Source organism: Triticum aestivum, chromosome 4D (genome assembly GCF_018294505.1).
Source record: "Triticum aestivum cultivar Chinese Spring chromosome 4D, IWGSC CS RefSeq v2.1, whole genome shotgun sequence".
Classification (NCBI taxonomy): domain Eukaryota; kingdom Viridiplantae; phylum Streptophyta; class Magnoliopsida; order Poales; family Poaceae; genus Triticum; species Triticum aestivum.
The window spans coordinates 398,796,439-398,868,527 of record NC_057805.1 but is presented as its reverse complement, the minus strand read 5'-3'; the positions used below and the strand labels follow the sequence as shown (position 1 = coordinate 398,868,527).

Sequence of the window (72,089 nt, the reverse complement as noted above, 5' to 3'; positions counted from 1 at the left end):
TTTGTTCATTGCGATAGCAAAGAATCCCCAAGCAACATTTTGAGTTGTGCTCAACGGGTGCCTATGTTTGAGTTGTTCTTGACAACACTCTTTGGCCCCTAAGTAATGGCATTGCACCAGCCAAAAGGTGTAGCTATGGTTGAACACAACCAAGCCCCCAAGTGACTTACTGTCGTGGCTTTTGAGCCAGCCAAGAGGTGTAGCTATGGTTTGAATACAACCAAGCCCCCAAGTGACTTTCTTTTGTGGCCTTGAGCCAGCCAAGAGGTGTAGCTATGGTTCGAATACGACCAAGCCCCCAAGTGACTTTCTTTTGTGGCCTTGAGCCAGCCAAGAGGTGTAGCTATGGTTTGAATACGACCAAGCCCCCAAGTGACTTATATTGATAGACAACTGTAAAGCTGAATCAAGGGGTAAACAGGATGTCGCTTTACAAACAGAATCCTCCGTGTAACCACTCATGATATGAGAAGAACAGCAGATACCCCGCTTTAGCTGGGGCTCCGGTTTATTATATTGATCATAATATATACATCGTCCTTTTGTTAGAATCCTGAACCGGAGTTGCCTCCTCCATAACCCGGCCCATGGGACCCGGATCCTGAACCGCCGGATGGTCCACGATCATTCCGGAAGAAATCTGAATTTTTGAATTCACGCATGACATAACAATCTTTCCAGAGGTGCATGGTCGGTTTGTCCTGCGTTCCATGCTTCGGGTAGGGCTGGTTCAATAGGTAATTCAGGCGCTCCGGATTAGGACTGGGCTCTGCCCTTCTTGGGGGCGGCTTTCCTTTACAACGCTGACCATTACCCTGTGTATTGGTGTTAGCCACAAAATCTGAATTATGATCTGCTTTCCGCTTACCATTATTATTGTGGCCCGTCGGGTTATGCTGCTGCCCCTTGGCATTGCCGCTCTTCTTTCCCTTCCCCAGTTTGTCATCGTCAGACTCGGGGCCCTTGGTACTATCAGAATCAGCATACTTAACCAGTGCGGCCATAAGTGTTCCCATGTCATTGCAGTGACGCTTGAGCCATCCCAACTTCAACTTTAAAGGCTGAAACCGACAATTCCCCTCCAATGTTATAATCGCCGAGTCGGCATTGATGCGATCCGAAGAATGTAAGATCTCTGAAACCCGGCGCAACCAACGGGTTGTTGACTCGCCTTCTCCCTAGACGCAGGCGGCTAAGTCCACAATTGACATAGGTTGCTTGCACGTGTCTTTGAAGTTTGCTATAAACCAGGCTTTTAACTCAGCCCATGTCCCAATGGAATTAACTGGTAAGCTTTTCAACCACGTGCGAGCTGTTCCATCCAACATCATAGAGAAATATTTCGCGCAGGCCGCTTCATCCACATCTAACATCTCCATAGCCATCTCATAACTCTCAATCCATGACTCGGGAGGCACATCAGCGGTGTAATTAGGCACCTTACGGGGGGCCTTGAAATCCTTAGGCAGCCATACATTACGCAAAGCCGGGACGAGGCAGGGCACCCCCCAAGAGCTGAAAGTAAGGCCTTGCTCTACAGAAGCCACCGGACGAACCGGAGTGAGCTGACGGTCCTGCGCTGCTAACTCGGCTTCTCAACGTGCTCCGTTGTTCACCACATCCTGTGTTGGGGAACGTAGTAATTTCAAAAAAAATCCAACGCACACGCAAGATCATGGTGATGCATAGCAACGAGAGGGGAGAGTGTTGTCCACGTACCCTCGTAGACCGAAAGCGGAAGCGTTAACACAACGCGGTTGATGTAGTCGTACGTCTTCACGATCCGACCGATCAAGTACCGAACGCACGGCACCTCCGAGTTCAGCACACGTTCAGCTCGATGACGTCCCTCGAACTCTGATCCAGCCGAGTGTTGAGGGAGAGTTTCGTCAGCACGACGGCGTGGTGACGATGATGATGTTCTACCGACGCAGGGCTTCGCCTAAGCTCCGCTAGGATATTATCGAGGTGTAATATGGTGGAGGGGGCCACCGCACACGGCTAAAATATCGTATATCAATTGTGTGTATAGAGGTGCCCCCCTGCCCCCGTATATAAAGGAGCAAGGGGGAGGCCGCCGGCCTAGGAGATGTGGCGCGCCAGGAGGAGTCCTACTCCTACCGGGAGTAGGACTCCCCCCTTTCCATGTTGGACTAGGAGTGGAAGAGGGGAAGAGGTGGAGGGGAGGAAGGAAGGGGGGCGCCGCCCCCTTCTCCTTGTCCTATTCGGACTGGGGGGAAGGGGGGCGCGGCCCTGCCCTGGCCTCCTCTCCTCTCTTCCACCTAGGCCCACTAAGGCCCATTAAGTTACCGGGGGGTTCCGATAACCTCCCGGTACTCCGGAAAAATCCTGATTTCACCTGGAACACTTCGGATGTCCAAACATAGGCTTCCAATATATCAATCTTTACATCTCGACCATTTCGAGACTCCTCGTCATGTCCGTGATCACATCCGGGACTCCGAACAACCTTCGGTACATCAAAACATATAAACTCATAATATAACTGTCATCGTAACTTTAAGCGTGCGGACCCTACGGGTTCGAGAACTATGTAGACATGACCGAGACACCTCTTCGGTCAATAACCAATAGCGGAACCTGGATGCTCATATTGGTTCCTACATATTCTACGAAGATCTTTATCGGTCAGACCGCATAACAACATACGTTGTTCCCTTTGTCATCGGTATGTTACTTGCCCGAGATTCGATCGTCGGTATCTCGATACCTAGTTCAATCTCGTTACCGGCAAGTCTCTTTACTCGTTCCGTAATACATCATCCCACAACTAACTCATTAGTCACAATTCTTGCAAGGCTTATAGTGATGTGCATTACCGAGTGGGCCCAAAGATACCTCTCCGACAATCGGAGTGACAAATCCTAATCTCGAAATACGCCAACCCAACAAGTACCTTTGGAGACACCTGTAGAGCACCTTTATAATCACCCAGTTACGTTGTGACGTTTGGTAGCACACAAAGTGTTCCTCCGGTAAACGGGAGTTGCATAATCTCATAGTCATAGGGACATGTATAAGTCATGAAGAAAGCAATAGCAACATACTAAACGATCGAGTGCTAAGCTAACAGAATGGGTCAAGTCAATCACGTCATTCTCCTAATGAGGTGATCCCGTTAATCAAATGACAACTCATGTCTATGGCTAGGAAACATAACCATCTTTGATTAACGAGCTAGTCAAGTAGAGGCATACTAGTGACACTCTGTTTGTCTATGTATTCACACATGTATTATGTTTCCGGTTAATACAATTCTAGCATGAATAATAAACATTTATCATGATATAAGGAAATAAATAATACTTTATTATTGCCTCTAGGGCATATTTCCTTCAGTCTCCCACTTGCACTAGAGTCAATAATCTAGATTACACAGTAATGATTCTTACACCCATGGAGTCTTGGTGCTGATCATGTTTTGCTCGTGGAAGAGGCTTAGTCAACGGGTCTGCAACATTCAGATCCGTATGTATCTTGCAAATTTCTATGTCTCCCACCTGGACTAAGTCCCGGATGGAATTGAAGCGTCTTTTGATGTGCTTGGTTCTCTTGTGAAATCTGGATTCCTTTGCTAAGGCAATTGCACCAGTATTGTCACAAAAGATTTTCATCGGTCCCGATGCACTAGGTATGACACCTAGATCGGATATGAACTCCTTCATCCAGACTCCTTCATTTGCTGCTTCCGAAGCAGCTATGTACTCCGCTTCACACGTAGATCCTGCCACGACACTTTGCTTAGAACTGCACCAACTGACAGCTCCACCGTTTAATGTAAATACGTATCCGGTTTGCGATTTAGAATCGTCCGGATCAGTGTCAAAGCTTGCATCAACGTAACCATTTACGATGAGCTCTTTGTCACCTCCATAAACGAGAAACATATCCTTAGTCCTTTTTAGGTATTTCAGGATGTTCTTGACCGCTGTCCAGTGATCCACTCCTGGATTACTTTGGTACCTCCCTGCTAAACTTATAGCAAGGCACACATCAGGTCTGGTACACAGCATTGCATACATGATAGAGCCTATGGCTGAAGCATAGGGAACATCTTTCATCTTCTCTCTATCTTCTGCAGTGGTCGGGCATTGAGTCTTACTCAATCTCACACCTTGTAGTACAGGCAAGAACCCTTTCTTTGCTTGATCCATTTTGAACTTCTTCAAAACTTTGTCAAGGTATGTGCTTTGTGAAAGTCCAATTAAGCGTCTTGATCTATCTCTATAGATCTTAATGCCTAATATATATGCAGCTTCACCGAGGTCTTTCATTGAAAAACTCTTATTCAAGTATCCCTTTATGCTATCCAGAAATTCTATATCATTTCCAATCAGCAATATGTCATCCACATATAATATCAGAAATGCTACTCAGCTCCCACTCACTTTCTTGTAAATACGGGCTTCACCAAAAGTCTGTATAAAACCAAATGCTTTGATCACACTATCAAAGCATTTATTCCAACTCCGAGATGCTTGCACCAGTCCATAAATGGATCGCTGGAGCTTGCACACTTTGTTAGCTCCCTTTGGATCGATAAAACCTTCCGGTTGCATCATATACAACTCTTCTTCCAGAAATCCATTCAAGAATGCAGTTTTTACATCCATTTGCCAAATTTCATAATCATAAAATGCGGCAATTGCTAACATGATTCGGATAGACTTAAGCATCGCTACGGGTGAGAAGGTCTCATCGTAGTCAATCCCTTGAACTTGTCGAAAACCTTTCACAACAAGTCGAGCTTTATAGACAGTAACATTACCATCAGCGTCAGTCTTCTTCTTGAAGATCCATTTATTTTCAATGGCTTGCCAACCATCGGGCAAGTCAACCAAAGTCCATACTTTGTTCTCATACATGGATCCCATCTCGGATTTCATGGCCTCAAGCCATTTTGCGGAATCTGGGCTCACCATCGCTTCTTCATAGTTTGTAGGTTCGTCATGGTCTAGTAACATAACCTCCAGAACAGGATCACCGTACCACTCTGGTGCGGATCTTAATTTGGTTGACCTACGAGGTTCAGTAATAACTTGATCTGAAGTTTCATGATCATTATCATTAACTTCCCCACTAATTGGTGTAGGTGTCGCAGAAACTGGTTTCTGTGATGATCTACTTTCCAATAAGGGAGCAGGTATAGTTACCTCATCAAGTTCTACTTTCCTCCCACTCACTTCTTTCGAGAGAAACTCCTTCTCTAGAAAGGATCCATTCTTAGCAACGAATATCTTGCCTTCGGATCTGTGATAGAAGGTGTACCCAAGAGTCTCCTTTGGGTATCCTATGAAGACACATTTCTCCGATTTAGGTTCGAGCTTATCAGGTTGAAGTTTCTTCACATAAGCATCGCAACCCCAAACTTTAAGATATGAAAACTTTGGTTTCTTGCCAAACCATAGTTCATAAGGTGTCGTTTCAACGGATTTTGATGGTGCCCTATTTAGAGTGAATGCAGCCGTCTCTAAAGCATAACCCCAAAACGATAGCGGTAAATCAGTAAGAGACATCATAGATCACACCATATCTAGTAAAGTACGATTACGACGTTCGGACACACCATTACGCTGTGGTGTTCCGGATGGCGTGAGTTGCGAAACTATTCTGCATTGTTTCAAATGTAGACCAAACTCGTAACTCAAATATTCTCCTCCACGATCTGATCATAGAAACTTTATTTTCTTGTTACGATGATTTTCAACTTCACTCAGAAATTCTTTGAACTTTTCAAATGTTTCAGACTTATGTTTCATTAAGTAGATATACCCATATCAGCTCAAATCATCTGTGAAGGTGAGAAAATAACGATATCCGCCACGAGCCTCAATATTCATCGGACCACATACATCTGTATGTATGATTTCCAATAAATCTGTTGCTCTCTCCATAGTTCCGGAGAACGGTGTTTTAGTCATCTTGCCCATGAGGCACGGTTCGCAAGTACCAAGTGATTCCAAAAGTCCATCAGTATGGAGTTTCTTCATGCGCTTTACACCAATATGACCTAAACGGTAGTGCCACAAATAAGTTGCACTGTCACTATCAACTCTGCATCTTTTGGCTTCGACATTATGAATATGTGTGTCACTACTATCGAGATTCATTAAAAATAGACCACTCTTCAAGGGTGCATGACCATAAAAGATATTATTCATATAAATAGAACAACCATTATTCTCTGATTTAAATGAATAACCGTCTCGCATTAAACAAGATCCAGATATAATGTTCATGCTCAACGCTGGCACCAAATAACAATTATTTAGGTCTAAAACTAATCCCGAAGGTAGATGTAGAGGTAGCGTGCCGACCGCGATCACATCGACTTTGGAACTATTTCCCACGCGCATCGTCACCTCGTCCTTAGCCAATCTTCGCTTAATCCGTAGCCCCTGTTTCGAGTTGCAAATATTAGCAACAGAACCAGTATCAAATACCCAGGTGCTACTACGAGCATTAGTAAGGTACACATCAATAACATGTATATCACATATACCTTTGTTAACCTTGCCATCCTTCTTATCCGCCAAATACTTGGGGCAGTTCCGCTTCCAGTGACCAGTCTGCTTGCAGTAGAAGCACTCAGTTTCAGGCTTAGGTCCAGACTTGGGTTTCTTCTCCTGAACAGCAACTTGCTTGCTATTCTTCTTGAAGTTCCCCTTCTTCTTCCCTTTGCCCTTTTTCTTGAAACTAGTGGGCTTACTGACCATCAACACTTGATGCTCCTTTTTGATTTCTACCTCCGCTGCCTTTAGCATTGCGAAGATCTCGGGAATTGTCTTGTTCATCCCTTGCATGTTATAGTTCATCACGAAGCTCTTGTAGCTTGGTGGCAGTGATTGAAGAATTCTGTCAATGACGCTATCATCCGGAAGATTAACTCCCAGTTGAATCAAGTGATTATTATACCCAGACATGTGCTCACTGACAGAACTATTCTCTTCCATCTTGTAGCTGTAGAACTTATTGGAGACTTCATATCTCTCAATCCGGGCATTTGCTTGAAATATTAACTTCAACTCCTGGAACATCTCATATGCTCCATGACGTTCAAAATGTCGTTGATGACCCGGTTCTAAGCCGTAAAGCATGGCACACTGAACTATCGAGTAGTCATCAGCTTTGCTCTGCCAGACGTTCATAACTTCTGGTGTTGCTCTTGCAAGAGGCCTGGCACCTAGCGGTGCTTCCAGGACGTAATTCTTCTGTGCAGCAATGAGGATAATCCTCAAGTTACGGACCCAGTCCGTGTAATTGCTACCATCATCTTTCAACTTTGCTTTCTCAAGGAACGCATTAAAATTCAACGGAACAACAGCACGGGCCATTTATCTACAATTAACATAGACAAGCAAGATACTATCAGGTACTAAGTTCATGATAAATTCAAGTTCAATTAATCATATTACTTAAGAACTCCCACTTAGATAGACATCCCTCTAATCATCTAAGTGATTACGTGATCCAAATCAACTAAACCATGTCCGATCATCACGTGAGATGGAGTAGTTTCAATGGTGAACATCACTATGTTGATCATATCTACTATATGATTCACGCTCGACCTTTCGGTCTCCGTGTTCCGAGGCCATATCTGCATATGCTAGGCTCGTCAAGTTTAACCTGAGTATTCCGCGTGTGCAACTGTTTTGCACCCGTTGTATTTGAACGTAGAGCCTATCACACCCGATCATCACGTGGTGTCTCAGCACGAAGAACTTTCGCAACGGTGCATACTCAGGGAGAACACTTTTATCTTGAAATTTTAGTGAGAGATCATCTTATAATGCTACCGTCAATCAAAGAAAGATAAGATGCATAAAAGATTAACATCACATGCAATCAATATAAGTGATATGATATGGCCATCATCATCTTGTGCTTGTGATCTCCATCTCCGAAGCACCGTCATGATCACCATCGTCACCGGCGCGACACCTTGATCTCCATCATAGTATCGTTGTCGTCTCGCCAACTTTTTCTTTTATGACTATCGCTACCGCTTAGTGATAAAGTAAAACAATATTACATGGCGATTGCATTGCATACAATAAAGCGACAACCATATGGCTCCTGCCAGTTGCCGATAACTCGGTTACAAAACATGATCATCTCATACAATAAAATATAGCATCATGTCTTGACCATATCACATCACAACATGCCCTGCAAAAACAAGTTAGACGTCCTCTACTTTGTTGTTGCAAGTTTTACGTGGCTGCTACGGGCTTAGCAAGAACCGTTCTTACCTACGCATCAAAACCACAACGATAGTTTGTCAAGTTGGTGCTGTTTTAAACTTCGCAAGGACCGGGCGTAGCCACACTCAGTTCAACTAAAGTGAGAGAGACAGACACCCGCCAGTCACCTTTAAGCAACGAGTGCTCGCAACGGTGAAACCAGTCTCGCGTAAGCGTACGTGTAATGTCGGTCCGGGCCGCTTCATCTCACAATACCGCTGAACCAAAGTATGACATGCTGGTAAGCAGTATGGCTTATATCGCCCACAACTCACTTGTGTTCTACTCGTGCATAACATCGATGCATAAAACCAGGCTCGGATGCCACTGTTCGGGAACGTAGTAATTTCAAAAAATTTCCTACGCACACGCAAGATCATGGTGATGCATAGCAACAAGAGGGGAGAGTGTTGTCCACGTACCCTCGTAGACCGAAAGCGGAAGCGTTAACACAACGCGGTTGATGTAGTCGTACGTCTTCACGATCTGACTGATCAAGTACTGAACGCACGGCACCTCCGAGTTCAGCACACGTTCAGCTCGATGACGTCCCTCGAACTCCGATCCAGCCGAGTGTTGAGGGAGAGTTTCGTCAGCACGACGGCGTGGTGACGATGATGATGTTCTACCGACGCAGGGCTTCGCCTAAGCTCCACTACGATATTATCGAGGTGTAATATGGTGGAGGGGAGCACCGCACACGGCTAAAATATCGTATATCAATTGTGTGTATAGAGGTGCCCCCCTGCCCCGTATATAAAGGAGCAAGGGGGAGGCCGCCGGCCTAGGAGGTGTGGCGCGCCAGGAGGAGTCCTACTCCTATCGGGAGTAGGACTCCCCCCTTTCCATGTTGGACTAGGAGTGGAAGAGGGGAAGAGGTGGAGGGGAGGAAGGAAGGGGGGCGCCGCCCCCTTCTCCTTGTCCTATTCGGACTGGGGGGGAAGGGGGCGCGGCCCTGCCCTGGCCTCCTCTCCTCTCTTCCACCTAGGCCCACTAAGGCCCATTAAGTTACCGGGGGTCAATCTTTACGTCTCGACCATTTTGAGACTCCTCGTCATGTCCGTGATCACATCCGGGACTCCGAACAACCTTCGGTACATCAAAACATATAAACTCATAATATAACTGTCATCGTAACTTTAAGCGTGCGGACCCTACGGGTTCGAGAACTATGTAGACATGACCGAGACACCTCTCCGGTCAATAACCAATAGCGGAACCTGGATGCTCATATTGGTTCCTACATATTCTACGAAGATCTTTATCGGTCAGACCGCATAACAACATACGTTGTTCCCTTTGTCATCGGTATGTTACTTGCCCGAGATTCGATCGTCGGTATCTCGATACCTAGTTCAATCTCGTTACCGGCAAGTCTCTTTACTCGTTCCGTAATACATCAATACGCAACTAACTCATTAGTCACAATGCTTTCAAGGCTTATAGTGATGTGCATTACCGAGTGGGCCCAGAGATACCTCTCCGACAATCGGAGTGACAAATCCTAATCTCGAAATACGCCAACCCAACAAGTACCTTTGGAGACACCTGTAGAGCACCTTTATAATCACCCAGTTACGTTGTGACGTTTGGTAGCACACAAAGTGTTCCTCCGGTAAACGGGAGTTGCATAATCTCATAGTCATAGGGACATGTATAAGTCATGAAGAAAGCAATAGCAACATACTAAACGATCGAGTGCTAAGCTAACGGAATGGGTCAAGTCAATCACGTCATTCTCCTAATGAGGTGATCCCGTTAATCAAATGACAACCCATGTCTATAGCTAGGAAACATAACCATCTTTGATTAACGAGCTAGTCAAGTAGAGGCATACTAGTGACACTCTGTTTGTCTATGTATTCACACATGTATTATGTTTCCGGTTAATACAATTCTAGCATGAATAATAAACATTTATCATGATATAAGGAAATAAATAATACTTTATAATTGCCTCTAGGGCATATTTCCTTCATCCTGAGCATTTGCCCCACCACGCGCCGGATCAGGTCCTCGAGGAGCGTCTCGGTTCCGCGCACTGCTTGACACAGCCGGTTCATCGATGTGTCTGCTATAACTCCGGCTCGGGCATGGGGTTGAATGAATTCTGTCTCGGCTGTATGAATAAGCCTGCTGCTGCACCATAGCCGTCTGAAGAAGATCCCTAGCACACCGCGTCTCAACCGCCGCTGGGGATTCACCCTCCATTGGAATAGCGTCTAATTGTGATGCGGCAGCGATCATATTATCCAAAGGGGTGGAGAAGTGACCCGGCGGCGCCGGTACATACTACAACGGGTTATGGGTCCGTCGAGGGGGATCCGTCACCCGTGGCTGATCCGGTGCTCCGGTCCTCGGCACCTCAATCCGGTTCACCGCTGCCGGATTACTGGTTCCTGCTCCTGGCGTGCCAAAGAGATTCATTGCCTCATAAACCGGTGGTAGTCGTGACCGATGCCTTCTCCTTAACACGTCGTTTGAAGCGTTCTGATCCAACAGGAGTTGATAATTTTCCGCCTGAATCCGCTGTGCTTGTGCCTCTAAAGCGGCCCGCTCCTCAGCCATCCTGGTTTCTTCAGCCGCTAAGTCCTCCTTAGCTTGAGTTATCTGATCCTGCAGCTTAGCCACCTCCGCATTATGCTGATCTTGGGTGTCGGCGATAACTTGTGTGGTCAGTAAGGTCGCCCAGGCGTCCAATAAATCGGACAAGATTTGGGCAGGCTGGCACGCGGGGCCTCCCGCCCCAGCTGTCGATCCGGAAATTATTGCTGCCATGGTTGAAGATTGCAACGTGGGCTGAGTTCCAGCCATGAAGATCGCAACCCGGTTCAATGGTTCAAAGGGGTCCAAAATACTGTCGCCATCGGAATAGCCCCCAAACTGGCCATCTTGCAGTTGGTACAGTGACTCGGTCTCCCCGGTGGACGACTCGTCATCTGAGTAGATGACGGTCTCGTCATCGGACGCCGGTTCAAGTTCCGCACCATTGATGAATCCTACGAACGCACGCTTCACGGCGGGCTGAACCCGGGCAGGGCTTGCTCGCTGAGCCGTCTCGACGAGGTCGGTGCAGATGTCCGGCTCAGGGCCCGGTTCACCGATCTTGCCGATGAAGACATGAATTCCTCCAAAGGGGACCCGGTACCGGTACTCGATTGAGCCGGCCTCGGGGCCCCAGCCTGCGTCGTTGATGTAGAGCTTGCCGCGATGACTCTTGGTCATCCGGCCCACGGCGTATCCCTTGAGCCCTTCAAAATTGCCCTTCAAGAACTCGAAACCATCACGCGATAGCCCCACGGTGGGCGCCAACTGTCGTGGAATTGTCACGGCAGATGTCCTAGCGAAAGGACTTAGTCGTGGAGCCATCACAACGGGTTAGCTTAAAGGGGTTAAACCAAACAAGGGACATGAGAGTTTTATACTAGTTCGGCCCCTTACAATGAAGGTAAAAGCCTACGTCTAGTTGTGATGGAATTGCTGGGGTTTCGATGACCAGGGAGCGAATACGCTTTGCCTGAGTCTCGAGTTGTCGTGTCTTGTCCTTGAACCGCCGCCGGGTCGTGCCTTTATATACACAGGTCGACGCCCGCCGGCTTACAGAGTCCCGATGCCGGTTTATACACATACCTGCCCGGTCTCTACTTTGTCATACCTTACAATACAAGTCATGTACTACATGGCGGTTTATAGCTACAGGCCTTAATCTACCTTTGGGCATTGGGCCTTCAAGTCTCTGTAGTAAACTGCTTTATTCCTTGTCTTCATGGGCTTTTAAGTATAAACAATCCATTATGGGGATAACCCGACTTACTTGGCCGGTTTACACCTAGTAGTAATATCCCCAACACTTGGTATGTTGACTTTTGCGTAGACCTTCTCGGCAACGGCGCCAGAAATCCTTCTTGCTACCTCTTGAGCACTGCGTTGGTTTTCCCTTGAAGAGGAAAGGGTGATGCAGCAAAGTAGCGTTAGTATTTCCCTCAGTTTTTGAGAACCAAGATATCAATCTAGTAGGAGGCTACGCGCGAGTCCCTCGCACCTACACAAACAAAGAAATCCTCGCAACCAACGCGATAAGGGGTTGTCAATCCCTACACGGTCACTTACGAGAGTGAGATCTGATAGATGTGATAGGATAATATTTTTGGTATTTTTATGATAAAGATGCAAAGTAAAGAAAGCAAAATAAAAACGGCGCCAGAAATAGCTTGTTGTCGGGAGATTAATATGATGGAAAATAGACCCGGGGGCCATAGGTTTCACTAGTGGCTTCTCTCAAGAGCATAAGTATTTTACGGTGGGTGAACAAATTACTGTTGAGCAATTGACAGAATTGAGCATAGTTATGAGAATATCTAGGTATGATCATGTATATAGGCATCACATCCGAAACAAGTAGACCGACTCCTGCCTGCATCTACTACTATTACTCCACACATCGACCGCTATCCAGCATGCATCTAGAGTATTAAGTTCATAAGAATAGAGTAACGCTTTAAGCAAGATGACATGATGTAGAGGGATAAATTCATGCAATATGATAAAAACCCCATCTTGTTATCCTCGATGGCAACAATACAATATGTGCCTTGCTGCCCCTACTGTCACTGGGAAAGGACACCGCAAGATTGAACCCAAAGCTAAGCACTTCTCCCATTGCAAGAAAGATCAATCTAGTAGGCCAAACCAAACTGATAATTCGAAGTGACTTGCAAAGATAACCAATCATACATAAAAGAATTCAGAAGATTCAAATATTGTTCATAGATAAACTTGATCATAAACCCACAATTCATCGGTCTCAACAAACACACCGCAAAAGAAGATTACATCGAATAGATCTCCACAAGAGAGGGGGGAACATTGTATTGAGATCCAAAAAGAGAGAGGAAGCCATTTAGCTAATAACTATGGACCCGAAGGTCTGAGGTAAACTACTCACACTTCATCGGAGAGGCTATGGTGTTGATGTAGAAGCCCTCCATGATGGATGCCCCCTCCGGCGGAGCTCCGGAACAGGCCCCAAGATGGGATCTCATGGGTACAGAAGGTTGCGGCGGTGGAATTAGGTTTTTGGTTCCGTATCTGATCGTTTGGGGGTACGTAGGTATACATAGGAGGAAGGAGTACGTCGGTGGAGCAACATGGGGCCCACGAGGGTGGAGGGCGCGCCTGGGGGGTAGGCGTGCCCCCCTACCTCGTGGCTTCCTGCTTTATTTCTTGACGTAGGTTCCAAGTCCTCTGGATCATGTTCGTTCAGAAAATCACATTCCCGAAGGTTTCATTCCGTTTGGACTCCGTTTGATATTCTTTTTCTGCGAAACTCTGAAATAGGCAAAAAACAGCAATTCTGGGCTGGGCCTCCGGTTAATAGGTTAGTCCCAAAAATAATATAAAAGTGAATAATAAAGCCCAATAATGTCCAAAACAGAAGATAATATAGCATGGAGCAATCAAAAATTATAGATACGTTGGAGACGTATCATACAACCAGAAGGTTTTATCGATCCTAAGGATGCTAAAAGGTATGCAAACTCCAGCGATCCTTCTATGGACTGGAGCAAGCATCTCACAGTTGGAACATACACTTTGATGAGGTGATCAAAGCATTTGGGTTTATACAAAGTTTGCAAGAAACTTGTATTTGCAAGAAAGTGAGTGGGAGCACTACAACATTTTTGATAAGTATATGTGGATGACATATTGTTGATCGGAAATGATGTAGAATTTCTAGAAAGCATAAAGGGTAGTTTGAATGGAGTTTTTCAAAGGAAGACCTGTGTAAAACTGCTTACATGTTGGGTATCAAGATCTATAGAGATAGATCAAGACGCCTGATAAGACTTTCACAGAGCACATACCTTGACATGATCTTGAAGGAGTTCAAGATGGATCAGTCAAAGAAGGAGTTCTTGCCTGAGTTGTAAGGTCTGAAGTTAAGACTTGAAGCTCGACCACGGTAGAAGAAAGAGAAAGGACGAAAGTCGTCCCCTATGCCTTAGCCATAGGCTCTATACGATATGCCATGTGTCTGACAAGGGGGTATAAGAGTGATCCAGGAGTGGATCATTGGACAGCGGTCAAAATTGTCCTTAGGAATAAGGAAATGTTTCTCGATTATGAAGGTGATGAAGAGTTTGGCGTAAAGGGTTACGTGGATGCAAGCTTTAACACCTATCCGGATGACTCTGAGTAGCAAACCGGATACGTATAGTGGAGCAAGCATTTGGAATAGCTCCAAGTGGAGCATAATAGCAACATCTACAATATGAAATAGAGATTTGCGAAGAACACACGGATCTGAATGTTGTAGACCCATTGACCAAAACCTCTCGTAAGCATAACATGATCAAACCCTAGAACTCATTGAGTGTTAATCACATAGTGACGTGAACTAGATTATTGACTCTAGTAAACTCTTGGGTGTTAATCACATGGCGATGTGAACTAGATTATTGACTCTAGTAAACTCTTCGGGTGTTAGTCACATGGCGATGTGAACTATGAGTGTTAATCACATGGCGATGTGAACTAGATTATTGACTCTAGTGCAAGTGGGAGACTGTTGAAAATATGCCCTAGAGGCAATAATAAAATGGTTATTATTATATTTCCTTGTTCATGATAATTGTCTATTGTTCATGCTATAATTGTATTAACCGGAAACCATAATACATGTGTGAATACATAGACCACAACATGTCCCAAGTGAGCCTCAAGTTGACTAGCTCGTTGATCAATAGATGGTTGTGGTTTCCTGACCATGGACATTGGATGTCGTTGATAACGGGATCACATCATTAGGAGAATGATGTGACAGACAAGACCCAATCCTAAGCATAGCACAAGATCGTGTAGTTCGTTTGCTAGAGCTTTTCTAATGTCAAGTATCATTTCCTTAGACCATGAGACTGTGCAACTCCCGGATACCGTAGGAGTGCTTTGGGCGTATCAAACGTCACAACGTAACTGAGTGGCTATGAAGGTGCACTACAGGTATCTCCGAAAGTGTCTGTTGGGTTGGCACGAATCGAGACTAGGATTTTTCACTTTGTATGACGGAGAGGTATCTCTGGGCCCACTCGGTAATGCATCATCATAATGAGCTCAATGTGACTAAGGAGTTAGCCACGGATCATGTGTTACGGAACGAGTAAAGAGACTTGCCGGTAACGAGATTGAACGAGGTATGGGGATACCGACGATCGAATCTCGGGCAAGTAACATACCAATGGACAAAGGGGATTGTATACGGGATTGAATGAATCCCCGACATCGTGGTTCATCCGATGAGATCATCGTGGAACATGTGGGAGCCAACATGGGTATCCAGATCCCGTTGTTGGTTATTGGCCGGAGAGATGTCTCGTTCATGTCGGCATGGTTCCTGAACCCGTAGGGTCTACACACTTAAGGTCCGGTGATGCTAGAGTTGTGATGGGAAATTGTATGTGGTTACCGAAGGTTGTTCAGAGTCCCGGATGAGATCCCGGGCGTCATGAGGAGTTCCGGAATAGTCCGGAGGTAAAGATTTATATATGGAAGTCCAATTTCAGTCACCGGAATGGTTTCGGGGGTTATCGGTATTGTACCGGGACCACCGAAAGGTGTCCGAGGGTCCACCGGGTGGGGCCACCTGATACGTCTCCAACGTATCTATAATTTTTGATTGCTCCATGCTATATTATCTTCTGTTTTGGACATTATTGAGCTTTATTATTCACTTTTATATTATTTTTGGGACTAACCTATTAACCGGAGGCCTAGCCCAGAATTGCTGTTTTTTTGCCTATTTCAGAGTTTCGCAGAAAAAGAATATCAAACGGAGTCCAAACGGAATGAGACCTTCCGGAACGTGATTTTCGGAACGAACATGATCCAGAGGACTTGGACCCTACGTCAACAAAGCTACCAGGAAGCGACGAGGTAGGGGGCGCGCCTACCCCCCTGGGCGCGCCCTCCACCCTCGTGGGCCCCACGTTGCTCCACCGACGTACTCCTTCCTCCTATATATACCTACGTACCCCCAAACGATCAGATACGGAGCCAAAAACCTAATTCCACCGCCGCAACCTTCTGTACCCACGAGATCCCATCTTGGGGCCTGTTCCGGAGCTCCGCCGGAGGGGGCATCCATCACGGAGGGCTTCTACATCAACACCATAGCCTCTTCGATGAAGTGTGAGTAGTTTACCTCAGACCTTCGGGTCCATAGTTATTAGCTAGATGGCTTCCTCTCTCTTTTTGGATCTCAATACAATGTTCTCCCCCTCTCTTGTGGAGATCTATTCGATGTAATCTTCTTTTGCGGTGTGTTTGTTGAGACCGATGAATTGAGGGTTTATGATCAAGTTTATCTATGAACAATATTTGAATCTTCTGAATTCTTTTATGTATGATTGGTTATCTTTGCAAGTCACTTCGAATTATCAGTTTGGTTTGGCCTACTAGATTGATCTTTCTTGCAATGGGAGAAGTGCTTAGCTTTGGGTTCAATCTTGCGGTGTCCTTTCCCAGTGACAGTAGGGGCAGCAAGGCACGTATTGTATTGTTGCCATCGAGGATAACAAGATGGGGTTTTTATCATATTGCATGAATTTATCCCTCTACATCATGTCATCTTGCTTAAAGCGTTACTCTGTTCTTATGAACTTAATACTCTAGATGCATGCTGGATAGCGGTCGATGTGTGGAGTAATAGTAGTAGATGCAGGCAGGAGTCGGTCTACTTGTCTCGGACGTGATGCCTATATACATGATCATACCTAGATATTCTCATAACTATGCTCAATTATGTCAATTGCTCAACAGTAATTTGTTCACCCACCATAAAATACTTATGCTCTTGAGAGAAGCCACTAGTGAAACCTATGGCCCCCGGGTCTATTTTCCATCATATTAATCTTCCAACGCTTAGTTATTTCCGTTCCTTTTATTTTACTTTGCATCTTTATCATAAAAATACCAAAAATATTATCCTATCATATCTATCAGATCTCACTCTCGTAAGTGACCGTGTAGGGATTGACAACCCCTTATCGTGTTGGTTGCGAGGATTTATTTGTTTGTGTAGGTGCGAGGGACTCGCGCGTAGCCTCCTACTGGATTGATACATTGGTTCTCAAAAACTGAGGGAAATACTTATGCTACTTTGCTGCATCACCCTTTCCTCTTCAAGGGAAAACCAACACAGTGCTCAAGTAGTAGCAAGAAGGATTTCTGGCGCCGTTGCCGGGGAGGTCTACGCAAAAGTCAATATACCAAGTACCCATCACAAACCCTTATCTCCCGCATTACATTATTTGCCATTTGCCTCTCGTTTTCCTCTCCCCCACTTCACCCTTGCCGTTTTATTCGCCCTCTCTTATTCGTTCGCCTCTTTTTCGCTTGCTTTTTGTTTGCTCGTGTGTTGGATTGCTTGTTTGTCACGATAGCTCAAGATAATACCAAATTATGTGACTTTACCAATACCAACAATACTGATTTCCTTAGCACTCCGATTGCTCCTCTTACCGATACCTAATCTTGTGAAATCAATGCTTCTTTGTTGAATCTTGTTATGAAAGATCAATTCGCCGGCCTTCCTAGTGAAGATGCCGCTACTCATCTAAATAGCTTCGTTGATTTATGTGATATGCAAAAGAAGAAAGATGTTGACAATGATATTGTTAAATTGAAGATATTTCCTTTTTCGCTTAGAGATCGTGCTAAAGCTTGGTTTTCGTCTTTGCCTAAAAATAGTATTGATTCTTGGAATAAGTGCAAAGATGCTTTTATCTCTAAGTATTTTCCTCCTGCTAAGATTATTCCCTTAGAAACGATCATGAACATGTTGCACAAGCTTGGGAGAGGATGAAATTAATGATACGTAATTGCCCCACTCATGGTTTGAATTTGTGGATGATTATATAAAAAATTTATGCCGGATTGAATTTTGCTTCTAGAAACCTTTTAGATTCGGCCGCGGGAGGCACTTTTATGGAAATCACTTTAGGAGAAGCTACTAAACTCCTATATAATATTATGGTTAATTATTCTCAATGGCACACTGAAAGATCTACTAGTAAAAAAGTGCATGCGATAGAAGAAATTAATGTTTTGAGTGGAAAGCTGGATGAACTTATGAAATTATTTGCTACTAAGAGTGTTTCTTCTGATCCTAATGATATGCCTTTGTCTACTTTGATTGAGAATAATAATGAATCTTTGGATGTGAATTTTGTTGGTAGGAATAATTTTGGTAACAACGCGTATAGAGGAAACTTTAATCCTAGGCCTTATCCTAGCAATTCCTCTAATAATTATGGTAATTCCTACAACAATTCTTATGGAAATTTTAATAAGATGCCCTCTGAATTTGAGACTAGTGTTAAAGAGTTTATGAATTCGCAAAAGAATTTCAATGCTTTGCTTGAAGAGAAATTGCTTAAAGTTGATGAATTGGCTAGGAACGTTGATAGAATTTCTCTTGATGTTGATTCTTTAAAACTTAGATCTATTCCTCCTAAGCATGATATCAATGAGTCTCTCAAAGCCATGAGAATTTCCATTGATGAGTGCAAAGAAAGAACCGCTAGGATGCGTGCTAAGAAAGATTGCTTTATGAAAGCGTGTTCTTCTAGTTCCTATGAAAATAAAGATGAAGATCTAAAAGTTATTGATGTGTCCCCTATTAAATCTTTGTTTTGCAATATGAATCTTGATAATGATGGGACTGAATATGATCCACCTTTACCTAGAAGGCGTTCCAAAAATTCGGAGTTTTTAGATCTTGATGCTAAAATTAATAAAAGTGGGATTGAAGAAATCAAAACATTAGATGTTAATGAACCCACTATTTTGGATTTCAAGGAATTTAATTATGATAATTGCTCTTTGATAGATTGTATTTCCTTGTTGCAATCCGTGCTAAATTCTCCTCATGCTTATAGTCAAAATAAAGCTTTTACCAAACATATCGTTGATGCTTTGATGCTATCTTATGAAGAAAAGCTTGAGTTGGAAGTTTCTATCCCTAGAAAACTTTATGATGAGTGGGAACCTACTATTAAAATTAAGATTAAAGATCATGAATGCTATGCTTTGTGTGATTTGGGTGCTAGTGTTTCCACTATTCCCAAAACTTTGTGCGATTTGTTAGGTTTCCGTGATTTTGATGATTGCTCTTTAAACTTGCACCTTGCGGATTCCACCATTAAGAAACCTATGGGAAGAATTAATGATGTTCTTATTGTTGCAAATAGGAACTATGTGCCCGTAGATTTTATCATTCTTGATATAGATTGCAATCCTTCATGTCCTATTATTCTTGGTAGACCTTTCCTTAGAACGATTGGTGCAATTATTGATATGAAGGAAGGGAATATTAGATTCCAATTTCCATTAAAGAAAGGCATGGAACACTTCCCTAGGAAGAAAATAAAACTACCATATGAATCTATTATGAGAGCCACTTATGGATTGCCCACCAAAGATGGCAATACCTAGATCTATCCTTGCTTTTATGCCTAGCTAGGGGCGTTAAATGATAGCGCTTGTTGGGAGGCAACCCAATTTTATTTTTAGTTTTTTTGCTTTTTGCTTCTGTTTAGGAATAATTTTTGATCTAGCCTCTGGTTAGATGTGTTTTTATGTTTTAATTAGTGTTTGTGCCAAGTTAAACCTATAGGATCTTCTTGGATGATAGTTATTTGATCTTGCAGAAAATTCCAGAAACTTTCTGTTCACGAAAATAATTGTTAAAAATCACCAGAACGTGATAAAATATTGATTCCAATTGCTGCTGATCAATAAACAAATTGTCTAGGTCTTCCTATTTTGGCTGATTTTTTGGAGTTCCAGAAGTTTGCGTTAGTTACAGATTACTACAGACTGTTCTGTTTTTGACAGATTCTGTTTTTCGTGTGTTGTTTGCTTATTTTGATGAACCTATGGCTAGTAAAAGAGTTTATAAACCATAGAGAAGTTGGAATACAGTAGTTTTAACACCAATATAAATAAAGAATGAGTTCATTACAGTACCTTGAAGTGGTCTTTTGTTTTCTTTCGCTAACGGAGCTCACGAGATTTTCTGTTAAGTTTTGTGTTGTGAAGTTTTCAAGTTTTGGGTGAAAGATTTGATGGATTATGGAACAAGGAGTGGCAAGAGCCTAAGCTTGGGGATGCCCATGGCACCCCCAAGATAATCTAAGGACACCAAAAAGCCAAAGCTTGGGGATTCCCCGAAAGGCATCCCCTTTTTCGTCTACTTCCATCGGTAACTTTACTTGGAGCTATATTTTATTCACCACATGATATGTGTTTTGCTTGGAGCGTCTTGTATGATTTGAGTCTTTTCTTTTTTGCTTACCACAATCATCCTTGCTGTACACACCTTTTGAAAGAGACACACATGATTCGGAAATTGTTAGAATACTCTATGTGCTTCACTTATATCTTTTGAGTTATATAGTTTTTGCTCTAGTACTTCACTTATATCTTTTAGAGCACGGTGGTGGATTTGTTTTATAGAAACTATTGATCTCTCATGCTTCACTTAGATTATTTTGAGAGTCTCAAATAGCATGGTAATTTGCTTAAATAATCCTAATATGCTAGGTATTCAAGATTAGTAAAAACTTTCTTATGAGTGTGTTGAATACTAAGAGAAGTTTGATGCTTGATGATTGTTTTGAGATATGGAGGTAGTGATATCAAAGTTGTGCTAGCTGATCAGTTGTGAATTTGAGAAATACTTGTGTTGAAGTTTGCAAGTCCCGTAGCATGCACGTATGGTAAACATTATGTAACAAATTTGAAACATGAGGTGTTCTTTGATTGTCCTCCTTATGAGTGGCGGTCGGGGACGAGCGATGGTCTTTTCCTACCAATCTATCCCCCTAGGAGCATGCGTGTAGTGCTTGGTTTTTGATGACTTGTAGATTTTTGCAATAAGTATGTGAGTTCTTTATGACTAATGTTGAGTCCATGGATTATACACACTCTCACCTTTCCATCATTGCTAGCCTCTTCGGTACCGTGCATTGCCCTTTCTCACATTGAGAGTTGGTGCAAACTTCGCCGGTGCATCCAAACCCCGTGATATGATATGCTCTTTCACACATAAACCTCCTTATATCTTCCTCAAAACAGCCACCATACCTACCTATTATGGCATTTCCATAGCCATTCTGAGATATATTGCCATGCAACTTTCCACCATTCCGTTTATCATGACACATTCATCATTGTCATATTGCTTTGCATGATCATGTAGTTGACATAGTATTTGTGGCAAAGTCACCGTTCATAATTCTTTCATACATGTCACTCTTGGTTCATTGCATATCCCGGTACACCGCCGGAGGCATTCATATAGAGTCATACTTTGTTCTAGTATCGAGTTGTAATCATTGAGTTGTAAATAAATAGAAGTGTGTTGATCATCATTTTCTAGAGAATTGTCCCAAGTGAGGAATAAAAAAAAGAGAAATGCCATAAAAAAAGAGAAGGCCCAAAAAAAATGAGAGAAAAAGAGAGAAGGGACAATGTTACTATCCTTTTACCACACTTGTGCTTCAAAGTAGCACCATAATCTTCATGATAGAGAGTCTCTTGTTTTGTCACTTTCATATACTAGTGGGAATTTTTCATTATAGAACTTGGCTTGTATATTCTAACAATGGGCCTCCTCAAGTGCCCTAGGTCTTCGTGAGCAAGCAAGTTGGATGCACACCCACTTAGTTTCTTTTGTTGAGCATTCATATATTTATAGCACTAGTGCATCCGTTGCATGGCAATCCCTACTCCTTGCATTAACATCAATCGATGGGCATCTCCATAGCTCATTGATTAGCCTCGTTGATGTGAGACTTTCTCCTTTTTTGTCTTCTCCACATAACCCCCATCATCATATTCTATTCCACCCATAGTGCTATATCCATGGCTCACGCTCATGTATTGCGTGAAGGTTGAAAAAGTTTGAGTTACTAAAGTATTAAACAATTGCTTGGCTTGTCATCGGGGTTGTGCGTGATGAGAGCATTCTTGTGTGACGAAAATGGAGCATGACTAAACTATATGATTTTGTAGGGATGAACTTTCTTTGGCCATGTTATTTTGAGAGGACATAATTGCTTAGTTAGTATGCTTGAAGTATTATTATTTTTATGTCAATATTGAACTTTTATCTTGAATCTTTCGGATCTGAATATTCATACCAAAATTAAGAAGAATTACATTGAAATTATGCCAAGTAGCATTCCACATCAAAAATTATGTTCTTATCATTTACCTACTCAAGGACGAGCAGGAATTAAGCTTGGGGATGCTTGATACATCTCCAACGTATCTATAATTTTTGATTGCTCCATGCTATATTATCTTCTGTTTTGGACATTATTGGGCTTTATTATTCACTTTTATATTATTTTTGGGACTAACCTATTAACCGGAGGCCCAGTCCAGAATTGTTGTTTTTTGCCTATTTCAGAGTTTCGCAGAAAAAGAATATCAAACGGAGTCCAAACGGAATGAAACCTTCGGGAACATGATTTTCGGAATGAACATGATCCTGAGGACTTGGACCCTACGTCAACAAAGCTACTAGGAAGCCACGAGGTAGGGGGCGCGCCCTCCACCCTCGTGGGCCCCACATTGCTCCACCGACGTACTCCTTCCTCCTATATATACCTACGTACCCCCAAACGATCAGATACGGAGACAAAAACCTAATTCCACCGCCGCAACCTTCTGTACCCACGAGATCCCATCTTGGGGCCTGTTCCGGAGCTCCGCCGGAGGCGGCATCCATCACGGAGGGCTTCTACATCAACACCATAGCCTCTCCGATGAAGTGTGAGTAGTTTACCTCAGACCTTCGGGTCCATAGTTATTAGCTAGATGGCTTCCTCTCTCTTTTTGGATCTCAATACAATGTTCTCCCCCTCTCTTGTGGAGATCTATTCGATGTAATCTTCTTTTGCGGTGTGTTTGTTGAGACCGATGAATTGTGGGTTTATGATCAAGTTTATCTATGAACAATATTTGAATCTTCTGAATTCTTTTATGTATGATTGGTTATCTTTGCAAGTCTCTTCGAATTATCAGTTTGGTTTGGCCTACTAGATTGATCTTTCTTGCAATGGGAGAAGTGCTTAGCTTTGGGTTCAATCTTGCGGTGTCCTTTCCCAGTGACAGTACGGGCACCAAGGCACGTATTGTATTGTTGCCATCGAGGATAACAAGATGGTTTTTTTTATCATATTGCATGAATTTATCCCTCTACATCATGTCATCTTGCTTAAAGCGTTACTCTGTTCTTATGAACTTAATACTATAGATGCATGCTGGATAGCGGTCGATGTGTGGAGTAATAGTAGTAGATGCAGGCAGGAGTCGGTCTACTTGTCTCGGACGTGATGCCTATATACATGATCATACCTAGATATTCTCATAACTATGCTCAATTATGTCAATTGCTCAACAGTAATTTGTTCACCCACCGTAAAATACTTATGCTCTTGAGAGAAGCCACTAGTGAAACCTATGGCCCCCTAGTCTATTTTCCATCATATTAATCTTCCAACACTTAGGTATTTTCGTTGCTTTTATTTTACTTTGCATCTTTATCATAAAAATACCAACAATATTATCCTATCATATCTATCAGATCTCACTCTCGTAAGTGACCGTGTAGGGATTGACAACCCCTTATCGCGTTGGTTGCGAGGATTTATTTGTTTGTGTAGGTGCGAGGGACTCGCGCGTAGCCTCCTACTGGATTGACACATTGGTTCTCAAAAATTGAGGGAAATACTTACGCTACTTTGCTGCATCACCCTTTCCTCTTCAAGGGAAAACCAACGCAGTGCTCAAGAGGTAGCACCACCTGACCCGGATGACTTAGTGGGCTGAATATGGGTGGGCACCAGCCCCCTAGTGGGCTGGTGTGCCCCCCCAAGGGCCCAAGGCTCCTAGGGTTGGAAACCCTAGGGGGAGGGGGTGCCTCCCACCTGCTTGGGGGGCAAGTTTCCCCCTCCTGGCCGCCGCCCCCCATCTAGATGGATCTAAGGGGCCGGCCCCCTCTCCCATTCCGCTATAAATAATGGGGGGTGGGAGGGCTGCAGTACCCCCTTCCCTGGCGCAGCCCCCCTCCTCCTCCGTAGTGCTTGGCGAAGCCCTGCAGGAGAACCACAAGCTCCACCACCACGCCGTTGTGCTGCCGGAGTTCTCCCTCAACTTCTCCTCTCCCCTTGCTGGATCAAGATGGAGGAGACGTCCCCGGGCTGTACGTGTGTTGAACGTGGAGGCGCCGTCTGTTCCGCGCTTGGATCGGATCTTCCGCGATTTGAATCGCCGCGAGTACGACTCCATCAACCGCGTTCTTGTAACGCTTCTGCTTAGCGATCTTCAAGGGTATGAAGATGCATTCCCTCTCTCTTGTTGCTAGCATCTCCTAGATTGATCTTGGTGACACGTAGGAAAATTTTGAATTATTACTACGTTCCCCAACATACTGTTCATCCACCGTCGACCTCCTCCAGCCTCCACCTGCGACTGTTCATCCACGGGCTCCTGTCCATCCAGCCTCCACCGGCTACTGTTCAACCAGCACTCCACGGGCTACTATTTATCCAGCCCTCCACTGGCTACTGTTCAACCAGCCTCCACGGGGTCCTGTTCATCCACCCCAGCCGGCTCGATCGGGGTCCTGTTCATCCAGCGGCAACGGCCTCTAGCTACTACCACGGGGTCCTGTTCATCCAATCCCCACCGGGAACTGTTCGTCCAACCCCCAACAACGCTCACAGTTCATCAAGAGGTGGCAGGTTTGGTCGGCTTCAGTTAGTAGCAGTAGCGAAGGAATCACTCGATCGGGTTCAGTTAACAGCCAAGGATCGATCGATCGCTCGGGTTTAGTAACGCGTAGCTAGTGCAATCGCTCGGGTTCAGTTAGAGCCCAACGCCTCGAACCCACGCGAGTACGTGTACGAGAGAAACGCGTAATCCCTCCGTGCATCGCTCGGCCCCAACCACCCACCGTAACCGGGAACTCCCTGATATTTTCCTCGCCCTCGCTTCTACCATGGTTTTTTCCGTCATGGACGGCCCACCGAATGTCATGCAGCTGCGTCTCCGACCCGCCCAAGACGAAAAGCCCATTTTCTGTCATGATTTTTGTCATAATTGCAGGAGCCCACCACATCTATGATGATACTGGATTTTATCACAATTATCGTCATAGAAGTGTCATAAGCATGACAGAATTTTTTTCGTTCGGTCCAAAATGTCACGGATGTGTCTTTTTTTGTAGTGTTCTTCACGCTCCAACAGATCAAGTACGGAACGTACGGCACCTCCCGTTCTACACACGTTCAGCTCGGTGACGTCCTCCGCCTTCTTGATCCAGCAAGACAACGAGGTAGTAGATGTGTTTTGGCAGCACAACGGCGTGGTGACGGTGATGGTGAAGTGATCTCCGCAGGGCTTTGTCTAAGCACTGCAAAAATACGGACGGGGGTGTAAACGGTGGAGGGGGGCGTTGCACACGGTTAGGCAATTGTCTGTTGTGTGCTAGGCGCCCCCTTCCCACATATATATAGGTGGGAGGGAGGGAGGGGCGGCCAAAGGAGCTGCCCAAGTAGGAGAAATCCTACTTGGGGTCCCTCCCAAGCTGCCCCCTTTCCTTATTTGGAGGGCGGGGAAAGGCACGGGAGGGTGGCGCCCCCTTTTCCTTTCTCCCATGAGAGGGAGAGGCAGGAGGGGCTAGCCCTCCCCCTTTTCCTTCCCTAGGGCTGGCCAAACAAGGGAGGGGGCACACTGTTGGGGAACGTAGCAGAAATTCAAAATTTTCTACGCATCACCAAGATCAATCTATGGAGTTTACTAGCAACGAGAGGGAAGGAGTGCATCTACATACCCTTGTAGATCGCGAGCGGAAGCGTTCAAGAGAACGGGGTTGATGGAGTCGTACTCGTCGTGATCCAAATCACCGATGATCCTAGCGCCGAACGGACGGCACCTCCGCGTTCAACACATGTACGGAGCGGGGACGTCTCCTCCTTCTTGATCCAGCAAGGGGGGAGGAGAGGTTGATGGAGATCCAGCAGCACGACGGCGTGGTGGTGGAAGTAGCGGGATCCCGGCAGGGCTTCGCCAAGCGCAAGCGGGGAGGAAGAGGTGTCACGGGAGGGAGAGGGAGGCGCCAGGGCTTGGATTTTGCTGCCCTCCCTCCCCCCCACTATATATAGGGCCAAGGGAGAGGGGGGGGCGCAGCATTGGCCCTTCCTCCAAGGAAGGGTGCGGCCAGGGAGGAGTCCTTCCTCCCCAAGGCACCTCGGAGGTGCCTTCCCTTTAGGACTCTCCGTTTTTCTTATCTCTTGGCGCATGGGCCTCTTGGGGCTGGTGCCCTTGGCCCATATAGGCCAAGGTGCACCCCCTACAGCCCATGTGGCCCCCCGGGGCTGGTGGACCCCCGGACCCCTTTCGGCACTCCCGGTACAATACCGATAAAGTGCGAAACTTTTCCGGCGAGCAAAACAAGACTTCCCATATATAAATCTTTACCTCCGGACCATTCCGGAACTCCTCGTGACGTCCAGGATCTCATCCGGGACTCTGAACAACTTTCGGGTTACCGCATACTAATATCTCTATAACCCTAGCGTCACCGAACCTTAAGTGTGTAGACCCTACGGGTTCGGGAGACATGCAGACATGACCGAGACGACTCTCCGGTCAATAACCAACAGCGGGATCTGGATACCCATGTTGGCTCCCACATGCTCCTCGATGATCTCATCAGATGAACCACGATGTTGAGGATTCAATCAATCCCGTATACAATTCCCTTTGTCTATCGGTATGTTACTTGCCCGAGATTCGATCGTCGGTATACCGATACCTTGTTCAATCTCGTTACCGACAAGTCTCTTTACTCGTTCCGTAACACATCATCCCGTGATCAACTCCTTGGTCACATTGTGCACATTATGATGATGTCCTACCGAGTGGGCCCAGAGATACCTCTCCGTTTACACGGAGTGACAAATCCCAGTCTCGATTCGTGCCAACCCAACAGACACTTTCGGAGATACCCGTAGTGCACCTTTATAGCCACCCAGTTACGTTGTGACGTTTGGCACACCCAAAGCATTCCTACGGTATCCGGGAGTTGCACAATCTCATGGTCTAAGGAAATGATACTTGACATTAGAAAAGCTCTGAGCAAATGAACTACACGATCTTGTGCTAGGCTCAGGATTGGGTCTTGTCCATCACATCATTCTCCTAATGATGTGATCCCGTTATCAACGACATCCAATGTCAATGGTCAGGAAACCGTAACCATCTATTGATCAACGAGCTAGTCAACTAGAGGCTTACTAGGGACATGGTGTTGTCTATGTATCCACACATGTATCTGAGTTTCCTATCAATACAATTCTAGCATGGATAATAAACGATTATCATGAACAAGGAAATATAATAATAACCAATTTATTATTGCCTCTAGGGCATATTTCCAACACGCACCAGCCCCCTTGTGGGCTGGTCTGTTCCCTCCTTTGGCCCATAAGGCCCATATCTTGCCGGGGGGGTGCCCAGAACCCCTTCCGGTGCCTAGAACAACATGATATCTCAGACAGGATCACGTACCACTCTGAAGTAGCACGCATCCTCGTCGTCCTACGAGGTTTGGTGGTGACTTGATCCGAAGTTTCATGATCACTATCATTAGCTTCCACTTCAATTGGTATAGGTGCCACAGGAACAACTTCCTGTGCCCTGCTACACACTAGTTGAAGTGACGGTTCAATAACCTTATCAAGTCTCCACCATCCTCCCACTCAATTCTTTCGAGAGAAACTTTTCCTCGAGGAAGGAACCGTTTCTAGAAGCAATTACTTTTGCTTCTAGATCTGAAATAGGAGGTATACCCAACTGTTTTTGGGTATTCTATGAAGATGCATTTATCCGCTTTGGGTTCGAGCTTATCAGCCTGAAACTTTTTCACATAAGCGTCGCAGCCCCAAACTTTTAAGAAACGACAACTTAGGTTTCTCTAAACGGTGTCGTCTCAACGGAATTGCGTGGTGCCCCTTTTAAAGTGAATGCGGTTATCTCTAATGCCTAACCCATAAACGATAGTGGTAATTCGATAAGAGACATCATGGTATCCACCATATCCAATAGGGTGCAGTTATGATGTTCGGACACACCGTCACACTATGGTGTTCCAGGCGGTATTAATTGTGAAACACTTTCCACAATGTCTTAATTGTGTGCCAAACTCGTAACTCAGATACTCATCTCTATGATCATATCACAGACATTTATCCTCTTGTCACAACGATCTTCAACTTCACTCTGAAATTACTTGAACCTTTCAATAATTCAGACTTGTGTTTCATCAAGTAAATACACTCAGCATCTACTCAAATCATCTGTGAAGTAAGAACATAACGATATCCACTGCATGCCTCAGCACTCATTGGACTGCATATATCAAAATGCGTGACTTCCAATAAGTTGCTCTCTTGTTCCATCTTACTGAAAACGAGGACTTTCAGTCATCTTGCCCATGTGGTATGATTTGCATGTCTCAAGTGATTCAAAATCAAGTGAGTCCAAACGATCCATCTGCATGGAGTTTCTTCATGCATATATACCAATAGACATGGTTCGCATGTCTCAATCTTTTCAAAAACGAGTGAGTCCAAAGATCCATCTACATGGAGCTTCTTCATGCGTTCTATACCAATATGACTCAAATGGCAGTGCCACAAGTATGTGGAACTATCATTACTATTTTATATCTTTTTGGCACGAACATGTGTATCACTACGATCGAGATTCAATAAACCATTTATTTTAGGTGCAAGACCATTGAAGGTATTATTCAAATAAAAAGAGTAACCATTATTCTCCTTAAATGAATGACCGTATTGCGATAAACATAATCCAATCATGTTTATGCTCAACACAAACACCAATCTCGATGGTAGAGGGAGCATGCGATGCTTGATCACATCAACCTTGGAAACACTTCCAACACACATCGTCATCTCACCTTTAGCTAGTCTCCATTTATTCCGCAGCTTTTATTTCGAGTTACTAACACTTAGCAACCGAACCGGTATCTAATACCCTAGTGTTGCTAGGAGTACTAGTAAAGTACACATTCATATAACGTATATCCAATATACTTCTGTCGACCTTGCCCGCCTTCTCATCTACCAAGTATCTAGGGTAGTACTGCTTCAGTGACCGTTCCCCTCATTACAGAAGCACTTAGTCTCGGGTTTGGGTTCAACCTTGGGATTCTTCACTAGAGCAGCAAACGACTTGCTGTTTCATGAAGTATTCCTTTTTCCCTTGCCCTTCTTAAACTAGTGGTTTTACTAACCATCAACAATTGATGCTCCTTCTTGATTTCTACTCTCGCGGTGTCAAACATCGTGAATAGCTCAAGGATCATCATAACTATCCCTGATATGTTATAGTTCATCACGAAGCTCTACTAGCTTGGTGGCAGTGACTATGGAGAACTATCACTATCTCATCTGGGAGATTAACTCCCACTCGATTCAAGCGATTGTGGTACTCAGACAATCTGAGCACATGCTCAACGATTGAGCTTTTCTCCCTTAGTTTGCAGGCTTAAGAAACTTGTCAGAGGTATCATACCTCTTGACGTGGGCACTAGTCTGAAATCCCAATTTTAGTCTTCGGAACATCTCATATGTTCTGCGACGTTTCACAAACGTCTTTGGTGCCACAATTCTAAACCATTAGAACTATCACGTAGTCATCAACACGTGTATGTCAGATGTTTCGCAACATCTACAGACGACGCTAAGGTTCAGCACACCGAGCGGTGCATTAAGGACATAAGCCTTCTGTGCAGCAATGAGGACAATCCTCAGTTCACGGACCCAGTCCGCATAATTGCTACTATCAACTTTCAACTAAATTTTCTCTAGGAACATATCTTAAACAGTAGAACTAAAGCGTATGACATAAATTGTAAAGACCTTTTGACTATGTTCATGATAATGAAGTTCATCTGATTATTGAACTCCCACTCAGATAGACATCCCTCTAGTCATCTAAGTGATACATGATCCGAGTCAAACTAGGCCGTGTCCGATCATCACGTGAGACGGACTAGTCATCATCGGTGAACATCTCCATGTTGATCGTATCTGCTATACGACTCATGTTCGACCTTTCGGTCTCTTGTGTTCCGAGGCCATGTCTGTACATGCTAGGCTCGTCAAGTCAACCTAAGTGTTTCGCATGTGTTCCGAGGCCATGTCTGTACATGCTAGGCTCGTCAACACCCGTTGTATTCGAACGTTAGAATCTATCACACCCGATCATCACGTGGTGCTTCGAAACAATGAACCTTCGCAACGGTGCACAGTTAGGGGGAACACATCTCTTGAAATTTTTAGTGAGGGATCATCTTATTTATGCTACCGTCGTTCTAAGAAAATAAGATGTAAACATGATAAACATCATATGCAATCAAATAGTGACATGATATGGCCAATATCATTTTGCTCCTTTGATCTCCATCTTCGGGGCACCATGATCATCTTTGTCACCGGCATGACACCATGATCTCCATCATCATGATCTCCATCATTGTGTCTTCATGAAGTTGTCACGCCAACGATTACTTCTACTTCTATGGCTAACGCGCTTAGCAATAAAATAAAGTAATTTACATGGCGTTATTCAATGACACGCGGGTCATACAAAAAATAAAGACAACTCCTATGGCTCCTGCCGGTTGTCATACTCATCGACATGCAAGTCGTGATTCCTATTACAAGAATATGATCATTCTCATACATCACATATATCATTCATCACATCTTCTGGCCATATCACATCACATAGCACATGCTGCAAAAACAAGTTAGACGTCCTCTAATTGTTGTTGCAAGTTTTTACGTGGCTTGTATAGGTTTCTAGCAAGAACGTTTCTTACCTACGTAAGACCACAACGTGATATGCCAATTTCTATTTACCCTTCATAAGGACCCTTTTCATCGAATCCGTTCCGACTAAAGTGGGAGAGACAGACACCCGCTAGCCACCTTATGCAACTAGTGCATGTCAGTCGGTGGAACCTGTCTCACGTAAGCGTACGTGTAAGGTCGGTCCGGGCCGCTTCATCCCACAATGCCGCCGAAACAAGATAAGACTAGTAGCGGCAAGAAGAATTGGCAACATCTACGCCCACAACTACTTTGTGTTCTACTCGTGCATAGAAACTACGCATAGACCTAGCTCATGATGCCACTGTTGGGGAACGTAGCAGAAATTCAAAATTTTCTACGCATCACCAAGATCAATCTATGGAGTTTACTAGCAACGAGAGGGAAGGAGTGCATCTACATACCCTTGTAGATCGCGAGCGGAAGCGTTCAAGAGAACGGGGTTGATGGAGTCGTACTCGTCGTGATCCAAATCACCGATGATCCTAGCGCCGAACGGGCGGCACCTCCGTGTTCAACACACGTACGGAGCGGGGACGTCTCCTCCTTCTTGATCCAGCAAGGGGGGAGGAGAGCTTGATGGAGATCCAGCAGCACGACGGCGTGGTGGTGGAAGTAGCGGGATCCCGGCAGGGCTTCGCCAAGCGCAAGCGGGGAGGAAGAGGTGTCACGGGAGGGAGAGGGAGGCGCCAGGGCTTGGATTTTGCTGCCCTCCCTCCCCCCACTATATATAGGACCAATGGAGAGGGGGGCGCAGCCTTGGCCCTTCCTCCAAGGAAGGGTGCGGCCAGGGAGGATTCCTTCCTCCCCAAGGCACCTCGGAGGTGCCTTCCCTTTAGGACTCTCCGTTTTTCTTATCTCTTGGCGCATGGGCCTCTTGGGGCTGGTGCCCTTGGCCCATATAGGCCAAGGCACACCCCCTACAGCCCATGTGGCCCCCCGGGGCTGGTGGACCCCCTTGGTGGACCCCCGGACCCCTTTCGGCACTCCCGGTACAATACCGATAAAGTGCGAAACTTTTCCGGCGACCAAAACAAGACTTCCCATATATAAATCTTTACCTCCGGACCATTCCGGAACTCCTCGTGACGTCCGGGATCTCATCCGGGACTCTGAACAACTTTCGGGTTACCGCATACTAATATCTCTATAACCCTAGCGTCACCGAACCTTAAGTGTGTAGACCCTACGGGTTCGGGAGACATGCAGACATGACCGAGACGACTCTCCGGTCAATAACCAACAGCGGGATCTGGATACCCATGTTGGCTCCCACATTCTCCTCGATGATCTCATCGGATGAACCACGATGTCGAGGATTCAATCAATCCCGTATACAATTCCCTTTGTCTATCGGTATGTTACTTGCCCGAGATTCGATCGTCGGTATCCCGATACCTTGTTCAATCTCGTTACCGGCAAGTCTCTTTACTCGTTCCGTAACACATCATCCCGTGATCAACTCCTTGGTCACATTGTGCACATTATGATGATGTCCTACCGAGTGGGCCCAGAGACACCTCTCCGTTTACACGGAGTGACAAATCCCAGTCTCGATTCGTGCCAACCCAACAGACACTTTCGGAGATACCCGTAGTGCACCTTTATAGCCACCCAGTTACGTTGTGACGTTTGGCACACCCAAAGCATTCCTACGGTATCCGGGAGTTGCACAATCTCATGGTCTAAGGAAATGATACTTGACATTAGAAAAGCTCTGAGCAAACGAACTACACGATCTTGTGCTAGGCTTAGGATTGGGTCTTGTCCATCACATCATTCTCCTAATGATGTGATCCCGTTATCAACGACATCCAATGTCCATGGTCAGGAAACCGTAACCATCTATTGATCAACGAGCTAGTCAACTAGAGGCTTACTAGGGACATGGTGTTGTCTATGTATCCACACATGTATCTGAGTTTCCTATCAATACAATTCTAGCATGGATAATAAACGATTATCATGAACAAGGAAATATAATAATAACCAATTTATTATTGCCTCTAGGGCATATTTCCAACACGCACCAGCCCCCTTGTGGGCTGGTCTGTTCCCTCCTTTGGCCCATAAGGCCCATATCTTGCCGGGGGGGGGGGGGGGGCCCAGAACCCCTTCCGGTGACCCGATTCCTTACCGGTAAGTCCCGAAACACTTTCGTGTCCAAATACCATCGTCCTATATATCAATCTTTACCTCTCGACCATTTCGAGACTCCTCGCCATGTCCGTGGTCTTATCCAGGACTCCGAACAATATTCGGTCACCAAAACATATAACTCATATAACACTATATCGTCAACGAACATTAAGCGTGTGGACCCTATGAGTTCGAGAACTATGTAGACATGACCGAGACACCTCTCCGGTCAATAACCAATAGCGGAACCTGGATGCCCATATTGGATCCTACATATTCTAGGAAGATCTTTATCGGTCGAACCGTTATGACAACATACATAATTCCCTTTGTCCATCGGTATGTTACTCGCCTGAGATTCGATCGTCGGTATCTTCATACCTAGTTCAATCTCGTTACCGGCAAGTCTCTTTACTCGTTTCGTAATACATCACCTCGTGACTAACTCTTTAGTCATTTGCTTGCAAGCTTATGATGTGTATTACCGAGAGGGCCCAGAGATACCTCTCCGATACTCGGAGTGACAAATCCTAATCTTGATCTATGCCTACTCAACAAACACCTTCGGAGATAACTGTAGAGCATCTTTATGATCACCCAGTTACGTTGTGACGTTTGATAGCACACAAGATATTCCTCCGGCATCCGGGAGTTGCATAATCTCATAGTCGAAGGAATATGTATTTGACGGAAGAAAGCAATAGCAATAAACTGAACGATCATTATGCTAAGCTAGCGGATGGGTCTTGTCCATCACATCATTCTCCTAATGATGTGATCCCGTTATAAAATGACAACACATGTCTATGGTTAGGAAACCTTAACCATCTTTGATCAACGAGTTAGTCTAGTAGAGGCTCACTAAGGTCACGGTATTTGTTTATGTATCCAAACATGCATTTAAGTTTCCGGTCAATATAATTCTAGCATGAATAATAAACCTTTATCATGATTTAGGAAATATAATAATAACCATTTATTGCCTCTAGGGCATGCATATTTTCATCACGCGCAAACGCGCGACACGCTAAAAAAGCGTTTGCAGCGTGCTGTTTGCGAGTTTTTGCGCGGCGCGGAGCGCTTGCTCCAGCGGCCGCTGCAAAGTTTAGCGCGCGCGAGCCGCTTCAGCAAACGCGCTATATTTCTTCTTTTTTGCACTACGATTCTCAATACAAATTTGGCTCCGATAGTACGCAGATAAACGATAGATAGTATAGATAGTTCATAGCCTCCTCCTACGATACATAGATAATGCATAGATAGTTCATAGCCTCCTACTAGATAGATAGATAAAACGAAAAACTACTACTACTCGTCATCCTCCGCCTCGGACTCCGCCTCGGTGAAGTCCTCCTCCGACGTCTGAATGTAGGCCTCAAGGAACTGCTCGCCGTTGGAGCCCTAGGACGACGCATCTCCTAGCGCGATGTTGAATTTAGCGGCCGCCTTTCGCGTTCGCCTGTCCTCGCGATAGGCGGCTCCTCCACCCTCCTCTCGGCGAAGAACTGTTGCTCGTTGATGACGTCTTGCGGGAAGCGTTGGCGCCACAATGCCATGGCTTCCTCGTCCATCTCGGCCAGGCTGAGATGACGCTCCTGCCTTCGGTTCTCGCGACGATCCTCGTCGGTGATAAGCCGCGGGGTAGGCACCAACTCCTGCGCCCGCTCCCGCGTCGTCACGTCCGGGAAGTTCATGTCCCAACGGGAGCGCCAGAGGCGCCACGCCGCAGCGTCGTACACGCGGGCGCCCTCGTGGACGGTGTCGAAGGTGCCGAGTAGGTGCCGGACGGGCGCACACGGACGCCGCGGTAGCCCGAAGCTCCCCAGCGGCGCGGCGGCATGGTGACGCGGTGATGGCACGTCGGCAGTGAGGCGAGAAAGCGGTAGAGGGAGCGAGGAGAGAGCGACAGAAGGCGCGTGGCGATGTGGATAGCAATGGAACGGTGCGTGGCGGGCGCTGTAGTTTATAGGCGCGCCAGAAGCGGAGCGCCAAATCGAGCGCGCGACCGCCCGCTTTTTCCCCGGCGCGCGCAATTGTTCCAACGCGCCTGATTTTTCCGCCTCCGCTGAAGCACGCGAAACCGTCTCGCGCGCGTTAAAATCTTCTTTTACCACGCGCGCGTTTTTTACAGCCTCTGTTGAAGATACTTTAATGAAAGTTTTTTTTTGAGGAAGCACTTTGATGAAAGTTTAAGGGTACGCCTTGAAGATCTGCGTCCCGTGGTCCCGTGACCCGGAGCTGAGATGGCGCCTGCCGGAAAACGGACGGCACGAAACCGTCTCGCACCGGCGGCAGACGAGGATGCGATCGATCCAGCGTCAGGCGAGATGCTTGGGCTGCGACCCCACCGCTGACGGCACGTGAACTGGCACGGTGCCAGCCACGGACGCACGTCAGAGCTGTCGTGGAGCGTTTCTGGACCGTTTCGCGTGACAGCGTGCCTTCTCCCTCGCGCATCCAATATTCCCACGGGATCCGCCATTGTTTCTTCTTCTTCTATAGTCCGGTGGGCCGGGTCGGTTATGTGTGCACGTTTCACTCGTCAATGATGTTTCAGCGTAGCGTAGTATAGTAAATGTACTAGGAGTACTGGGTGCTACTCCTACTCAACAACCCACATCGAGCGTCTTCTTCCTCCTTAAAATGCTTGGAAGTAGTGTACGTACCTACAAATCTTCTTCATTCAAAATTTGAGAGATGCATGGTTTATATATACTCAAGTCAGGCCAGCTGCTAAGCATACCCACATATGGACCCATGATACGGACCGTGGCGTTGTTTTCGTCCTCATGTGTTAATATTATAATAATAAAATCTTATTGCAAAATAAATTACAAACTGATCGCCACAAATGCAACAAAAAAATACTACTAGTTCTCTCAAGAGAAGAGAACGAACATATTCCAAGAGAAAACACGAGAAAAATCCAGCGAAGAGACAGCCAGCTACACGGACAGACAGGGCGGAGAGAGCGATCTCCCTCCCCCCTCCGCCCCATAAAAAACGGAACAATCTCCAACTCCAAGCGGCCGCCTCTCGTCTCGTCTCTCGTCCCAATCCCACCGCCCGGCACCCCCCCGGCTCCGTCTCCTCCCCGCACGCATCACCCTCTCTCCCCTCGCCCCTGGCCCGAGAGAACCCACACGCAAACCCAACGAACACGCGGCGCCGCGTTGAGAAACCCCCGAGGAACGATGACCCCAGGAGCAGGCCCCCATTGCGGCATGGCTGCGGCCGCCGGCGTCTGGCAGCTCGTTGGCGTCGCCGTGGCCACGCTCCTCGCGGCGGTCCTCGTAGCCGTCGCGCTGGGGCGCCAGCGCCAGCGCCGCCGCAGGGCCCCGCTCGAAGGGATCCCCGCGCCGGAGGACGGCTGCGAGGTCGCTGACGGCGCATGGAGCGCGGCAGTCGACGGCCCGACGGACGTCATCATCGTCGGAGCCGGGGTCGCCGGATCTGCCCTCGCCTACACGCTCGGAAAGGTGACATGTTTTTTCCTTGCTTACTTCTCCGTCCTCGCGTTCCGCTGGTTAGGCAGGAAGCTCCTGTTTCTTTTAGACTGGAAACTTGTGGTTCTCGTTCCTTGCAAGAACGAAGACCGAATTTGTATTCAAAGGAGAACCCGAGATTGAACTGGTATTCGACAGCGCAGGGATCAAAATTCCACCATGAATTTTCCGAAGGATCAAGTAGACAATCTAACAACAAAACACCTCTCGATTCAGTTTCAGGAAGGCAACTGCTCTGTCATGCTATCATCGATTCCTAGCCACCTTTTCGTTAAAAAAGGTCATGTAACGGCTTTTGATCTGGGGTGGGTGCACGCAATTCATGTGACGGCTCTTGATCTGGGACAGATGCATGCAGGGAATAATTGTGATTCGTTGCAACCTCCTTTTTTGCATGTTTCCACCCTAGGTGAAAGCGAAGTCTGTTATTTGTCTGTGTTGGGGACGTAGAATTCGTATGGTGCTGAGAAGGTGTTGCCTAAATATCATGTCATGCAACTCTAAATAGGGAAAAAAATCTCTTCCAAAAAGCCGTGGTACAAAATTTACCACCCTGTGTCCACGCATCAACCAATTCCTGCTTTCTGGTGGGCATGGCACGCTTGGAGGAACAGAAAAGAGGGGAAAGAACGGTGGGAGAATAATACACACAAGAATTTTGTTTTACTCCCTCCGATCCATATTAATTGTACAACAACGGAGGGAGTAATAAATTTGTTATTTGCCTTACAAAAATCATGCCGGGGCTGCCTTGCAAGTTCTGCTGAAATTACTTATTTTCTTTCTGACTAAATGAATGAGAACATGTGGGTGACAGAACTGTAAATTACTCATAAATGGGCAAAGAGGAGGAAGAGTCATCTGTATTATCTTCTCTCTTTCTCTAGTCTTTTCCATGCCCTCTCGTTCAATCTGCTCCAACAGAGACTTGATGTCCTCTAGCTTTGCACCATTAATGAAATGCCCAACTACTTTGAGGACCCACTTAATTTTCTTCTGTGGCTTACAGCTACTCCGACAATGATATATCATTAATAGGAAAATGTTGAACGAGTTATTGAACTTGATTCTTTTGGCTTTGTTCGTAATAGCTCCACACAGTGAGCGATAGTTTAGACAACAAATTAAGGAAGGAAGTTCCTTTTATAATTGTCAGGTTGTGTACCAGCCGAGAGTGGTAAGATACAGATCCTCATGAAAATACAGTATATACCTGGAAGGAGTATTACCGTGATGACCCTAGTTTCATCTGGATTTGGATATAACTAATAACAATGCAATTCTCTTGCTCATCATGATCAAATGGTGCATTACTGTTATCTTGGATTTTTTTTGCTTAAATCCTGCTTTATTTTTTGGTGACACAGGATGGCCGACGGGTGCATGTTATAGAGAGAGACCTTACAGAGCCCGATAGAATTGTGGGTGAATTGTTACAACCCGGAGGCTACCTGAAATTGATGGAATTGGGTCTGCAGGGTAAGCTTTGCTCTCTCCTGCTCAAAATGGGTTTCCTAACCGAACCATAGGCAATGTATACTGACTATTTGATTTTACCCAGACTGCGTTGATGAAATTGATGCACAGCGTGTCCTTGGTTATGCATTATTCAAAGATGGGAAGAACACAAAACTTTCTTACCCCTTGGAGAAGTTCCATTCAGATGTGGCTGGCAGGAGCTTTCACAATGGACGGTTCATACAGAGGATGCGTGAAAAGGCTGCATCTTTGCCCAAGTAATACCTCATCGTCCATATGAGATGTCTTTAGTACTTATTTGGTATACTTCTTTGTCTAGTTTTCATCTGGTATCCTTCTACGTGACAAGTTCATTTTACCCATAAGCCATGCATTAGAATGATAATACTGTGCGGCCCTTTGCAATGGTTCAATTCTGCTTGTGTGTAAGTTCTTGTATTTGGTGTATTTGCTCTCATGTTCTTTTCAAGAAAATCCTATACATTTTAAACGGGTTAGCTTCACATAAATCTAACTGTTTACACGCCTGCACTTGCAACTGAGAATAATGTTTGACATACTATTGGATTTACAGTGTCCAACTGGAGCAAGGAACAGTTACATCTTTGCTTGAAGAAAATGGTACAGTTAAGGGTGTGCAATACAAGATCAAGTCAGGTGAAGAACTAAAAGCTTATGCACCATTGACAATTGTATGTGATGGCTGCTTTTCGAACTTAAGACGTGCCCTTTGCTCCCCAAAGGTACAGTTCTCACATTATACTCACTGCTGATTACCTTTTTTGGGTTTACTGTACTGATATAATGTAATTTTGTGCTTAGGTTGAGGTGCCGTCTTGCTTTGTTGGCCTGGTCCTGGAGAATTGTGAACTTCCTCATGCGAACCATGGCCATGTTATCTTGGCCAATCCTTCTCCCATCCTATTTTACCCGATAAGCAGCACCGAGGTTCGCTGTTTGGTAGATGTCCCTGGTCAGAAGGTGCCTTCCATAGCAAGTGGTGAAATGGCAAATTATCTCAAGACCGTGGTTGCACCTCAGGTAATCTTGCAGTTGATCTTGTCCTAAGTGTAATTTCAACTGCCTGATTTCTGTAACGAGATTTTAATGGATATCTGATGTTGTCATTTCTCAGATTCCTCCACAAATCTATGATTCTTTTATAGCAGCAATTGATAAGGGAAGCATAAGAACAATGCCAAATAGGAGCATGCCAGCTGCACCACACCCAACACCTGGTGCACTTTTGATGGGAGACGCTTTCAATATGCGACACCCTTTAACTGGTGGAGGAATGACTGTTGCATTATCAGATATAGTTGTCCTGCGTAATCTTATCAAGCCTCTTCGCAATCTGCATGATGCCTCTGCCCTCTGCAAATACCTAGAGTCATTCTATACTCTGCGGAAGGTCAGTCTTCATATTGCAGTTTATGCCTAACTTTTTCCAGTGTAGTGTAATACAGTTTTTTTTAACTCAGTTCTGTAACTTATTCAGCCGGTTGCTTCTACAATAAACACATTGGCTGGTGCTCTGTACAAAGTCTTCAGTTCCTCACCTGACAAGGCTAGGGATGAGATGCGCCAAGCTTGTTTTGATTACTTGAGCCTTGGAGGTGTCTGTTCAAATGGGCCCATTGCTCTACTCTCTGGTCTTAATCCTCGGCCATTGAGTTTGGTTGCACACTTCTTTGCTGTTGCTATCTTCGGTGTTGGACGACTGATGCTCCCCCTTCCTTCACCTAAACGAATGTGGACTGGAGCGAGATTGATTTCGGTAAGTCCCCCGATCTTCAATGATTTCATATATATGATAATGGTTTAGACTAAAGTACTAACATGAAGGCAGTGATTAGAAGGAACGGAACTAGCTGTTTTCTATCTTTTGTGCTCATTTGCATTTGCTCCAGAGTATTTAATATGATTCATGAAATAATTTCTGTTTTGTCAAAATTCATGTTGGCTCTGCACTGCTACATCCATGCTACTACTGTTGGCATACTTGTTTGCATAACTGCTGTATGTTAGTACCTTATTTTTAAAAGGGGAGTACCCCGGCCTCTGCATCACAAGATGCACACAGCCATGTATGTTAGTACCTGGTTTCATAAAGTTTTGGCATCCATTATATTCATCATCTTTGAGTACATGGTTTGGGGGTAATATGTAGAATATGCTCCTGCTGTAGCAAAATTTACTGGAGACTGGCCATCTTTGGATGTTATGATCTATTGTTTGATAAAGCTGCACATTTTTTGCCTTTTCCTACCTTTGCTAATAAACACCGTTCACAACTGCAGGGTGCATGTGGTATCATCTTCCCAATCATCAAAGCTGAAGGTGTGAGGCAAATGTTCTTCCCTGCTACCGTCCCCGCGTATTACCGTGCACCTCCTGAAGCGGAGTTCTGATCTATGAAGGTGCAGCTAATCTCTCGCACGATGACATTTTTCCTGTGTTGGTAGTTGTTGAAAATGTGCTGTGTTGGTAGTCCGAATGGATCGAGGAACGTGTATAGTATCTCCGTTGGGTGCTGATCCTGCTTTTGGAATGTTCTGAATTGCTGCATCGGTGCCCATGTTGATTCGTCCTAGCTAAATTGTACATCTTTGTTGTGCTACTAATGAATTGCGCCTGCTGTTCTAACTAGTGGACCAAGGTGGTGTTCCTTGTCTACTGATCGTGAGCTGTGTTGTGTGCGTTTCAAATCAGACCACTGTATACCATGTTAGGCTGAACTCTGTTATGGACCATGATATGCCTTCAGTTGTATGGGCCAGCCCATCAAATGTGGAGCTTATCCCTTACCTAGAGTCCCAGTTGATTAAGCATGTCTCTTAGAAAAGAGTCCAGTTTAAAGATCCTATGAGAGTTTGAATAAAGATACCCACAGAAATCTCTGCATAAGTCAATGACATAGGATTTAGATGTGCAATGCTTATGACACATCTAGATGTGCTTTAGCAAAACTGTTTGAATAAAATTACTGACTTGTCAAGTCTTGTCTGCTATATAAAGGGCCTGACCCCTCAATAAATAAAGCAGAGAGATATTTTATTGTTTGCCTTTATCTACTTCTTAATAATCTTTTCTTTATGTGAGTAGCAGATCATTTCATCTTGTCAATTGACTGATGACATGTGAAGCTAGAAGATGGAGGATAGTGTATATACTGCACCATCCACAGGCCTTCTCCGACGCGGACGCCCAAATCTCCCCCATATGTTTTATGTTTGGACCAGATGTCTGTAAATTTTTGGGCCTTCATCGCAGCTGCCCATTTTGGGCCCGACCGGTCCAAAACGTCCACAATGTCCTAAGTTCGACCCCAACCACGTCGGCCTATGATGGTCCGGACCCACCCAAAACCCTGACGCTGGTGTATTTTCACAATTTGCCGCATCAATCCCCCTGGACATTGCCCAGGCCTTTGCCGGACATTCGTCGCTCCACCTAGCCTCCTCTTCGTCAAGGCCGCCACGGCGGCAACCGCCAGGAATGATGCTTTTTGACGAAATAGAGCATGCGGAGGAGCATGTTCTCAACTTCAAGGTTTCAACGTTGGGAGATAGTGTTGAATCGGCGTCGGAACCAGAACATGTTGATCTCTACGAGGACTACTTTGTCCCCGATGCGCTATTCGACCACTATTTTCATCGTCGATATTGGATGCATCGACCATTGTTCTTGCGCATCATGGAAGATGTCAGAGCTTATGATGATTACTTCGAGCTCAAGAAGGATTCTGTTGGCTACATTGGGTTCTCTGATCTCCAGAAGTGCACGACTGCTACGAGAATGGTTGGTATGGAACAATCGCAGACCACCGGAATGAGTACCTTTAGATTTCTAAGAGCACATCCTCGAAGCCATGGTCAGATTTGCTAATGTAGTGGTCAAGGTGTTTGGATGAGAGTACTTTAAGAGAACTAAATAACGAAGACACAACAAAGCTCATGGTAGTGGAAGAGAGTTTCAGGCAGTGGCGGAGCTACCAATAAAAGGCTGGGCGGGCCGGAGTACAAAGAGTGCTACCAAATTAAAAATCAACACATTATTGTGGGCCGAACTTCATGTAGAACCCTTTTTTGCTCCAGCCCAGGGCGGGCCATGGCCCTTTCAGCCTTGCTGAAGCTTCGCCTGTGGTTTCAGGTGTGCTCGAATCCATGGATTGCATAAAAATGTAAAAACTGCCCATATGCTCAGCAAAGGAAAAGCTCATTATCATTCTTGAAGCAGTTTCATCACAAGATCATTGGATTTGATACTCTTTCTTTGACATGCTAGGGTTTCACAATGACATGAACGTGCTGGAGTAGTCTATTGTTTGCAAGGTTGTGTGTGGATGAAGCTCTTGCATGCAACTATAAAATCAATGGACATGGGTACAACATAGGGTAGTATCGTTGCAATCGTATTACCTTTGTCAAGACCATCTCCAGAGGTAACAAATTTTTTTACTTTGCTGCAAGACAAGAAGGTGCTAGGAAGGATGTGGAGAGGTCATTTTGAGTGCTTCATGCCTGATTTTTGCCGTTGTTTGCACACTTGCTAAGAATCTCCAGAGGTCATTTTGAGATCCGACGACATTGTGGGAGACGATGACAAGTTGTGTAATCATGCAAAGCATGATTGCGAAGAATGAGGAATAGGTGATCCTATCCTGCTTCGAGAGCAGCATGCGGGGACGTTTGATCAATTTGTCGCTGGAGATGGGTGATACCACACACTGCACTGCGACAACTTGGCTGACACATCATCCTGTCCCCCGATCAGATCAGATCAGATCAGATCTGCTGAACAAAAAGACAGATCCGTGCTGTTTTCGTATTGAGTTCCTCCCACGATTTAAAAAAGAAGAAAAATCCCGTAAACGTGCTTGTTGGGTCTGGATTGGCAATGCGTACGTGGAGCCTAAGAAAAATGGACTACTTGCACTTTGGCATACGTTTCTTTCCTGCCTACCATGTGGCATGTGCCGCATCGTGCCGTTGTTTGCTTGTTGTTTGGCCTGCTGCGCCACCAGAAAAACCACACTTGTTGGTCTCTGTAAATTGTCAGAGAGCAACAACGTGAACGTATCAAACTATGAAAATACATCGAGTCTCCATGCAATGTCTCTGTAACTGTAACTTCGATGCGACTGCCAGGTTGTCATGCATGAAAACGATCTATTTGGCAAATGGTTGGTGTCAGTCAGGATCAACGTTAGCTACTTTGCGTGCCCAAATTTGAACTTGCTAATGAAAAGGATCTACTCTCTCCGTTGCTAAATATTTGTCTTTCTGAAGATTTCAACAAGTGACTACATGTGGCAGTCCATTTAAAATCTCTAAAATGATAAATATTTAAGAACGAAAGGAGTATTTGGCAAATTCGTAAGTGTCAAGCAGGATCAACATTGGCCTTTTTTCCGTGCTCAAATTTGAACTCGCTGAAGACTGGGATACGTATCTTCTAACACGAGATATCATCATCATTTAAAATAAAAACAAGGCAAAAGGCTTACCATTTTCATTGAATAAAAAGTTTTTTAGAGTCTAGGCCTCGGGCCGAATTACAAGCCTCACTCTTGCGGCATAATATTACACAAAAATTTCACCCCGGCTAGGCACCACACCACAGAGAAGCTTCCTCTTTAGTTCGAGCAACAAGAACACCCATGACGAACTGCGTTGTTACGGAACACCCGTGCATTTCTCTCTTTCCATATTTTCCAAGAAACCAGTAGCATCAGAGAGACCATCGCCCTTGGGGGCCGAGACATCCCCGAGATATCATCACCATGACTATTATTATTCACATTGGCAAGACATGATAAGAAATGCTGATGAATGCTTCCGGCGCCGCATGCGCCCACGCTGTTATCCTAATCAATCAACCGCAACCGTCCATCCTTTCTTGTCCTCCGCCAGGCCCATCTGGATCGACGTCAGAGTCGTGTACAGCTTCTTCGACAGCGTGTCTTCTCCGGTCCTGAACTCGTACCTGCACGCACGCCCAAAAATCAGTACACATCTCAGCACTGAATCGCGCAGACATCTTGGATCTTTTTGCCCCGGCTCAGCGGACGAGTTGCATGAGATCGACTTACCTTGTCCCTTGGTAGGTGATGGTGGACACCGGGGTGACGCCGACGGCCGTTCCCGTGCAGAACACTTCGTCTGCACTGATCAGATCGTCGATGGAGACGAGGCGCTCTTCCACCTGCTCGACAGCACACAACACAAGCTTCAGTTCGTTGTCATCGGCACAGTTGGGTGATGGACAGTAGCGGCGGAGTGGAGTGGAGTGATCGATCGACCTGGTAGCCGCTGTCTCGGGCGAGCTCGATGATGCTCCTGCGCGTGACCCCCGGCAGGATGGTCCCCGCCGTCGCCGGCGTCGCGACGGCGCCGCCCTTCACGACGAAGAGGTTGCAGGAGGAGGCCTCCTCCACGTACCTCTTGTGGACCGAGTCCAGGTACAGCACGTCCGCGAACCCCTTGCTCCTCGCGTCCATCTGCGCCTTGAGCACCTGACGATGGGATAAAAACACCGGTCGGTCAGTCACATTTTCTGGAAATTCACCTGAAGAAGAAGTTACCGGCTAAAGGATTTTCACCGGCGCGTAGTTGGAGATGGTCTTGACCCCGCCGGTGCCGCCCGGCATGGCGCGGTGGATCTCCTCCTCGACCAGCAGGTTTATCGCCGCCATGCCTTCCTTGAAATATGTGCCCACGGGCGCGGCGTAGATCATGAAGGTGTACTCGGGCGCCGGCGCCAGCCCGAGGATCGCCCCGCTCCCGATGAGCAGCGGCCTGAGGTACAGCGCTCCCTTTCCTTGCGGTGGCACCTGAAACCAACGTACGCGAGGGGTGGTTGCAGTGCGGAGGTCAGCCATGGAGGGCTCATGAGCATGGCGTGCACTCACGTCACGTGAATAAAGGAACAAATCGATGCTGACCACGTACCCAGCGCTTGTTGGCGAGGACGGTCTGCTTGACGGCGTGCACGAACTGCTCGACGGACGGGGAAGGCATGCACATGCGCCCGGCGCCGTGCTGCATCCGCCGCGCGTTCTCCTCCGGCCGGAACAGCGTGTACCCGGGCCCGTCCGCCCTCCGGTACGCCTTGAGCCCCTCGAACAGCCCCTGCCCGTAGTTGAGGACGCCGGAGGAGGGGCTGAGCTCGATGTTGCCGTAGCGGGCGAGCTCGCCGCGGGAGAAGCCGCCCTCCTCCTGCGTGCACCGCATGACGTACATGTAGTCGGTCGGGGTCAGCCCGAAGCCGAGGTTGTCCCAGTCGATGTCGCCGCCGCCCTCCTCGTCGGACCTGCATGCAGCCAAGCCAAACCGCACACGGATGCCCCGGTGGCGACGGCACAAGCATTGAGTTTGAGTGCGACGAACGGCACAAAATGGTAAAAGCCATTGGCGATCGAACTGCGAACGAATCGAAACCAACCACGGAAAGTAATTTACGATGAACCTGCTGCATGTCACTCACGCACCTGTCGACGGGGTCCAGCTGCGGCTGCGACGACTTCCACCGGGACGGGAGAAGAGAGCGGCCGCCGCCTCCGTCCTGCACACCGAGAAGGCGCCTACTGTGAGTTCCGATCGACCTCATCGTCATCCTCATCCTCATGGAGGCGGGACGGGAGAGCATCGTGGCCATGGATAAATCTTAGTAGACGGGAAAATGCTCTTCTCCGCAACGGAAACAAGAAGAGTAAAAGCGCCAGGCCCGGCGGCCATGCTTTGTAGACGGGGATCTCAACTGCAAAAGCACGAGAAGCGCGCGGGTACGCACCGTCCCGAGTAGAGCTCGGAGGCCGCCGATGACCCCGCCGGCCGAGGTGCGGCCCCACGGGAGGGCGCGCTTCGCAGACGACAGCACGTCCATGCACGCACGCACGTCCGGCCGGCCCGCTAGCTGGATCGCTCGCCAAAGTTGTTCAAGAGAGCAATGGTTTGCAAGCGAGCACAGCACGTCGGCACCTATACCAGTGGCAGTGGGTTAAAATGGCAAGTGTTCGTAAAGAGGTTTCTATATAGGTCGTGGAGAATTTGGCAAGTGTTCGATTTGCCCTGCTGTATCCTACCCTTATAGAAGGCCACATGCATTGGTTTAGGAAACACATGCATTGGTTTTTTATGGCGAATTAACACATGCATTAGCAGGATACGGTAATGTTTGGCAAAGATATTTGGCAATGTTTGACAAAGACTGTGCCCTGTTACGGGACTCCTGTTACGGGGGATCGAGCGTGCGCCAAAGCTCTAGGAGCAGCAAACTTGCTTTTCCTGGATCGAGACAAAACCATCGACGGAGATGGCAATTGACCCGTGGGCCCAGGCACTGAGTGGACCCCGCGAGGCAGTGACAGAGTACAGCCGCGCCTGGCACGGCACCTCCTGGGAACGAGGAAGTCGTAGTCGCGCTGCTCTGCCGCGTGTAAGGCGTGATGGCGTCTGCCAAGCTTTTTTTTTTTCCAAAAAAACTTCCAATCTATACGGAAATTGCCTTTGGTGACCGAGCTCACTGGAGGCCTCCATATTCAAAATTCAAATTTCATCGAAATTCATATTTTTTTACATTTCAAAAAATTCTAAATTTTTTTACTGGTATACATGAAGGCATAACACACATGTGTGTAAATTTTCAGGGCAAACATGTTGAAATGAGGGCTGTGCAAAAAAGACAAATCTGGGGTTGTTTAACACATGATACTATTCATCCTCCCAGACCATGAATTTGTCTTTTTTGTACATGTTGCATTTCAATGTATTTCATCATGAAATTTTACACACATGTGGGTTACATCCTTACATACATGCATATTTTTTCAGAATTTTTTGAAACATAAAAGTTTGAATTTGATTTTTTCAAAAATAAAGGCCTCCATGGAGCTCGGCCTCCAAAACGCCATTATCCAATCTATACGTCTATAATATTATGGCAATACAATGAACACCAGAAATAATAAAAAAATACAGTCAAATCCATAGACCACCTAGCGACAATTACAAGAATTGAAGTGAGCCGAAGGCGCGCTGTCGTCACCGCCCCTCCCTTGTCGGAGGCGGGCATAACTTGTTATAGTAGATAGTCGGGAAGTCGTCGTGTCAAGGCCCCATAGGACCAGCGTACCAGAACAACAACCACCGCCGATGAAGATAAATATAGATCGGAAGGATCCAACCAGAAGACGCATGAAGGTAGATGATTGAAGACCGTATCTGAGCAGATCCACCGAAGACAACCCCTGACCGAATCCTGCGAGATATGCCAGAGACAGACATCCACACGCCATCCGATGATGCTAGACACACCACCGACATGAGCGGGGAGAACCTTATTCCATCTTCAGGGAGCCGTCGTCGTCTCGTCTTCCTGAGCAGGACACAAACCCTAACTAAGCTCAAAGAAACATCTAAAAATGGTGCCCTCCTGCCGGCCGACAAGTGCCGGGATTCACCATGCCCCATGGCCCTAGCAATTCTAGCATTGTCGTTGTATCAGTCTGATCTTTTTAGTGGTATATCATTCTGATTGATATCGTAACTTGTCGATATGGTCATTTTGGTAGGAAGTGTAACTCTAACAAAGTCGTCGTCCGCTTATCGTCCTGCATAATTTATGGAGCGTGCTCCATGTTCAGTCCGCGAGCCTTCACATTTGGAGGCTGGGGGCGTTGATATGGAAGGACCTCCATCCACGATTGCTCGCGCGGTGAAGTTTTAGCACAACCTCTTAGTCCCCCGCACAACCCCATCAATGGCCCGTACGTACAATTGCCGCTTCCGTCCCTGCGAATATCCGTTTATCCACTAGGAAGAGCGTTAATTAATGATCGTCGCTGCATTTCGCACTTGTTTCCCACCCGCACATGGCGAATCCCCCTCCCCTCGTTTCCCACCCAAGCGCACCCATTTGCGGGTATATAAACCCCCATCTCGACACCACCACATCCACCCTCTTCCACGACATCGGCACACTCATCCCATCGTCTCCCTTTGTCGGCCACCACCCCTCATTCTCTCTTCCACCGTTACCATGTCGGTGCGGCCACATGGACCTTTCCCTGGCAAGACCGAAGAGGACCGCACCGAGAGAGAGTGCTAGGAGAGGGCGTGAGACTTCCCTGAATGGGTTGAGGACGATGTGCGCCATAAGGCAAAATCAGTCGACGGTGGCGCTCGCCTACCCGACCCTCAAGTACTTTGACCGCAAGTCGACGACCGTTTGTGCAGAAATGAATACCGCGGGTCAAGATTTTGGCCTCATCCTACATCCAAGGCGCACATGCGTTCATCGACTGCATGGCCATGGAAGTCGCGGCAGCCGAAGACACCCCCGTCTGTGAGGTCACTTCAAAGAGGAGGAAGAGCTCATAGTTTAGTACAGAATCGTTGTAAATCCTTCTTGGAATCCATTTCTTTTAAGAATATTTAACCTAGAAATATATATTTGTAGGCATAAACTTTTCGTCATACAACGATCAACAATTTGCATTAAATGAATACTTGATGCACTTCATAAATAACAATAATCAACAACAATATTGATACTTAATAATCTAATGTCTCTTCTCATTAATGAGCTTAACGAGTTTTTTTTGCGAGGAAATAATCTTGGTCACGATGGGAAAGGTCCATACTACCTTCACAATGCATAGTACCATAACTTGTGTCACAGAAATGTCATTTATTGCCATGCATGACACATACTAGTACGTCATTTAATATGATATGGTATCGTATCATGATACTCAACCATCTCTTTTCTCATTTAATTGTATGCAACTTCACCTAAAATGCATAGTTAACATGCATGATACTACCTATGATACTCTTATTGTGACCGGACTAACTCGTTAGCTTGAATCCTTAAATTAATGATCTTAGATTAAAACCTGGTTTTACTCTTAGTTAACGAGTTTGAGTCGAGTCAAGTCATGAGCTACTTGTTTAGTCTATGAGTTTTGAGTTTTAATCCAGTCCTAGTTGTATCAACCAAAACTCTCATATGAATTCTACAAGTTTTCCAGGTAGGAGCTTGGCACCACTACTTTCGCTAGCCGGTTGGGGTCGTTGAAGGTCTTCGAACTTGGTTGCATTTTGCTTCTTTCCTTGATAAATAAAATTCCGCGGCGGCACGGCCCCACGCACCTCTTTTGAGCTGGCGGTACTAGCGAGTTTTCTCTTGCTTATCTTCTTCGTTTCTTCGTCTCGATAGACAGCAAAGCCGTTGCTTATCTTGTCATCCATGCAGGCCATGACTCGGTGTCTTTATGCTACGACGTCTCTGGTGCTGGTAGGTGCATGCATGCAATGTATCAAAGCCTACGTGTCCCCACGCGCGCGTTCTCGAGTCGCCTCAAATGATCCGTCTGTGCTCATCCGTATGCGATCAAGTGGATGGGATCAGCTGACTGTATTCACTATTCAGTATGTGCCCAAGTCACAAAATGCGCCACGAGACCTATGGAAATCCATTGTTTGCACGCTGCTGCCTTCTTTGCGTGCATAATCTGTTTTGTGGTTGGTCAGTGGGTTCTTATTTTCGGCTTATTTTTCTTAAGGTGGTTAGTGGGTTCTTAAGATCACCTAACAACAATACGAGTGCAAAAGACACCAATATGTTTTTGTGTCCGGAAAACCTTCCAATCTGTAGTCATTAACCCTCAACACTGCTGGAACAGGGCTCGATGCCGACGGCCAAATGTATGCCGACAGCCCCGTCGGCCTACTCCATGCTATACTGACAGCTGAGTCCAGGCCGTCGGCATACAATGGCCGTCGGGCTATCCCCGGCTACGCCTACAACTGCCGTCGGCATAGCCCAGACTACGCCTACAGCTGCCGTCGGCATATATTGGCCGTCGGCATAGCTGCGGGCCCGCCGACCACGCACGTGCGGGCGGCTAACGGCGTCGGATATATGCCGACGGCGGAGACGGGCGGCCGTCGGCATAGATACAGGTGCCACGTCATTGATCCAAAGCGCATCGACCAAGACCTATACCGACGGCTGCCGTCGGCATAGATGACACGTCATCGATCCGCGGCGCGCCGTCCATCTGCCCTGGCCGCAGTATATATATATTTGCTTTTTTTCATAGCTATATTTTTATGTTTTTTTTACGTATTATTATTTGACTAACTTACATGTAACATGTGTTAATATAAGCACACATACATTATTTTTTGGTTCTGTACGGAAGGGTGTGACCCCCCTCACGAACGGCGGCGGTGCCGGCCGGCACCTGGAGTGGGGAAACAGCCGCATCGGGTCTATACGGAGGGGACGTTGCTCCCAAGTGTTTCTATATATGGGATGACCTACCACAACCGGGTGGTGTGGTGGCATGTCTGAAGAGGCGGCATGCATCTCCGGGGTGTAGCCCCCCTCACGGACAGCGCCGCCGCCGGCACCTGGAGGGGGAAACGGCCACGTCGGGTCTACACGGAGGGGATCTTGCTGTGGGTTTGGCCCGGATGTTGCTCCCAGGTGTTCCTATGGGCTGACCTAACACAACCGGATGGAGAGGTCCACTGGTCAAAGCCCGTCCGTGGAAAGTCAAAGGGCTAGATCTCGTGGTCAACCACTCCAGGGTTAGGCGGGACGGGGGCCCTGGGGGTAGCAATGCCACCGGAGCGTCGCACCGGGCCCTCATACAAGCGGGGTGGTGTGGTGGCACGTCTGAAGAGGCGGCACGCGTCTCTGGGGTGTGGCCCCTCTCACGGACGGCGCCGCCGCCGACACCTGGAAGGGGAAACGGACGCGTCGGGTCTACACGGAGGGGATCTTGCTGTGGGTTTGGCCCGGATGTTGCTCCCAGGTGTCCCTATGGACTGACCTAACACAACCGGGTGGAGAGGTCCACTGGTCAAAGCCCGTCAGTGGAAAGTCAAAGGGCTAGATCTCGTGGTCAACCGCTCTAGGGTTAGGCGGGACGGGGGCCCTGGGTGGGGGGTAGCAATGCCATCGGAGCGTCACACCGGCCCATCATACATGCGGGATGGTGTGGTGGCATGTCTGAAGAGGCGGCACGCGTCTCCGGAGTGTGGCCCCCCTCACGGACGGCGCCGCCGCCGGCACCTGGAGGGGGGAAACGGACGCGTTGAGTCTACACGGAGGGGATCTTGCTGTGGGTTTGGCCCGGATGTTGCTCCCAGGTGTTCCTATGGGCTGACCTAATACAACTGGGTGGAGAGGTCCACTGGTGAAATCCCGTCCGTGGAAAGTCAAAGGGCTAGATCTCGTGGTCAACCGCTCCTGGGTTAGGCGGGACGGGGGCCCTGGGAGGGTAGGAATGCCACCGGAGCGTCGCACCGGGCCCTCATACATGCCTGGTGGTGTGGTGGCATGTGTGAAGAGGCGACACGTGTCTCCGGGGTGTGGCCCCCTCACGGACGGCGATGACACAGTATAGACGTTCTGCACTAACGGTGCGGCGTGAATATTATTAAATACTCGGAGCGCGATAAAATCATGAGTTTTTTACACGACGTGGGCACATGTGCTATATGAATGATGGTAATTTTTCATAATTTTTCGTGATGGAGAAGTATCCGAACACTTCCCTCTACGCGGATTGCCCTTCGCATGTCCACGACTTTGGCCGGCGGCCTCCGGGGGCTAGCATGCCGCCAATCTTGCGTACGCGGCCTCTCACAAGTCTGGAAGTGTTGTGGCGGTTGGAAATGCCCGGCACGCGTCTCCGGGGTGTGGCCCCCCTCACGGACGGCGTCGTCACCGGCACCTGGAGGGGGGAAACGGACGCGTCGGGTCTACACGGAGGGGATCTTGCTATGGGTTTGGCCCGGATGTTGCTCCCAGGTGTCCCTATGGGCTGACCTAACACAACCGGGTGGAGAGGTCCACTAGTCAAAGCTCTTCCGTGGAAAGTCAAAGGGCTAGATCTCGTGGTCAACCGCTCCTGGGTTAGGCGGGACGGGGGCCCTGGGAGGGTAGGAATGCCACCGAAGCGTCGCACCGGGCCCTCATACATGCCTGGTGGTGTGGTGGCATGTGTGAAGAGGCGACACGCGTCTCCGGGGTGTGGCCCCCCTCACGGACGACGATGACACAGTAGTAGACGTTCTGCGGTAACTGTGCGGCGTGAATATTATTAAATACTCAGAGCGCGATAAAATTATGAGTTTTTTACACGACGTGGGTCCATGTGCTATAGGAATGATGGTAATTTTTCATAATTTTTTGGTGATGGAGAAGTTTCTGAACACTTCTCTCTACACGGATTGCCCTTCGCATGTCTACGACTGTGGCCGGCGGCCTCCGGGGGCTAGCATGCCGTCAATCTTGTGTACACAGCCTCTCACAAGTCGTAAAGTGTTGTGGCGGTTGCAAACGCCCGGCATGCGTCTCCGGGGTGTGGCCCCCCTCATGCACGGCGCCGCCGCCGGCACCTGGAGGGGGGAAACAAACGTGTCGGGTCTACACGGAGGGGATCTTGCTGTGAGTTTGGCCCGGATGTTGCTCCCAGGTGTCCCTATGGGCTGACCTAACACAACTGGGTGGAGAGGTCCACTGGTCAAAGCCCGTCCGTGGAAAGTTAAAGGGTTAGATCTCGTGGTCAACCGCTCCAGGGTTAGGCGGGACAGGGGCCCTAGGGGGGGGGGTAGCAATGCCACCGGAGCGTCACACCGGGCCCTCGTACATGCGGGGTGGTGTGGTGGCATGTCTGAAGAGGCGGCACGCGTCTCCGGGGTGTGGCCCCCATCACGGACGGCGCCGCCGCCGGCACCTAGAGGGGGGAAACGGACGCGTCGAGTCTACACGGAGGGGATCTTGCTGTGGGTTTGGCCCGGATGTTGCTCCCAGGTGTTCCTATGGGCTGACCTAACACAACCGGGTGGAGAGGTCCACTGGTCAAAGCCCGTCCGTGGAAAGTCAAAGGGCTAGATCTCGTGGTCAACCGCTCCAGTGTTAGGCGGGACGGGGGCCCTGGGGGGGGGGTAGCAATGCCACCGGAGCGTCGCACCGGGCCCTCATACATGCCGGGTGGTGTGGTGGCATGTCTGAAGAGGCGGCACGCGTCCCCGGGGTGTGGCCCCCCTCACAGACGGCGATGACACAGTAGTAGACATTCTGCGGTAACGGTGCGGCGTGAATATTATTAAATACTCGGAGCACGATAAAACCATGAGTTTTTTCACAGTGTGGGCACATGTGCTATAGGAATGATGGTAATTGTTCATAATTTTTGGTGATGGAGAACTATCCGAACACTTCCCTCTACGCGGATTGCCGTTCGCATGTCTACGAGTGTGGTCGGTGGCCTCCGGGGGCTAGCATGCCGCCAATCTTGCGTACGCGGCCTCTAACTAGTCTGGAAGTGTTGTGGCAGTTGCAAACGCCCGACACGCGTCTCCGGGGTGTGGCCCCCCTCACAGACGGTGCCGCCACCGGCCCCTGGAGGGGGGAAACGGACGCGTCGGGTCTACACGGAGGGGATCTTGCTGTGGGTTTGGCCCGGATGTTGCTCCCAGGTGTCCCTACGGGCTGACCTAACACAACCGGGTGGATAGGTCCACTGGTCAAAGCCCGTCCATGGAAAGTCAAAGGGCTAGATCTCGTGGTCAACCGCTCCCGGGTTAGGCGGGACGGGGGTCATGGGGGGGGGGGGGGTGGGGGTAGCAATGCCACCGGAGCGTCGCACCGGGCCCTCATCCATGCGGGGTGGTGTGGTGGCATGTCTGAAGAGGCGGCACGCGTCTCCGGGGTGTGGCCCCCCTCACGGACGGCGCCGCCACCGGCACCTGGAGGGGGGAAACGGACGCGTCGGGTCTACACGGAGGGGATCTTGCTGTGGGTTTGGCCCGGATGTTGCTCCGAGGTGTTCCTATGGGCCGACTTAACACAACCAGGTGGAGAGGTCCACTGGTCAAAGCCCGTCCGTGGAAAGTCACAGGGCTAGATCTCGTGGTCAACCGCTCCAGGGTTAGGCGGGACGGGAGCCCTGGGGGGGGGGGGGTAGCAATGCCACCGTAGCGTCGCACCGGGCCCTCATACATGCCGGGTGGTGTGGTGGCATGTCTGAAGAGGCGGCACGCGTGTCCGGGGTGTGGCCCCCCTCACGGACGGCGATGACACATTAGTAGACGTTTTACGGTATACATGGGCTCCGGGGTCTGGCCCACCTCACGAGCGGCGATGTCGCCGGCACTTGGAGGGGTGAAACTGCCGCGTCGGTAGCTTTCGGAGGGTAGGAAGGACAGTGGGTGTTTTAAAAAAATGGTAGGATTTAAAAAAAAAATTAAAGTTGATGTTAAAAAATATTGAAAAATAGGTATGCCTACGGCTTGGCCGTCGGCATAGGTGGCCACGTGGCAACGATACCTATGCCGACAGCAAAGTCGTCGGCATACCCCGCCTTATCCATACGTGATGCAACCCCCTCCACTCATTCTGCTCATCCCCACGTCGTGACCCTGGCCGTCCCCACCCGTCCCGCCGCCGTCGCCCCAGGCCCCCACCCGCGCCGCCGCCGCCGCCCCACTCGACCCCCACCAGCGCCGCCGCCGCCCAGATCCACCTTGACCCTGACCCCCTTCGCCACCGCCGCCCAGCTCCACCCCGACCCGCGCCGCAGCCGCTACCCTCTCCGTCCCCGCCTCCTCGCGCCGCCGCCAGCACCACCCTCTCCGCCCCCTCACCCCACCACCACTCCCGTCCGCCCTGCCACCGCTAGCCGGCCTGCATCCACGCCGCCCCAACCTCGCTTCCTCCCTCACCAGGTCGGGCCTCGGCGGATCGGCGCCCCTCGTCGTGCCGGCCGGGGCTCGGAGCCCTCCTCCGCCGACCCCTGCAGCGGCGGCCCCTGCCCCCAGCCTCCCTGCTCGCCCGCTGCACCGGCGCCCAAAACGCCCCCGGTGAGCTATTTTTTCATTTTTTTTGCATTTTATTACTATTTGTTATGTGCATGGATGCATGGATGAATTTTTGTTAGATGAATTGATGAATATTGGTAGATGGATGGATTGATGAATGTTGTTATGTTTTGTTAGATGGATTTGTGATAGATGGATGGATTAATGAATTTGTTAGATGGATTTGTGATAGAATGATGGATGAAATTTTTTAGATGGATGGATTGATGAATATTTGTAAGTTTTGTGTTTGGTCATGTTGTTTCATATGACACGTTATTTGTCATGTTTAGTGTTGGGTCATGTTGTTTCATAGGACACTTAATGAAGCTTTTTTTGCAATTTGAGATGTTGTTTCATGTTGGTTCATAATATAGTGTCAATGCTTTATGTGATATGTGATGAGCTAAATTTTTTCACTCGATCAATTTTACAGGATTTGTGGTGTTTCATCTCCGTGGAGTGCTCTTTGACGTTGGAGGTGTTGGTCCACGGTCGTCCCTCCTCTGATCGACTACATCCTCTACATCCGAGGGTGAGCAACAATTCCATGACCTCGTCTGTTTTTTCCATGTCACTAGATTTCATTTTCACATCAAGTCGCGTAACCTAGGCATCTCCCGTCCGAAAGGGTTGCATCGACAAATATGCATTCAATTGCATATTTATCACCGCAGCTCTTTCGGATTGTCCAGCGCTTTCCACGGACAGCCCGAGGATGTGTAGATTGGGTATGTTGTTCATGCTCTACCCCGTTCTGAGACAGGATTTCGGCGGCGCCTCCCCGTTGTTCTCCGGATGCACATTCCCTCGGCATTTTGCCGAGACGTGTATTTGGAGAACAGCAGGGAGGTGCTGCCGATATTTTGTATCGGAATGGGGTAGAGCATGGACAACGTACTCAATCCACACATTCTCGGGTGGGATTAGGACCCATCTTTACCTATTAGAGATGTAGGTGGATTAAATGTCGTTTCTCGTCAACCCTGTAAAAAATAAAATATTGATGTGAGTAATTTAAATGAATCCTTAATTTTGTTGTGTGGCTTCCAATAAAGCAGAGATGGCAGATAATCAGTGGATGTATAGTGGGTTTTTCCGTCGGAATCAAGTAACAACAGAGTGGGTCGAGAAAAATGATGTGTTTTTGAAAGAGATATTCCGTAGTCCAATGAGGATTGTGCCAGAATGCCCATGTGCCAAATGTAAGAGACGTATGCACAGAGATAAGAGTGAAATGACTAAGCACCTTCGCACACATGGATTTATGCCCAACTTTAATATGCCGATAAACTTTGCCCAGCGGGGCCGTGGTAGAGAGGAGGTGATACGACAACGCGTCGCTGGTTATGAGGACGATGGGGTTAGAGACATGCTAGATGATGTCTTTGCTGCACAGCCGACACCTCCGTCACATTCAGCGAATGAACCGGAGGAGCCGGAGGAAACCGCAAAGCCTTCTTGGATATCTTGGCCTCGTCAAAGAAACCTCTTTATGAGGGTGCCAAGCTCTCTGTGCTGGATGCCATCTCGCAACTGATGGCAGTCAAGGCTGAGTACGGCTGTAGCCGAGGTTGCTTCGAAGCATTTCTGGGAGTATGGGCTAACAGCCTGCCTGAGGGCCATGAACTGCCGAAAACCATGTATGCTATGAAGAAAATCATGAAGGCGCTCTCCATGGATTATGAGAAAATACATGTTTGTCCAAAGAATTGCCTTTTGTTTAGGCATGAGTATGCGAATGACAACTACTGTAGGAAGTGCGGTTCCTCTCGGTATATTGAGGTGGTCGATGAGCAGGGTCAGAAGCAGCAGCTAAAAATCCCTGTGAAGGTTCTTCGGTATCTTGATTTTATAAAAAGACTGCAGCACCTTTTCATCACCGAGGAGTCTGCCAAAATGATGAAGTGGCACAAGGAAGGGAAAAGGTACAATCCAAATAAAATTGTACATCCATCAGAAGGTGAAGCATGGAAGTCATTCGATATAGAATACCCGGAGGAAGCAGCCGAGGCTGGGAATGTCAGAATTGCTATATCAGGTGATGGGTTCAATCCATATGGTATGTCGTCTAATCCATACAGCTGCTGGCCCATGTTTGTTATTCCGCTCAATCTTCCTCCCGGCGCCATAATGCAACGCAAGACCATGTTCCTGCCGCTCATAATTCCGGGGCCTGAATATTCGGGGAAGAATTTGAGTGTGTTTATGCAGCCGTTGGTGGATGATTTGCACCATTCTTGGTACTTCCCGAGGTTGACATACAACCGGCATCTGCAGAAAAATTTCTTGATGAAAGTTTGGCTACAATATTGCATGCATGACTTTCCCGGCTATGCCCTCTTCTGCGGATGGTGTACAAGTGGGAAGATGCCTTGCCCAGTGTGCATGCAGTCCTTGCTTTTCATTTGGCTGAAGAAGGGTGGCAAGTATGTTGCCTTTGACCTGCATCAACAGTTCCTCCCTCCAGACCATCTTGATAGGGAAGACAAGAAGAACTTCACAAAAGGCCTAGTCGTCCATGAAGTAAACAAGATTCCAACGTTCTCTGGTGCGGATGTGCTTGCTCAGCTGAAAGCTCTTAAGCCTGCCGGTGAAGGGAAAGGCAAAGGCAAAGGCAAAGCCACAGGCGAAGACGAGGGCGAGGGCGAGGGCAAAGGAAAAGGCAAAGGGAAAAATGTTTTGAAGGATATGGTGAGACGCACAACTGGACTCACATTACCCCCTTCACGCAGCTTCCCTATTTTAAGGACCTCAAACTTCCATACAACATCGATGTGATGCACACCAAAAACAATGTCGCAGAGTTCCTTTTTCGCACGATCCTCAACATTCCTGATAAGACAAAGGATAATGTTAATGCTAAAGTCGATCAACAGAATATTTGTGATTGACCATGTCTACACATGCAACCTCCCACAGGCAATCGAAAATCTTGGTTAAAGCCAGATGCTGACTTCGTACTTAAAAAGGATCATAAGATGGAGGCATTCAAGTGGCTGAAACACGTCGTGAAGTTCACTGATGGTTATGCGTCGAATATAAGTAAGGGGTCAATCTTTCAACGGGCAAAGTGACCGGGCTCAAGAGTCATGACTATCATGTATGGATTGAGTGGATTATGCCGGTGATGGTTCGGGGCTATGTTCCCGAGCGTGTCTGGCGTGTGCTTGCGGCGTTAAGCCATTCCTTCCGCACGCTTTGTGCTAAAGAAGTATGTCCTGAGATGATAAAAGAGATGCATAAGAAGGCTCCGGAGTTGATATGCAAGCTAGAGAAGATCTTCCCGCCAGGATTCTTTACTCCAATGACACATCTCATTTTGCACCTCGCGAACGAGGTATTGTTGGGGGGCCCTGTGCAGAATCGTTGGCAGTACGGCCCTGAGAGACAGAACAAGCATCTGAGACAGAAATGTGGAAACAAAGCTAAGATTGAATCTTCCATAGCTAAGGCTGTTATCCTAGAGGAGGTGGCAGACCTCAGGACATCGTACTATCCGGACCATGATCCCACGCTATACAATAAGGTGTCTCGATACAGTACAGAAGAACCCAAGTATAAACCCAAGCCGCCTCTATTCATCGGGCAAGGTGGCAGAGCTGGATGCTCGACACCTTATATCATGCCACGAGATGAGTGGGAGGATGTCATGTTCTATATCTTGCACAACATCAAGGAAGTTGAGGATGAGTGGATAAGGTAATACCTTTGCACCATTCTTTTAGTCAATTCGTTATGTTCACTTTGCCTAGTTCTTATACCGCTTTTCTTATTTTAGTCGATTCGTTGGTGAAGAGTGGACGGGAATGCTGCCTCCTACTGAAGCGGAGGCACTTGCTCTTCTACGAAAGGGTGTTGATGGAAGGAAATTTTTTGTTGCATGGTTCATGGAGAAAGTAATTTTTCACACTTCCCTATTACCTAGGGATGGCAATGGGGACAATCCCCTATGGGGATACCTACAACATCCCCATCCCCATCTATTCCCTATCATCCCATCCCCATCCCCGTTTACATGACTGGGGATGAAATTTCCCCATACCCATGCCCCACTGGGGAACGGGGCCCCATTAGGGTCCCCATCCCCATAAACAAATACTCATATACATAATATGACACCCTATAATCAACATACATAAATGGTGTTGTCCTTGTCCTGCTAATGCCTATCTAGGTCGTACTTACTTCTTGGTCATGGTGGCGGCTGAGGTGAGGACGTGAGATAGGTTTAAGGTTTTTTCAGAGCTTTTTTTTGTTTTCGCAAGTTTGTTTGTGAATATTTTAAGGTTGACCGCTGTGTCACAGTTACTAACTGGGTCCCCGATGGGTATTGGGTCTGGGGAATAGGATATCGTCCCCATCCCCGTTGTACCCTATGGGGAATAAATTAGTTTTGTAAATATCCCCATGGGGATGTTTTTCGCCCATCCCCACCCCTAATAGATGAAATCCCCATGGGTTTGGCGGGTATGGGGCCCCATTGCCATCCCTACTATTACCTATTTCACCCTACAATTCCAATTAAACTCATGCACCCTATAATTTCAATTAAACTTGTAGGGAAATGATCCGAATGAATCAATGGATGAAGAATTGAGATAGGTTTCCATGGGTTTTGACCCCGCCGTCATGACACGCGAAAAGTATGATGTGAATGGGTATCGCTTCCATACAGAGGAGCACCAGAACAGTCGGCCTGATCCCAAAACTATAAATACCAGAGTCTTCACCGAAGGAGATAATAAAGTAGATTACTACGGAAGGGTAGGAAAAATATACGAGCTTACATTCAAACATGGCCACGAACCCTAAGTCTCACTGTGTTCAAATGCCGATGGTTTGACCCCAAAAAGGGTCTGAGACATACGCCTTCTGTTGGTTTAGTTGAAGTTAAACCATCAACCGTCTATGCTGGAGCTGATCTCTTTATCGCTGCTACCCAGGCCACACAAGTATATTATTTTCCTTACCCATGCCAGAAAGAGTAACTAAAGGGTTGGGAAGTTGTGTTCAAGGTGTCGCCACATGGTAAGCTACCGGACCCGAATGATGATGATTACTACAACATAAACCCCATGACATACGAGGGAGTGTTCTTTCAAGAGCAACATGATGACGTGGTCGGAAACAAGGAGGATGATGACTTGGGTTATGTTGACCTGGACCCAAATGACGACGACGCACGGATTGATGGTGAGGCAATTGTGAATCAAAGAGACATAATTATGCTTGAAAAGTTAAATGAAGACACTGACGATGAGGAAGAGCCTCCACCTCCGTCAGACAACGAAGAAGATATGCGTGATAGTGATGATGAGACCGGTCGACAAATAGATTACAATAGTGATGATTCATATGGGTTCTAGAAAATGTAAGTTCTTTTAATGATGATTGAGGTAGATTACAATAGTATGCTTAATGTGCTCTTCTGTTATTAACGTTCTTTTCTGTATGCTTAATGTGCTCTTTTGTTATTAATGTTCTTTTCCGTATGCTTGTCTATTTGATATCCTTACTAATTTTTTATTATCTTGTTAATGCAGGTTTGCTAATCATGGGCAAGTCCAGCGGCGCCGGTTTCCTCAACAAATTCAAATCACTTACTCGGAGTGGACGAGCCCACAAGGTCCCCCCCGAATACGCGATGATGACACCTCACATGGAGGTCGAGGGATCGGGGGAGGAGACCCTATAGTAGGAGGGGGTGGGGGGAGAGCCCCTAGAGGAGGAGGAGGTGGGGGGAGAGGCACCCGGGGCAAAAAACTCCGGGCCGTGTCCGAAATAGGAGGGTCTTCTTCGATGCCCTCCTATACTGAGGCACCTTCTAAGTCTGAAGAGGAGGAGTATATTCCTGATGGTGAGGAGGAGGAGGGCAAGGAGGAGGAGGGCGAGGAGGAGGGTGAGGAGGAGGACGGCGAGGAGGGTGGTGGAGGGGAGGTTGACCCCGAGTTGTGGGGTGACTTGCCGTCGGGTGCTCCGAAGGGGTGGCTGCGTGGTACTGCCAGAGTACCTACACCACCTTCTATCGAGGCGCACAAGTGGCTCATTGAACCTGCGGGGACAGAGTAAGTGCCTCTCAATCATATTTTCAACACATGACAACATTTCTTATTGTACACATGCCAATCCTTTGATTCTTTTGCAGGAACTGGATCCTTCACGGAAAGGGCCGTAAACCGAACGGCCTTATCACTGTCCTGTTGAAGGAGTTTTGGCCGGGCCTATTCCGCCTGCGGCCAGGCAGGGACCCAGAGCTGCGGGTTTTGGCCACGAGCTAGGCCCACTACAAGGCTTACAGCCACGCGAAGTACGGGACGGCCGCTAAGGCCGTGATCACCAAATTTTGGGTAAGTTCTCTTCTAAATCACTTGTCTTCAGTTTCGTTCATAGTTTATCATTGAATCACTCAACTCATGCCTTGTTTGCACAAGGCCAGAGCCGACGTGGTCTGGCGGCTGCGAAGAAGAAAGCTCGTTAGTTGCAGTATGAGGTGCGCTGGGTTGCCGTATCGCAGTACTACCACACCTACCTTCATCAAAAGATGACCAAAACTGAAGCGCAGAAGCAACGACTTACCCTGAACAGGGAGCAGTTCATGAAGGTAACTATTACTGACTTTTCATTGTTTCAAGCAGTCAATTATATGTTCATGCTCACATGTCATGCTTCCAAAATTTGCATAGGTTATTCCCCGTTGGTGCTATGGAAAGGATGACGGATGGGTGAGTTTGGTGGATAGATGGCTCGGCGACGATGCAGAGTTTGCTGCCAAGAGCATCAAGGCCCGGGCTAACCGTGGAAAAGACGGGACACACGGCCAAGGAAACAGGAACCACTGGGGCTTCAAGGCCATGAAGGTATATATATATGCATGATGCATTTTTGTTCTTCTTTTTACCGTCATGTTCTTATGTATGGCTAACTTCTATTTGACGTTGCAGGAGGACAAGTTGAAGAGGCCGCTCTCAGACATGGAGTCGTGGAAGATGGCCCGTGAGCGGACTGATCGCAAGGCCAGCGAGAGCCAGTACTACGGCAAGACCGAGGAGCACCTGGAGTCTTACACTCGGCAGTTTCAGAGGTTGCATCCGCCTGGTCTGGATGCTCCTGACATCGTCCAGTCTCAGATCGACGACACGGCGGTGGTGGCCATCCAGCCGAAGTCCCATGGCCGGTACCCCTGTTTCGATGGCTTGATCACACCTTCGGTCTCATACACACGGCTTCGGGCTACCAACCCGAGCCCGTTAGAGAGTACGGGGCGTTCGCAGCCCCCCTTAGCCCGCCAGCATGCTGTAAGTACTTCCCCCTTTATTCTTTCTCTCTAACTTTCTCAGTTTATTTTCAGCATTGCCCACTTAGAAGCAACCTAAATTTTGTAGGCATATAAGGCCTTTGTCGAGCATAAGAATCTTGAGGTGCGGGAGTACTTGCAATGAGTGAAGGAAAACGATGATTACAACCGTCAAATGATGGCGGTTAGTTTTGCCCTCTTAAAACCAAGCTAAAATTTGCACTTTCATTCCTTCTGACCTTCTAATTTTCTTGTTTAACTAACATCCAGGCTATGTTGGCGTCTTGGAGTAACCGCACGGATCACCACAAATGGGACCCCCCCACCATCTGCTGGAGAACCCCCACACGTGCCCACGTTCGATGAATGGGTGGCACTAGGCAGTGAGACTCCAGTTAGTCATTTGCCCTTACAATCTCTTCATTCAACACTATCATATCATATTTACCATTACAAACTCTTCTCAAACATGTAGGGGACCGGCAGCTCGACTCCAGTCACTCTGATCTGGCAAGGAGGTGGCGGTCTTGGCGGTGGTGGTCTTGGCGGTGGTGGTTTTGGCAGTGGTGGTCTTGGCGGTGGCGGTCTTGGCGGTGGTGGTTTTGTCGGCGGTGGTCTTTGATACGTCTCCAACGTATCTATAATTTATGAAGTATTCATGCTATTATATTATCCGTCTTGGATGTTTAATGGGCTTTACTATGAACTTTTATATTATTTTTGGGACTAACTTATTAACCCAGAGCCCAGTGCCAGTTTCTGTTTTTTCCCTTGTTTCAGTGTTTCGCAGAAAAGGAATATCAAACGGAGTCCAAACGGAATGAAACCTTCGGGAGAGTTATTTTTGGAACGGAAGCAATCCAGGGGACTTGGAGTGCATGTAAGGGAAGCAACGAGGAAGGCACGAGGCAGGGGGGCGCGCCCACCCCCTGGGCGCGCCCTCCACCCTCGTGGGCCCCTCGTGGCTCCCCTTACCGACTTCTTTCGCCTATATATCTCCATATACCCTAAAACCATCGGGGAGCAGAATAGATCGGGAGTTCCGCCGCCGCAAGCCTCTGTAGCCACCAAAAACCAATCGGGACCCTGTTTCGGCACCCTGCCGGAGGGGGGATCCCTCACCGGTGGCCATCTTCATCATCCCGGCACTCTCCATGACGAGGAGGGAGTAGTTCACCCTCGGGGCTGAGGGTATGTACCAGTAGCCATGTGTTTGATCTCTCTCTCTCTCTCTCTCTCTCTCTCTCTCGTGTTCTTGAGGTGATACGATCTTGATGTATCGCGAGCTTTGCTATTATAGTTGGATCTTATGATGTTTCTCCCCCTCTACTCTCTTGTAATGGATTGAGTTTTCCCTTTGAATTTATCTTATCGGATTGAGTCTTTATGGATTTGAGAACACTTGACGTATGTCTTGCCGTGCGTATCTGTGGTGACAATGGGATATCACGTGATCCACTTGATGTATGTTTTGGTGATCAACTTGCGGGTTCTGCCCATGAACCTATGCATAGGGGTTGGCACACGTTTTCGTCTTGACTCTCCGGTAGAAACTTTGGGGCACTCTTTGAAGTAGTTTGTGTTGGTTGAATAGATGAATCTGAGATTGTGTGATGCATATCGTATGATCATACCCACGGATACTTGAGGTGACATTGGAGTATCTAGGTGACATTAGGGTTTTGGTTGATATGTGTCTTAAGGTGTTATTTTAGTACGAACTCTTGAATAGATCGATCCGAAAGAATAACTTTGAGGTGGTTTCGTACCCTACCATAATCTCTTCGTTTGTTCTCCGCTATTAGTGACTTTGGAGTGACTCTTTGTTGCATGTTGAGGGATAGTTATATGAAACAATTATGTTATTATTGTTGAGAGAACTTGCACTAGTGAAAGTATGAACCCTATGCCTTGTTTCAACGCATTGCAATACCGTTTACGCTCACTTTTATCATTAGTTACCTTGCTGTTTTTATATTTTCAGATTACAAAAACCTTTATCTACCATCCATATTGCACTTGTATCACCATCTCTTCGCCGAACTAGTGCACCTATACAATTTACCATTGTATTGGGTGTGTTGGGGACACAAGAGACTCTTTGTTATTTGGTTGCAGGGTTGTTTGAGAGAGACCATCTTCAACCTACGCCTCCCACGGATTGATAAACCCTAGGTCATCCACTTGAGGGAAATTTGCTACTATCCTACAAACCTCTACACTTGGAGGCCCAACAACGTCTACAAGAAGAAGGTTGCGTAGTAGACATCAAGCTCTTTTCTGGCGCCGTTGCCGGGGAGGCTAGGTAAGCGGCACTCACACCCCGTCAACCAAGCTCTTTTCTGGCACCGTTGCCGGGGAGGCTAGGTAAGCGGCACTCACACCCCGTCAACCAAGCTCTTTTCTGGCGCCGTTACCGGGGAGGTGAGTGCTTGAAGGTATATCTTTAGATCTTGCAATCGAATCTTTTAGTTTTTGTTTTATCACTAGTTTAGTTTATAAAAGAAAACTACAAAAAATGGAATTGAGGGTACCTCATATGCTTCATCTTTTTAATGTCTTCCGTGAAAATAAGGATTCCGATAATTGTGCTCAATTGCTAGAGGAAGAATGCATTAGAATGTTTGGCACTAAATATTTGAATGATGAGCATGATTGCAATGTTGTTAGTATGAATTCTATGAATATCCATGATGCTAATGATATGCAAAGCCACAAGCTTGGGGATGCTATGTTTGATGAAGATGATATTTTTATACCCCCAAGTTTTGATGAGCAAATTTACTATGATGAAAGCATGCCTCCTATCTATGATGATTATTGTGATGACACGTATGCTATAAAGAATAATGATAACCATGAAACTTGTCATCTCGATCTTAATTTTCAATCACATGATAGTTATTTTGTTGAGTTTGCTCCCACTTTTATTCATCAGAAGAAATTTGCTTATGTGGAGAGTAATAAAATTTCTATGCTTGTAGATCATGAAAATAATACTTTATGTGATGGTTATATTGTTGAATTCATTCATGATGCTACTGAAAATTATTATGAGGGAGGAATATATGCTTGTAGGAACTGCAATAATATCAAGTTTCCTCTCTATGTGCTTAAAGTTTTGAAGTTATGCTTGTTTTACCTTCCTATGCTAGTTGATTATTGTTCCCATAAGTTGTTTGCTCACAGAATCCCTATGCATAGGAAGTGGGTTAGACTTAAATGTGCTAGTCATATTCTTCATGATGCTCTCTTTATGTTTCAATTCTTATCTTTCATGTGAGCATCATTGAAATCATCATGCCTAGCTAGGGGCGTTAAACGTTAGCGCTTGTTGGGGGGCAACCCAATTTTTATTTTTGTTCTTTATTTTTGGTTCTGTTTAGTAATAAATATTTGATCTAGCCTCTGGTTAGATGTGGTTTTATGTTTTATTTAGTGTTTGTGCCAAGTAAGACCTATAGGATCTTCTTGGATGATAGTTATTTGATCTTGCTGAAAATTCCAGAAACTTTATGTTCACGAAAATAATTGTTTAAAATCACCAGTATGTGATAAAATACTGATTCCAATTGCAGAAGATTAATAATCAAATTATCTAGGTCGTCCTATTTTTGTAGAATTGTTTGAGTTCCAGAAGTTTGCGTTAGTTACAGATTACTACAGACTGTTCTGTTTTTGACAGATTCTGTTTTTCGTGTGTTGTTTGCTTATTTTGATGAACCTATGGCTAGTAAAATAGTTTATAAACCATAGAGAAGTTGGAATACAGTAGATTTAACACCAATACAAATAAAGAATGAGTTCATTATAGTACCTTGAAGTGGTGTTTTCTTTTCTTTCGCTAACAGAGCTTACGAGTTTTCTGTTGAGTTTTGTGTTGTGAAGTTTTCAAGTTTTGGGTAAAGATTCGATGGACTATGGAATAAGGTGTGGCAATAGCCTAAGCTTGGGGATGCCCAAGGCACCCCAAGGTAATATTCAAGGACAAACAAGAGCCTAAGCTTGGGGATGCCCCGGTTGGCATCCCCTCTTTCGTCTTCGTTCATCGGTAACTTTACTTGGAGCTATATTTTTATTCACCACATGATATGTGTTTTGCTTGGAGCGTCATTTTATTTTCTTTAGCTTTGCTTGCTGTTTGAATAAAATACCAAGATCTGAAATTTTTAAATGAGAGAGAGTCTTCACATAGCCACATAATTATTTAACTACTCATTGATCTTCACTTATATCTTTTTGGAGTAGTTTGTCATTTACTCGTGTGCTTCACTTATATCCTATGAGTAAACGGTTGAATGAATTGAATATCATAAATCTGAAATTATATATGTTTCATATGCTTATCCCGTGGGGAGTGATGACTTTACATATAAGAAGTAGAGGTGGTAAATTTATTGGAGGTTAGCAAACATTGTATTGGTCACTTGAACAATTCATGAAAGAATATTGAAGGAAGAGAGATTTCGCATATAAATATACTATCCTGGACATCTTTTGTAATTGTGAGCACTCATTAAAATATGACATGATAAAAGGTTGATGTTGGACAAGGAAGACAACGTAATGGGTTATGTTTTCTTATATCCGAAATAAAGTATATTTTCATGGATCGCCCAACACGTTGAGCTTGCCTTTCCCCCTCATGCTAGCCAAATTCCTTGCACCGAGTAGAGATACTACTTGTGCTTCCAAACATCCCTTAAACCAGTATTGCCATGAGAGTCCACCGTACCTACCTATGGATTGAGTAAGATCCTTCAAGGAAGTTGTCATCGGTGCATGCAATAAAAATTGCTCTCTAAATATGTATGATCTTTTAGTGTGGAGAAAATAAGCTTTATACGATCTTGTGATATGGAAGAAATAAAAGCGACGGACTACATAATAAAGGTCCCTATCACAAGTGGCAATATAAAGTGATGTTCCCTCACATTAAGATTTTGTGCATCCAACTATAAAAGCGCATGGCAACCTCTGCTTCCCTATGCGAAGGGCCTATCTTTTACTTTTATGCAAGAGTCATGGTGATCTTCACCTTTCCTTTTTTTCATTTTATCCTTTGGCAAGCACCTCGTGTTGGAAAGATTCTGATATATATATCCAATTGGATGTAAGGCATCATGAACTATTATTGTTGACATTACCCTTGAGGTAAAAGGTTGGGAGGCGAATTTATAAGCCCCTATCTTTCTCTGTGTCTAATTAAAACTTTGAACCCATAAATATCGTGTGAGTGTTAGCAATTGTGAAAGACTAAATGATAGTTGAGTATGTGGAGTTTGCTAAATCAAAGCTCTGACATAGACTCTTCCTGAAAATAAGATGAATTGTAATTGTTTGATGACTAATAACACGGTTTGTTAGTTTTCAAGAAAGTTTATGATCTATACTTTAACATGTGAATAGTTTGTTACTTGATCATGCAAAGTTCTATGAGTTGAGCTACTATTATATAATGATGCTAGAAAAAGTGATTGAAATTATCATTGATCAAACTTATGCACCTGCTAGCATTCACACTTCATAAATTCTTTCTTTTATCATTTACCTACTCGAGGACGAGCAGGAATTAAGCTTGGGGATGCTGATACGTCTCCAACGTATCTATAATTTATGAAGTATTCATGCTATTATATTATCCATCTTGGATATTTAATGGGCTTTACTATGCACTTTTATATTATTTTTGGGACTAACTTATTAACCCAGAGCCCAGTGCCAGCTTTTGTTTTTCTCCTTGTTTCAGTGTTTCGTAGAAAAGGAATATCAAACGGAGTCCAAACGGAGTCCAAACGGAATGAAACCTTCGGGAGAGTTATTTTTGGAACAGAAGCAATCCAGGGGACTTGGTGTGCATGTAAGGGAAGCAACGAGGAAGGCACGAGGCAGGGGGGCGCGCCCTCCACCCTCGTGGGCCCCTCGTGGCTCCCCTTACCGGCTTCTTTTGCCTATATATCTCCATATACCATAAAACCATCGGGGAGCAGAGTAGATCGGGAGTTCCGCCGCCGCAAGCCTCTGTAGCCACCAAAAACCAATCGGGACCCTGTTCCGGCACCCTGCCGAAGGGGGGATCCCTCACCGGTGGCCATCTTCATCATCCCGACGCTCTCCATGACGAGGAGGGAGTAGTTCACCCTCGGGGCTAAGGGTATGTACCATTAGCTATGTGTTTGATCTCTCTCTCTCTCTCTCTCTCTCTCTCTCTCGTGTTCTTGAGGTGATACGATCTTGATGTATCGCGAGCTTTGCTATTATAGTTGGATCTTATGATGTTTCTCCCCCTCTACTCTCTTGTAATGGATTGAGTTTTCCGTTTGAAGTTATCTTATCGGATTGAGTCTTTAAGGATTTGAGAACACTTGATGTATGTCTTGCCGTGCGTATCTGTGGTGACAATGGGATATCACGTGATCCACTTGATGTATGTTTTGGTGATCAACTTGCGGGTTCTGCCCATGAACCTATGCATAGGGGTTGGCACACGTTTTCGTCTTGACTCTCCGGTAGAAACTTTGGGGCACTCTTTGAAGTACTTTGTGTTGATTGAATAGATGAATCTGAGATTGTGTGATGCATATCGTATGATCATACCCACGGATACTTGAGGTGAAATTGGAGTATCTAGGTGGCATTAGGGTTTTGGTTGATATGTGTCTTAAGGTGTTATTTTAGTACGAACTCTTGAATAGATCGATCCGAAAGAATAACTTTGAGGTGGTTTCGTACCCTACCATAATCTCTTCGTTTGTTCTCCGCTATTAGTGACTTTGGAGTGACTCTTTGTTGCATGTTGAGGGATAGTTATATGAACCAATTATGTTATTATTGTTGAGAGAACTTGCACTAGTGAAAGTATGAACCCTAGGCCTTATTTCAACGCATTGCAATACCGTTTACGCTCACTTTTATCATTAGTTACCTTGCTGTTTTTATATTTTCAGATTACAAAAACCTTTATCTACCATCCATATTGCACTTGTCATCTATTCGCCTAACTAGTGCACCTATACAATTTACCATTGTATTGGGTGTGTTGGGGACATAAGAGACTCTTTGTTAGTTGGTTGCAGGGTTGTTTGAGAGAGACCATCTTCAACCTACGCCTCCCACGGATTGATAAACCTTAGGTCATCCACTTGAGGGAAATTTGCTACTGTCCTACAAACCTCTGCACTTGGAGGCCCAACAACGTCTACAAGAAGAAGGTTGCGTAGTAGACATCAGTCTCGCCTAATGTCGATGATGATACCTGTGCATGTGGCCGTCGTGCCATACTTTTCATGTTCCTACTTGTTAGTTTCTTTAGATGACGATGATGATGTTCCATGTCTTGCAATACTTATGTTCATGAAGTTTCACCGATGATGATCTTTAGATGATGAACTTGAGTATATTTAGATGATGATGATGATCTTGAGTATCTTTAGATGATGAACTTGATGATGATCTGTCATATTTCTGTGTATATATGCATAATCTCATATTTTGAGTCTTTGAATGCTGTCAAATTGAATGAAAAAGAGAAAACAGGGCATATTAAAAACTAGGACATAACTATGCCGACGGCTTAGCCGATGGCATAGCTATGCCCAGGTGAACACAACAGCCGACACGTGGCAGGCTATGCCGACGGCTTAGCCGTCGGCATAGCCTGCCACCCGCGGACTCCCAGGGATTGACATGTGGACGCCTAAGCCGACGGCCCCGTCGGCATAGTTTTTGTCCAGGGTGCGGTCTGCTGCTGCCATGTGGCGGAGATAAGCTGACGGCCGGGCCGCCGGCCTATCCCCGCCATGTGGCGGCCCGTGGTTCGTTTGGCACAGTGACGGAGCCGTCAACGGCCGTCTCGTGGGAAACTACGCCGACAGTCTTTCTATGCCGACGGCCGTACGGACGCCGTCGGCGTAGGTCCCTATGCCGATGGTCTGACAACGCTGACGGTATCTATGCCGATGGGCCTATGCCGACGGCAGCCGTCGGCTTAGATCTACGCCGGCGGCCCTTGGCCGTCGGCATATGCCGTTGATGCGGTAGTGCAAGGCATTACAAAGAACATGGGAAGTAACAAAAATTACATCCAGGTCCGTAGATCACCTAGTGATGACTACAAGCATGGAAGCGAACCGAAGGCGCGTCGCTCTCCCTCTGGAGCCATACAAATCTTGTTGTGGTAGACAGTCGAGAAATCATGTGCCAAGACCCCATAGAACCAACACACCAGAACTGCAACCGTCACCGATGAAGAGAAGCATAGATCGCTGATGCAAAGTACGTGAGGAAAAAGACTTTCACTCAATGTGAACAATCACCTGAAAATTCCCATTTCCGGAATGGCCTTATGGAGTTTACCGATGTTTTTTTAATAGTTGTTGTATGATGGTTTTAGGTGATGGCCGCAAGATTGTGCAAACGTGTTAGAATTACTAATGTGTTTATCCATGATTGCAATTGTATTAGATTTAGGCAATACCTTTATAAAGATACCCTGGTTATGTGGAATGAACTTCTTGATATGTGTGGTCAGGTTGTTCTGGCTGCTGAGCCTGACAAAGTTAAATGGTTGCTCGTAACCTCGGGTTCTTTTTTAGTTATATCTTTGTATTAGGACCTCATTGCTTGATAGGTTGTCGTCCCCTTTAAGTTACTTTTCCATGAAAACACCTTTAAAGTTAAAGCCTTGCTTGTAACTAAAAATAGAGTCCTCAAGATAACTTGTGTAACAAAAGGTTGGGAAGGTAGCGGAAAGTGTGAGCTTTGTGATAGTGAAGAGAGTATTTACTCATTGTGCTTTTCGTATTTACTAGCTTAGTTCTTATGGAATGTTATTGACGTTGCTTTGGGTAATCCAAAAACCCTGGGTTCTCTTTTGGATTTATGCCAGAATTTGCTACCTAGCTATACTGGGAAAAGACATGGTTGCATTTTCTATAAGTTTTGCTAGACTATTATGTATTATTTGGAAATCAAGAAACAAATCTTGCTTTCAAAGTGTACTCCCCAATGATCCCATTAATGTCATTTTTTCATTGTGTTTCATGTTGGACTCGTGGACTATTTTGCACAAAAGAGGGTTGCAAAAAATGTTGCGACTAGTGTCTAGAAGGCTTGCTTAAGTAATGACTGAGTCTTCAGGAGAGGGCATGAGGATGTGTGTCTACTATAGTGAAAAGTATTTTGTCGACTTTCTTATACTTTCATTTTGCCCCCCCTGCTTAGTCTATAACCATTAACCTTACTCTTAGTTGCGCTGAGAGTGTATGGTTATGTTTGTTGTAGGATGTCACTACTCCACACCAAGTTACTAGTTGCGAGTGTAAAACTGATATCGGTGGATATTATAATCTAAATATTCATGTTTCACACAATCAATTCTTACTGAAATATATTACACCGATTCCCACAACAACACATGGGATATCATCTAGTTGTCTCTTATACACAAGTCACACAAAAAATTGTAACGAGTGTTGCCTGTTGGGAATCGTAGCATAATTTTAAAATTTTCCTACGCTCACCAA

At 46.5% G+C, this 72,089-nt stretch overlaps 2 protein-coding genes across 4 annotated transcripts; one reads left to right on the top strand and one right to left on the bottom strand.

Annotated features, from left to right (window-relative positions):
* The first annotated feature begins 36,421 nt into the window (after positions 1-36,421).
* Positions 36,422-41,866, top strand: LOC123098170 (squalene monooxygenase SE1). Of its 3 annotated transcripts, none has more exons than XM_044520070.1 (9): positions 36,422-36,879; positions 38,274-38,385; positions 38,468-38,642; positions 38,960-39,128; positions 39,208-39,426; positions 39,521-39,796; positions 39,884-40,162; positions 40,686-40,805; positions 41,494-41,866. In XM_044520070.1, the coding sequence occupies exons 1-8, from the start codon at positions 36,595-36,597 to the stop codon at positions 40,794-40,796; spliced, it is 1,626 nt and encodes a 541-aa protein (XP_044376005.1). In that variant the 5' UTR covers positions 36,422-36,594; the 3' UTR covers positions 40,797-40,805; positions 41,494-41,866. The 3 variants fall into 3 exon arrangements, with proteins under 3 accessions (XP_044376005.1, XP_044376006.1, XP_044376003.1); XM_044520071.1 differs by having other exon boundaries at positions 41,491-41,509; XM_044520068.1 differs by lacking the exon at positions 41,494-41,866 and having other exon boundaries at positions 40,686-41,061.
* Positions 41,867-43,871: 2,005 nt separating this feature from the next.
* Positions 43,872-46,455, bottom strand: LOC123098169 (branched-chain-amino-acid aminotransferase 2, chloroplastic). The gene is made up of 7 exons (XM_044520067.1): positions 46,180-46,455; positions 45,878-45,951; positions 45,339-45,699; positions 44,990-45,220; positions 44,690-44,902; positions 44,480-44,592; positions 43,872-44,373 (listed from the first exon to the last, which is right to left on the bottom strand). The coding sequence occupies exons 1-7, from the start codon at positions 46,270-46,272 to the stop codon at positions 44,259-44,261; spliced, it is 1,200 nt and encodes a 399-aa protein (XP_044376002.1). The 5' UTR covers positions 46,273-46,455; the 3' UTR covers positions 43,872-44,258.
* Between the last annotated feature and the right edge of the window lie 25,634 nt (positions 46,456-72,089).

Bases quoted from the DNA above. Each gene is read 5' to 3' on its own strand.
- LOC123098169 (XM_044520067.1), bottom strand. From the start codon at position 46,272: ATGGACGTGCTGTCGTCTGCGAAGCGCGCCCTCCCGTGGGGCCGCACC. The intron at 45,221-45,338 runs GTACGTGGTCAG...CGTTGGTTTCAG, and splicing joins TCCTCGCCAACAAGCGCTGG to GTGCCACCGCAAGGAAAGGG. The intron at 44,374-44,479 runs GTAAGTCGATCT...GCGTGCGTGCAG, and splicing joins ATCACCTACCAAGGGACAAG to GTACGAGTTCAGGACCGGAG.
- LOC123098170 (XM_044520070.1), top strand. From the start codon at position 36,595: ATGACCCCAGGAGCAGGCCCCCATTGCGGCATGGCTGCGGCCGCCGGC. The intron at 38,643-38,959 runs GTAATACCTCAT...TTGGATTTACAG, and splicing joins AAGGCTGCATCTTTGCCCAA to TGTCCAACTGGAGCAAGGAA. The intron at 40,163-40,685 runs GTAAGTCCCCCG...TCACAACTGCAG, and splicing joins CTGGAGCGAGATTGATTTCG to GGTGCATGTGGTATCATCTT.